The sequence below is a fragment of the Cygnus atratus genome, chromosome 2, assembly GCF_013377495.2.
Source record: "Cygnus atratus isolate AKBS03 ecotype Queensland, Australia chromosome 2, CAtr_DNAZoo_HiC_assembly, whole genome shotgun sequence".
NCBI lineage: Eukaryota > Metazoa > Chordata > Aves > Anseriformes > Anatidae > Cygnus > Cygnus atratus.
In genome coordinates, this window is record NC_066363.1 from 45,049,576 (window position 1) to 45,117,051 (window position 67,476).

Genomic DNA, 67,476 nt, shown 5'->3' on the forward strand with positions numbered 1-67,476 from the left:
TTAATTCCCGTTAATCTTGCCTTGTGAATAGCCTGCTTTCACTTGAATTTGGGATTGCGGTAAATATAGCTGTATGAATCAGAACACAGTATGTCTGTGAACGGTTCATTTCAGTTCTATCCTGTACATCAGTGTCAAGCTAACAGCTCTGTGTTCAAAACATGTTTGTTACAACCTGAGGGAAGAAAACATGAATTTAAAGTGTTGCTTTGAATGGATACAGCTAGAAAGCTTCCATGATGTTAATAAAATGTGCTTTTACATTTTCCCCACAATTAGTAAACTTTTTCTGAGGAAATAATGCTCTGTATTTCTTACTGTGTTTGTTTTTCTAGGGAGACATTCAAAATGGATAACTGGAAACCTCTTCTGGTTCTTCTCTTTGTATGCACCTTCTGCTCTATGGATGCACAGCAGACTGGTAATACATGAAAGAAAAGTCCCTTCAAATTCATAGCAATTCTTTTTCCCATGTGTATCCAGTTCTGAAGAGAAAGATGAAGAACTGGTGACAGTTTATTCTTTGTTTAACTAGGGATGATATGATACATTTTTATGAAGCATATATTTATACTAGGTTAGGAGAGTTGTCTGAAAAACAGAAAAATAATGTGCAATAGCTCATTAAAATTTGTTTTTAGCCTCAGACACCCTGTTTGAAGAACAGGGGAAAAGAAGGAGTTAATGAATGCTGAAAATTTACTAGGATAGATGGAAGATTTTTCTGCAAAAGACCAATAGGTCTCGGATTCTGAAAAGCAAACAGGAAGCAAAATTGCAATTTTATTCGATTACACATTCTGTAGGAAAACAGGGAAATTAAACAATGTTTCTTCAGTCTGTAGGAAAGCTTCTATAGCAGACATTATCTTCCTGGCAAGTGGATCTTGGAGTATAGGGACAAAGAACTCCAAGATTTTGCAAGGCTTTTTGTGCACAATGGTCAATGGGTTTGATATTAGGGAAGACAAAATCTGTATTGACATGATTCAATACAGTGATGTGCCAGGCGGTGAGTTCTTGTTGAACACTTACTGTAACAACATGGTACCTTACAGAAGATACAGAAATTACATTACAAAGAAGGAGGCAACAAAATTGGGCACACCCTTCAATTAATGCTAGGGAATGACTTCATAGCAAATGCTGGTAACCAAAAAAAGAAAGAAAAAAAAGAAGGGGTTCCTCAAATGAGACGTGGACAAGCTGAAGATAATATTCAAAACCTAGCCACAGCAGGTGAGGATGTAGGCATGACAGTGTATGCTGTAGGCATTACAAATTCTGCTTTGCCTGATCTTCAAGAAATAGCAAGTAAACCAACTGATGTCTATGAAGTGGAAGATTTTGCTGATCTGCAGTGACTCTCCCACCATATTCTGCAAATGCTTTGTACTTTTGTAGAGGAGGTAACCGGACCAGTTGCACAGGTTGCCTATGATATATCCTGGAAGAGCAATTTTTTCAGCTTTTTTATTTTATTTTTTTTTGTAGATAAAGCATATAGAATTGCAGTGTGTTGCCAAAATATAGGTTTTAACTTCCTGTGTCTTCCATATGTTGTTAACTAGCTGTCAATAATACCAACTCTTAACTGATGAATTTTGAGCACATCTACCTTTAAAATATTTAAAATAATGGGGGGAGGGGCGGGGGAAGAGCTGAGGGGAGGAATGGAAAGGCAGAAACACAAAACACAGAATTTATTTCATGAACAATAAAATGTACATTTGGCTCTTCCTTGCTCATGAATAATTCATTCTTTTATGTCATCTCCCTTGAGCAGCTTGCAGAAAAGCCACGTTGGCAGATGTTGTCTTTTTAGTGGATACTTCAACAAGTGTTGCCCAGGAAAACTTTCAGAAAGTGATTAAATTCCTCTCCTCATTGGTCTCAAGTCTTGACATCGGCCATGATGCAGTCCAAGTTGGGCTGGCACAATACAGTGATGAAACTTACCAAGTGTTCTTGCTGAATCAGTATTTATCGAAAACTAATGTTCTGGAGCAGATTGGGAATTTACCATATAAGGGTGGAGAAACTTACACAGGGAGAGCTCTGGATTTTGTCAGCACAACGTATTTCAATGAATCTGCTGGTAGCAGAGCTAAGGTTTATGTCCCACAGTTAATGATTCTTATCACAAGTGGAGAATCCAGTGATGAAGTAGAATTGCCTGCCAAGAAACTGAGGCACAGAGGCATTTCCATTTATGTTGTTGGAGTTGGTGTCCAGAATACATCCGAGCTTCAGCAAATAGCCAGCAAACCTTTTGATAAATATCTGTATAGCATCGATAGTTTCGATGACCTTCCAGATCTCTCCACAAGGCTTTTGAAAAACTTCTGCTTTGCAATTGAAAGCCAGATTGAAGGTAAGCAGTTGTCCTTATAGTGGTACCATTTCAGTTGTTCATACTGTGTAATTGTGAGAAAAGGCATGGAAAAGTGGATGTGGTTTTGATGTTATTTTACACCAGCGTTACTGTCATATAACTCACTTGAAAATAATGGGGATAATTTTAGTTAGGTCACTGTTCAGGATGGACATCCCTGTTCTTTTTAACATGTTTCAGTGCCTGTGTTGAAGTCATTGAGGTTTAATTATTAAAAAAGGAAGTTAAGCTTATACTTGGTGCTCTCTGTAAGCAGAGCCTTAATGTATTGCAAAGAAAATCAGGGTCAGATTCACAGATTCTATGAAATAGATTCAATTTAATATTTTTAGAGCTGGTAGAGACTTTTATAGAAAATGTTTTGTTTTGATGTCATTGAACAGTTTAACTGAATTATTTCTCAATCAAGCTATGCTTTTGGTGACTATCTTAATTCTTCCAAAAACCTAGTTAAGAGATTGTCACTCCTAGAATGTTCAAAAATGAAAGGGAGCCATATTTTCCCATCCTTTCAGTATACTTGCTGACCAGCAGAATTCACAGAAAATGTATTTTGGAGGAATTTATATGTATATATACATATATATATATATATATAAAAGGAGGCATGGTAGCAAAACTAAAATCAAAACAAAAATGTGTTTATATCAATTATAAATATTTAAAATATAAAATTTAAATTATAAATACATTATGTTGTTTTCTAGTTTTGCAGAGGTCAATGTGGTTCTCTCAATGAGAAAAAGTTAGGGATTAGAGGCTGTACTGGTAGTTAGGCAGTTGGTTTTAATCCCCTTTTCCATCATAAACTGTTATACTGAAGGGTGCGTTTAGGCCCAGTTTCATTTGACTTGCACCTGACTTGCCCTCCTGAAATGTGTATCTCTTTCCAATGACTGTAAGTGAAGTTAGAATAATTTTATTAATGTTCTGGTGCCTCTTCTGATATTCAAAATGTCTGTCTGCCTTTTGGAACAATTCCTCATGGGATTGTTAGGAAGGTGAGTTTATTCTGAAGTGTTCAGTTGGGTCAAAGTCTTAAATGCAACCTAGATTCCAGCAGTGATATAGAGGACCTTGGTTAATGAAATATCACTAGAATGGAATGATAAAACATACAATCTCACTCCCAAAGTAGTAAGTAGAAGATTTGGTTGGACGAAGATGAAACTTCTATCTATATAAATACTGTCAGGTGTAAAGGTTTCTCAAGACATTTTAAAGCCATTTTTTAGAGGGTTGCTTTCTTTAGAATTCTTTGTTTAATTTTTCAAAATATAATTCTACAGTAATTGCAAAGCATGTTTCATTGTATGTTGTAGATGTAGAGCTTAAATCCAAACTTAAAACTGTGAAGATCAGTGAAAAGGTTCTTGTTTAGATTACATTCAAAGCCAGGTCTGGATATAGGTTGACAGTATTTCAGCAACTCATTTATTACATTTTTTTCCTCTCTGCAGCATTTGCAAAACAATATGCTGATATTATTTTCCTTATTGACTCCGCTGAGACCATGAAGCATTCAGCATCTGAGGGAGTAAAACGTTTAATCTCCCAAATAGTCAGACAGCTAGATGTTGGGATTAACGAGTATAGGATTGGCCTAGCTCAGTTTAATGGTGTAGGGCAGGTGGAGTTTTTGCTGAACACTCATGAAAAGAAAGAAGAGGTCCTTGACCACATTCAGCGCACCATTGCATTCACTGGAGACTCATCGCAGGATGGAATTGCCGTGGAGTTTTTGCAGGAAACCTTTTTTACGGACAGTGCTGGAAGCCGGATCAACGAAGGCACTCCACAGGTTGTAGTGGTCTTCACGTCCTCTGGATCCAGAAAAAATATCATGGAGGCAGCCTGGATGTTAGAGGAGTTGGGGGTGAAAATTGTCACAGTTGATGTTGGATACTTTGACAGGGTAGAAACAACGGTGAGCTACCCCTCTAATGCGACTTACCATGTTTATGAAGCAAAGAGCTTTGAGTATGTGCAACAGAGCATTGTTACTGATGTGGAAACCTCACTCCAGAATCTTTATGAACTCGATCAAATGGCGCCAGCAGGTATGGTATATCAAAAGAGCAATACTAGCAGCCTGAGTAGCTTCTAACTCACTGGTAATCCAGGGCAACTTCTCAGGTGGTTGTTAGGGAAAAACAGAATGCAAATGGCTGACAGCTGTGCTTTTATGGAGGTGTTTTATTGAAAAAATATTTACCACCTTTGCCTGTGTGGCTTCAGTGCTTGCCTATGCGTAGTTAGTTGTAAATCTATATTAACCAAGAGGAACAGGGTGGTAGTCTTGAAGGGTTGGCTGCACTGGAGTTGCCTTTTCTGACTGAGGGAACAATTTTCCGTGGATTTTGTTTCCAAAAAATGGCCATAGGAGAGTTTGAATTTAACCACAGAATAACTTCCCTAATATCCTGAGTTTTCCTGATTTGCAGTCACTCCACAGTACAGTGAGAAAAGTCACTTGTCTTGCAAAGTTTGCTGTAGTGGGCAAAAGGGGGCAGTTAAGAGATTTATTTCAGGGATTTCTTTGACTGAAAATCAATATATAAATCTCTGCTTTTCAGCACTTTTAGGATTTGGATTTCATGTGTTATTGTAGCAGCATCTTGCATATTACCTTGAGTCTCTTTCGTAACAGTGTTCTGACTGTCTCACCAATTATCCCACAGTGTGATCTACATTAATCTTATCTTCCTTTTGTTTATTTTGCTTTTAGTGTGTTCCAGTGCAACTGTTGCAGACATTGTGTTTCTTGTAGATGAATCCAGCAAAGTTGGGTCAAAAAACTTCCAGCTGATCAGGGCATTTCTCTTAAAAGTTGTTGATGCCCTGGATATTGGTCCAAGGAATGTAAGAGTTGGGCTAGTGCTGTACAGTGATGAACCAAGACTAGAGTTCACCCTGAACACATTCAAGGATAAACTGGAAATCCTGAACTACCTAAAGAATTTACCATATCGAGGTGGACAAACATACACTGGAGCAGCCATTGAATTTCTAAGGAATAAGGTTTTTACTCGAGAGGCAGGCAGCAGGAAGAAACAAGGAGTGCAACAAATTGCTGTAGTTATCACTGATGGTCAGTCCTTGGATGATTATGCTAAACCAGCATCTAAACTAAGACGTAAAGGTGTTACTGTCTATGCTGTGGGCATCCAGAATACCTCAGAGAGCAGAAAGCTTGATAAAATTGCAACGTATCCCCCAGGGAATCATGTCACCACCCTGAAGTATTTTCTACAGCTGTCAAATATCAAATGGAAAATAAAGAAACAGCTTTGTAATGAGATTGTGAAAAAGACGTTTGTAGTCTCGTTACGATCGCAGAATCTGAAAAAAGGTAAGAAGCACACATGAAAATGCCATTTCAGTGCTGCCAGGCTTGTTGCTGATGTGTACACCATCTGTACTTAATGCAAGAGGAAATAAAAATTCAGAAAGATTTTAGAGATGTTTATAAAATTCTGTTAGTGATGGACCCAAATGTCCTCCAGCTAAGATTTGCCCTGCTTGGAACCCTCCCCTATTTATTCCTGCCTTTTTGGGGAAGCAAGTATCAGGAAGCCTTTGCTGCTTCCACTTGAGCAAATTCCAAGTCTCCCTCACATTCAGGTGAACATGATTCTGCTCAGGATTCTTCAGGTTAGTTGTAGTGGTCCCTACAGCTTAACAACATTTACAGGTAGACTGAGTCATGTCTCAGTTACTTGAATCCAGGTTATTTTTTCCATGACATCTCTCCTTTAATGTTTTTTGCACTTGTCAAAATAATGTGAAGTTTATAGTGATTCTGAATTCTGACACTGATGAAATGTATTGTCATCTCTCACCTCTAGGAGTAGCTAGTCCATGCTGTTAATACCAGTGCAGGAGGCTAGTCTCATAATGATACAAATCCTAGTAATGTTTTTATTTTCATACCTAAATTCTACCCAGTCTCTCCCAGTAAAGTCTCTTACCATTCTTTTTCAAATTAGCTTTGTGTCTAGCTACGCTTCCTTCTTTTGTCTTTGCAGGCTGTCACACTGTTACTGTACCTCATCATATGTACTTTTATGCTATTTTTCTCTCTTTAATAACTGTTGCAGTCCTGATTTCTATTTCATCCTGCTCGCTATCCTTTTACAAGTAACAGTGCCAGTAACAATGGGTTTCATTACTCAATTTTATCGTCTTGACACATTTTATTTGTGCAGAGATGTTTGGTCATCTCTTATCCAATTTATTGAACACCCAAGATTTTACAAGCTTTTGGACTGAAAGTCTTTTCTCAAATAAAATTACTTTTGTTGTTTAGGTACCTATTTGTGAGGATTGCAAAGTTGTCAAGTGATTTTTCTCACTCTTGGAAGTGTCAAAACTTCTGTAACTCCCCCTTCCCATCCCTCCCCCCTCTCCACCCCCCCCCCTTTTTTTTTTCTTGCTAATTAGGTTGTGTGGACACAGAGGAAGCTGACATTTATTTCTTGATTGATGGCTCTGGCAGCATACATCCAAGTGATTTTGACGACATGAAAACATTTGTGAATGAGACTATCAGAATGTTCCAAGTTGGTGCCAACAATGTTCGTATTGGTGTGGTTCAGTATGCGTCTGAGTCAAGGACAGAATTTGTGATTGGCCAGTACAACCAAGTGGTGATGTTAGTAGAGGCAATTAAGAATATTAATCAAATAGGTGGAGGTACCAGAACTGGAAATGCATTAATATATATGAAAAGTCTGTTCCAAATGGCATTTAGGGAAAATGTTCCACAGATCCTGGTAGTGATTACAGATGGTCAATCTGAAGATAAGGTGAAGCAAGCAGCAAGTGAGCTGAGGCAACAAGGGATCACTATCTATGCCATCGGCATCAAGGAAGCTGATCAACAACAGTTGGAGGAAATAGCAGAAACAAAAGATAGAGTGTATTTTGTGAATGACTTTGATTCCCTGAAAAATATTAAAGATGGAATTGTGCAAAATATCTGTTCAACAAATGGTAAGAGCATCTCCTAAGCCTGATCCTTTCCAAGCAACTAGTACTAGAATGTGCTTATATGTTTTGTTAATACTGAAAATGATATTGCTACATATCAGAAATAAAGACTTGTGTGTTAGTAATCTCATACTTTGCCATGTCAAGACTAGGTAACCTTCTTTCAATGTACAGATTTTACTAGTCAATGAGCAATATCAAATAAAGCTAAATAGCAGAAATTGAAATTCTTCAACTGGGAAAGTGCCCTATAGTAAAAGTCTAAGTATTTGTTCTTTGTCTTGTCCCAACAACATTTTGTGAGAAGAGACAAAGAACCTGGTGATAATTGCCTGCAGTCTAACACTGGGTACTTGTGGTTCTGAACAGGTAAGCAGTCTGAGCACTGCAGAACACTTGTCTTTCACAAGGAGATAAATTCTGATTTTTCAATACCCAAGTCAGGGGATGTTTTTCTGACATGTGCAAACTACTCTTATCTAGGGATTGTGTATGTCTCTTTCTGCACCACATAATAGCTTGGAGGAAAGCGGCTATGTCAAGTAGCAGAATTCTTTCTCTTGAAGTTGGGGGATGAACAAAGGCATCTCTAGCACTCTCCAGCCTTTGTTTACATGTTAGCTGTTAAGCCTCCAGTTCACCTTCTGCAGTCAGTTATTTTTTGACAGATCTACTGATGACATCTATCTGCCCATTCTGTCATTTACTGTCTTTTGGGTTTTGATCCAGCTGAAATGTTAAAAGTGCAGGTGAGAAGAGATTTGTGGTTTTAGCCTATTCTTTTTTTTTTTTTTCTTTTTCTTAGTCTGTAAAAATGTGACAGCTGATGTTGTTTTCCTTGTGGATGGCTCAGAAAGTGTTCGTCCAGATGACTTTCAGAAGGTAAAGGATTTCATGCAGTCCTTTGTGAACAACATAAATGTTGGGCTTGATAATGTTCGAATTGGCGTGCTTCAGTTCAGCTCTAAAATGAGAGAAGAGTTCCAGCTTGACAGATACAACACTACAGCTGATATGCAGAGAGCCATTCAGAAAATGAAGCAGATTAAATCAGGAACACTGACTGGGAAAGCACTGACCCTTGCTGCCCCTTACTTTGATCGACCTAGAGGAGGACGTCCTGAATTGAAACAATACCTAATAGTGGTCACCGATGGGGAAGCCCAGGATTCTGTAAAAAAACCAGCCAGGGCCATACGGAAGAAAGGCGTAACTATATTTGCTGTCGACATGCTCCGTGCGAACAATTCCCAGCTTTTGGAGATTACCGGCAGTCAAGACAGAGTGTTCTTTGAGAGTGACATTAACTTCATACAAAAGCAGATTCTCTTTGAAATTTGTAATCTACAGAATTGTAAGTAGTGATGATATCCATCTCTGTATTTTTTTTCTTTTTTTTTTCTTTTTCTTTTTTTCCTGTTAATTCTTTGTAAGGCAAGATTTTGTTTTCCATGTTCATGGTATGATTTACAGCTCTGTTCTCCATAATGATACACAGTGGAAGTGGAATGAAATGCAGTATAAGAACATAGACTTGTTCTTTTTATAGGGTGTGATCTCACTCTTTTTCTTATGAGAAGGTAGGTAAATATTTCCCCTTCTTTAAGGAAGACACCCAAGCTTTTGCTTTCAGGCTTCTGCAGTGTCTTTGCACTTTAAGGTTACGGCTGGAATATGGAAACAAAAATCCCTACGCAAAGGGTTGAAGGAGAGAAAGGGGTGAGGGAGAGAGACAGAATTATAACCTTGTTTCTTTTTTCTTTTTTTTTTTTTTCTGTTTCCACTAATAGTGTGCAAGAGAGCAGAAGTTGCTGATATCATCTTTGTAGTGCATGGATCATCTGGTGTTACAGACCTGCAGTTCAAAAATGTGCATCGGCTGATAGAAGCAGTAGTTAATACCTCAGTGGTTGGGGTGGACAAAGTTCAGTTTGGTGTTGTGGTCTATAGCTCTACGCCGGAGGTGTATTTCTTGTTGAATTCATATACCTCCAAATCTCAGATTAGAAAAAAAATATTCAACTTGAAGCCTCTGCCAGGCAAGCCCTTTACTGCAAGAGCTTTGAACTTTGCCAGGCAGAGATTTGGTGTGAACTATGGTGGACGTCCATCGTCTCTTGCTGTCACTAGGATCCTTGTTCTTATTACTGATGAACCAACTGTACCATCAGATAAAGCCAACCTTCCCATGGCCATAAAAGCTTTGAAGGAAGATGAAATCAACTTATTTGCTGTTGGAATAAGCAAAGCAAGCAGAGCAGAACTTAAAGAAATTACTGAAGATCAAGAAAGATTATTCTTTGCACAGAACTATGATGCACTGGGAAGCATACATAAAAACCTTACTCAAATCGTGTGTGAGAAATCTAAGCCAGGTAAAGGATATTTATGAATAGATCTACTAGGTCTTTTTTCTACAACTGATGCAGGCTGTTAAAAGCAAAGATCAATGTTAAATATATTTTGTGGACGTAATAGGAGGATAAGTGGAAAAGTCTGGTGACAGTTCTCTGCTTAAAATGCAGCACACATTAAATGCAATCTCAAAAGTTATCTTCTACTGATGGGCTTCCATCAGCTATTTTCAAGAGGCTGCTTACACTGATGAATGGAGGCAGATTTCTTCTAAGTCCTAGCAACTAGTTTTCATTAACATAAAGCAGTTCTCTACACTTGAGCAGTGCCCTGGCTCCCCCATATATTGAGCCCATTCTCTCTTGAGGCCCCTGTTTCTCTGTGTTCCCGTCTACTCTTCTGTCTCTCATTTTCTGTCTAGAAGATAGATAGTTTACAGTCAGTGTCTTTAGTTTATTGTTAAAGCTTCATTAAAAGTGAGATGGTGTTTGTCCCTGCATATATTCTGTTATGGGGCACAGTTAACTCTTTTTGATCTATGCATGGAAAAGTGGTTGATGATAGATTTACTCTTAAAAGCAAAGAGTTTCCACTCCTCTCCACTCATTTCCCTTTTCTGATTTCTTTCTTGTAGTCACCCAAATCAGTAAGATTCTGAGCAGTGATGCCTTCTGCATTCCCTCAAGTGTTAGGATGGATATGATACAGCATTCAGATGGTACACTGTTAGGTCCCATCAAGGGAAAGCTATTGTAATAAAACTTTTGCTTTATTCTGTGTGGAAAAAAATGTAAAGGACACAAATTGTAGTGCTTCCAGGGTAAAGACAGGCACCATGACTATGCTGGAAGGGTAAACTTCCTGCTAATCAGGCAGACCAGCTCAATAATTGTCCATGATGGCTTGAAAGATGGCTTCTTGTCCATCCTTTTTTCTTGCTGCACAACAAACAGTATCAGGTTCTCTCTACCACGCAATTAGATCCAGTGAAATACTCCTTTGACACCTTGAATAGAAGCTGCCAATAAATATGCAAGGGAACTCTGCTTAGGCAATGAAAATAACAGGCAAGAAATTTCTCCACCTCATGGAGAAACTTTCTCCACAGAAGTCATGCAGTTCAAGTGCTTTTTCCCCAAAGTGGCCTTTCAGGTACCAAGAGAGGATGAATATTTTGAGTGAGGTCGTTATACTGATTTAACTTTATTGGTAGGTAAATTCTGACATTCCTCAGCCAAGGGGTTGACAGTGGTTGCAAGTTCTGTTTTGTTATGACTCCCCCAGCCAGTCTTTTAGCTGATATGTAAAGAACTGTGTTTTTTTCTGCAAGTTAATGCTGGGAAAAGATGAATTTTATCTATGCATGGAAGTTCATAGGGTTGAAGTTAGATGATGGAGAGATGATGTCCTTGCATGACCTCTCTGTGAACAGCTTTTGTGAGTAAAGGCTTACACTGAAGAGAAAAAGGAAAAGGTTAAACAGTGCCAAAATTATGTTCCTCACTATTTTTGTTGTTGTTTTGTGTTCCTTCCCTGCTTTTTCCCTAAGTTTGCAGTGAACAAGTAGCAGACCTGATGTTCTTGATGGATGGATCAGGAAGCATATCAAAAAGTGACTTTTCTGTCATGAAGACCTTCATGAAGGAAGTTTTGGACAATTTTGTTATTTCTAGGAACAAAGTACATGTTGGGGTAGTCCAATACAGTGAAGAACCCCAGAAAGAATTTTCTCTTAATGAGTTCTATAATGACATCATCATAAAGGAACGCATCGACAGAATCGAACAACTGAAATCCTCTACATACACTGGGAAAGCGCTGAGGTTTGTTCGTAGTCTTTTTGAGCCTGCCCATGGAGGCCGCAAGAAGAGAGGAGTTTCACAGAACCTCATTGTGATTACAGACGGGCACTCTCATGACGATGTGGAGGATGCAGCAGTGGCTTTGAGAAGCGATGGGGTACATGTCTTTGCAGTTGGCATAGGGATTATAAATGCCTTTGATCTGCTTCGAACAGCTGGTGATGCAAAGAGAGTGTTCACAGTGGAGAACTTTGATGCCCTGAAAACCATCAAGAGGACTGTTGTCAATGAGCTCTGTGAATACAAAGACATTCCTAGCCAGGGTAAGCAATGTAAATGTTTTGTTGGGTATATAACAGTAAATATCTACGTGGCTGCATGCAGTCCCTGGCAAAAGTACCAAAGCTTTCTGGGAAGCAATGCAGCTGTTTTACCAAAGAGCTCTGCTCAGGTTACTCAGTTTTGTAACTTTCTACATTTGCACTTTCTTCAGTCAAGAACCATTATGCTTTTTGCTATATAGCTTCAGAGGTGAGACAGTGCTTCACATCTAGCATTCACATTCATAGCTCCTCAGTGTCTAAAAGGAGACAGAGAAGACATACCCTCAATATCTTAATCACAAGAAAAGAAAAGAAAAGAAAAGAAAAGAAAAGAAAAGAAAAGGAAAATACAATTTGGTGATATTTGTAAAAGAGTGTTTCAAAAAAAAACCTGTCATCTACAGCTGACCATGACCATCCTGCTCCAAAGGGACTGTCAGTAGCAGCTGTTGACAAAAGTCCTACACTGGCACTGTTGAGAAGGGGGTGTGGGAAAATCCATCCTTGGTTATGTGGGAGGTGTTGGCATGGTGTGAGCAGCAAATTCACAGTGATGCTGAGATGCTACCCAAAAGCTTTCCCTACATAAGAAACAGGAGGCGGTATTTCCTACTACATCTAATTGGTGGCAACAGTAGATTGGATGCCCTTCCAGGGATGCTGCACAGCCTGAGAGGCTCTCAGCCCCAAAGAAAACAAAAGGTTCAGTTGTGCTTTGATTAATGTAGCAACTTTTATCAGATGTTGGATGCTGTTTTTGTATCTGTGTTTATTCTAACATGGTGCTGCAGTATCAGTCACCTAGTCGTGGGAAGATGGAGGCAGAAAACCCACAGAATTGTTCTTTAAAATTATGTACTCATGCCAGTTATACAGAAGGATAATACTGTCGATGTTTGTTAAATTGCAATAGAAAAAAGTGGCAAATGACAAATCAAAAAGATGAATTTTCTTCCACTGAAGGTAAAGAAGGGACCTACTGGGTTGTAAATGGATGAGATTGATTAGGGACAGCAGGAAGAAAATGTGCTGGAGCAGTTCTCTTTCTGTGATCCCATTCTTGCAGGGACTGTGACTGTCCTTAAAGCTCCATGTCTTCCCTGCATTTTTACCGTAGAGGTAACATTTTACATGAGTCAGACACATGCTGTTTATTGTCTTTGTTATACCATAAAACTGATCATACCTAGCTCTCTGTACCTAGCTCCAGGTTTAATTCCCCTACTGATCAGAAACTCACTGTGAGGAAGGCACACTGTGATGACCGCACTGCTTGTCTAAGGCTTTTTGTAACAATGGTTAAACAAATAGAAATAACTTCACAAAATCGTTGAACAAATAAAATTAACTCTGCTGCACCCTGGGCTTAGGAGATCTTAAACACAGCAAAACTGGCTGATGTTTGCTGGAATGATGGGGTCCAAAAAAAGAGTTGAATCTTTCCTCCCAAAGCCAGAAGCTGCTCTCTATGTTAATGCCATCTGCTCAGGTGGTTTTCAGAGAAGATAGCCTGGCCTTTATCAGTATGAGCTCTGCGCCCTAACCCCCTTTTTCCCCATCAAAAACAGAGCAAACCTCCACCTGAAAAAGCATCCCCTGGCTCCTGAAAACAAACAAAGGGCTGCTGGGGAAGTGGAGTGCACGGATGTGGAATAGCATGACTGGGGCACTAGCATCTCCTGGTGTCTCATGACCAGAGAACAGGGAGATTTAATGGAAGATGGAACAGTAAACTCGATGTATATATTTACAGGCACACTGTTTAAATTTAGAGAGAACAAAATTAAGGAAAGCATGTTGGCTCTGATCTTACTGATTTATATGCTTTTAAGTTTTAGATCAACTTGTCTCATAAACCAATGATGAATTTCCTATGAAGACTGTGTTATCTTTGCTGGGAATCTGTTTTCCTTTATTCACTGATCTTCTTTCCCATAACAATTCTTAATTCCCCTTTCTCCAGTCACTATCTTCTAAACTGCCAGATTTTTAATGTAAAGAACTGCATTCCAGGTAATGGAAAGTCAACAGCGGGACAAAAAAGATACCTTTGTAGCATGAAAACAGGCCAGTTTAACTAAGTGGATGTGTGTGGGAGAACAGGTGATTAGGAAAACAGGTTAGGTACATAGAAGTGTTTAGTACTGCAATAAACAGACTATTGACAGAGTATGGAAGCTGTTTCACACATTCTCATATGCAACACAACAAAACAGAAGTGAATGCTTTATTGCTGTTCTGGTACTGTTATTGCTGGTACATGAGGAGTTTGCAGGTAATGCTTCTAAGAGCTAACCAGTGTGGATGATCAGGGCTAAACTGGTGAGTCCATGGCTGCCCTTTGCATTTCCTCCAAAGGATGTGGTTAAAAAAAAATATCTTATTTTGAAAACATATTTTCTGTGTGCTGGATGTGAACACATACTGGAAAAAATACCTTGTAAGTTTAATGTCCATGGAAATGTCTCATCAGAAAATCCATACACAATTAGAAAAAATGCTGTTCCTGAGCTGATGGTGGCCTTTGCATCACAGGTGTTCTGTGAATCTTGAAATCAGATGGGCAACCTCACAAACTCTGGCTAAGGGGCATGACTGTGTTGTGTTTGTATGTGTGTGTAGATATATTTAACTGTTTAAGAAAAATATTAACTTGCTGTGAACTACACAGAAAAGCTGTGTAGATTTCTTATGCTGCTCCAAGGCCTGAATGTCATTTGGATTTTGTAGCCATAAAAACTCATTCACCACAACCTTCTACGTTTAAAGATTTTTGTGCTCCTTAGCAGCAAATCATACCCTCTGGGGATAGTTTGTACCATAAGCATGAATACTGGAATATAACAATTGTTACTCTGAGGTGAAATTTTCTGGATTTATTTGGTTAAATAGGTGAAACACAATCATCTTTCCTGAGGCTTTTCTCCCTGGTTCTATAGTGACTAAAACAAATGGGAAAACCAAATTCAATTGCTCTTATTTTCTATTCTACATATGTGTACTATCCGAATTGCATTCATTCATTAAATATCCGTTGTTCCCCCTACAAACAGAGCTATGAATGACAACACTGCAATGAAATTTTTAGGGAATAATTGCCCATAAGAATTAGCCCAAAGTAGCAAACATGGAAAACAACCTTGTGTTTGATAAGTGTTTCAGAGCCAGTGGGTGAAGAAGGAACAAAATTAGGGCGAGTGCTGTTTTACACATAAAATTGCAAGTCTCAGACTATCTTGCAGAGGTACAGTGATGGATGGTGATGCATCTAGGGACACAATAAAATCCAGCATGACACATGAAGAATCAAGGTACAGAAGAAATAAACCAAGTAGTTTGGCTGCTTGACTGGGGCAAGAGATTGCAGGAGAGTAACAGACCACATCACAATATTTGCTGTTATTATCAGGAACTACGCAAGCAATTCTGTAACTGAGGTAGCCCTCACCTTACAGCAGCTGTTATTCACGGTGTTATTCACGGATATTGCCTGTAGAGGATGCTGCCACTATCACTTTTGTTCGTTTGGCCTGTTGTTCTACGTTTGTATGTAGTATCAGATCTTGTGGCAAAATGATAAAGCACAGTCAGCCCTCAAGCTTTGCACTGCAATTGGAATATGTATTGTGTATTTTCTGATGGTAGTAAAGCGTATGGAAATACTTTCAAGATTAAGCCCTTTGAGGCCATTTGGCAGCTGAAGAAGAGCAGTAAGCTCTTCTTCACTGTTTTGCAGTTTGTGTGTGTACATGTGTCCGGTAATATAGGATCAGGCCTTAGTAGCTGCAAGTTTATGTATCCCCACTGAAACTGGTGGTCTGATAGGTTTTCAGTAAATATAAAACACCATCTCACTGACTCCGACTTCTGGTTTTAAATCTAGCATGTTGATTTTTGTTCCACTCCCATGATCCTGATGAAAGACACAGTTCATAAATGTTGTATGTTTATAATTTCCTGCTTCCTCTGCTTTCTTCACAGATTGCAATATGGACCTTTCTATAGGAATTGATATTTCAAGGCATACACGGCCAGCATCTTCACTGCTTCTGAAACAGAAATTGCAAACATTCCTCCCCAAACTTTTACACCAAATGAAATCGCAGCCAAGTGTTTGTTGTAAAGCTGGCTTTCCAGTCAACATTAGGTTCAAATTTCAAGTATTGGCACAGGCCAAAAAATTAATCTTTGAGTCTGATTTTGAGGACTATAATGAAGGGATCATCCAGAAGTTCTTAGATGCACAGGCCACAGTGGACACTTACCTGAATGTGGACTTCTTACAGGCAATTCAGGAGAAGTTCTTTAGTGCAACCTCTGCTAAAGTGAAGGTAATTTAATGGTGTGAATATACAAATTGGAAAAATTACGTAATTTCAAATTTGTTGACTCTGATGCTGACTACTGCAGGGAAGCAAAAAGGTAGCTCAGGAACTGGTGATCTCAAAGGCTTGACCTAATCTCTTCTGAAGTGAAAGGAATCTTTCCATTTAAGTGAAAAAAAAAATCTCATTGAAATGTTTCAGGATCATTGCCTTGACGGTTTACTTTTAATAAGGTGCTGACTCAGTAAGGCACTGGGCACGTTGTATAGTAGCTGTTTGAATATTTTCACTTGCTAAGGTCTCTGTTGAGGAACCTTACTGGGGAAGGACATGTTTGCCCTTGTAAGGGTAAATACATCAGAAGAGGAGACCGAGGGGTGACCTTATTAATGTTTATAATTATGTAAATGGTAAGTGTCAGGAGGATGGAGCCAGGCTCTTCTCGGTGACATCCAATGATAGGACAAGGGGCAATGGGTGCAAGCTGGAACATAGGAGGTTCCACTTAAATATGAGACAAAACTTTTTTACGGTGAGGGTGGCAGAGCACTGGAACAGGCTGCCCGGGGGGGTTGTGAAGTCTCCTTCTCTGGAGACTTTCAAAACCCATCTGGACGCATTCCTGTATGACATGATTTAGGTGTTTCTGTTCCAGCAGGGGGATTGGACTAGATGATCTTTCAAGGTCCCTTTCAATCTCTAATATTCTGTGATTCTGTGGTATGGGACATCCATCTGGCCAGTTGGGGGTAGCTGTCCTGGCTGTTACCCAGAGATGATGCAGTAGATGCAGCTCAGATGGCATCCAACTGAAGGTGATCTTGCAGAAAAGAAAATCTTTGCTTCTTCAAACTTCTTTTCCACATTCACATATAGGAGAACTCCTCTGACATCAGTGAAAACTCTTCATTCTTTAAGTCACAGCAGAGCTGGTCTTCAGGCTAGCATACTAAGAAAATGACACATATAATACAATAATAGCAATGCTAAGAAATGGGTGGCAAGACAGATCCCTCATATAGGAGTGCTGTCAGAGAAAAGAGAGTTTTGTGTTCTTTTCTTCTTGCTCTTTTTCCACTGTGCATGTTTTAGGTCTACCACAAAGTAGTGGAATTTGAACTACCTTGTAGTCAGTTTCCAACACAAACTGTACTTTTCACACTGACACAGCTTTTAATATCTCTTAAGTGATTCAGTGTTATTCCCTTTCCTGACAGGTTCTGTTAGTGTTTTCAGATGGACTGGACGATGCACTGGAAGATCTCAGAAAAGCAGCCAATTCCTTCCGCTTCAAAGGTATTAGAGCACTACATCAATGCTCCGGCCTCCTACCGACACATGAACCAATGTATTGTTCTGCCACTACAACTTTCCTAAATAACATGACTCTCCCCATTGAGAGTATTCCTTGGAAGTCACTGGGAGAGTGTTTGCTTCTCCATGTGTATCAATGTTTGTGATGTTCAGAATTATTATCCATTCTAGGGTATTTGCATGGGGTTTTTCATCTTTAGTTGTACTCTTGAGCTAATATTTTAATGTAGCAAATGAAGACTGTTTATTATTATTATTATTTATTATTTTAAGCTACAGATTTTTTTTTCTGGTTTTGATCTATGTGAAAATATTCTGCACTACATATCTAAAGTAGAAACAAAGCAGAGGCTGGTTCTAAGCTTAGGGTGGACACTTAGCTTCTGGAAGTACTTCAGGATGAATTCCACTGCAGAAAATTACTGTTTCAGTACAAGATACCTTCCTTTTATTGTGTTCCTTTGGCTTGTACTTTTCTGTAGCTTTGCCATCAAACAGAGGCTGTTGGTTAGAACCTTTTCTGTCACATCACTGCATGTTCCAAGATTCCCACTGCCCTAAATGCAAGTGGTAGAAAGAGTGGAAAGCGAGGATAAAAGATTTCCACCTAAGAGGAAGACAGGAGGGTAGAGATTTCCTCAAAGAAATAGCATTTGAGGAACGGAAGAACTGACCTCACTTCATTCTACTGTAAGATAGGCCAAAGATGTATCTACAATAAGAAGAATATTTTAATGACTGATTAAAATGTGTGATGTAAAATACAATATAATTCTCTTGTGACCTAAAGAGGAATCCTGACTTTATTCGTCAGCAGGAAAGATCAAATAAATGGAAGCTGAGGAGCCCTGAAATCAATTTGTATGAATATGTAATTCAGTAGGTAAAGGTAGACAGATCATCTGAGACTGGCCTCCAGCTGAAGAAATGGCTTGAGCAAGCCTTAGTTCCCTCTTCCCACTATTATCCCCATGAACCATTCCATTCATGGGTTGATAGATATTTGAAGAAACACTTCCAGGGTGCAGAGGGCCTGAGATTTTCCTGCTTTCTGGAGGGCAGCTTCAGCAGCTAGAGCAGTCCCTCTTACTGACAAATGGTAGTGCCAGATGTTAGACCCAAATCTGTTTTCCGCAGAAGAGAAGAGTTTTACACTTCTCTTTGGACACTGAGGTTAGCTCTTGAGCAGAAGTAGCAGTTCAGTCTGTCAGCTGGGAGAGAAGTTAACTGGAAGATAACTAGTCTTAATTTTTGTCTCATATGTTGTTCTCAATGGCTTGATTTCTTTCAACATGCTATAAAATTTAAGTTTTAGAGAATTGCTATTATTCGCAATCATGTTGTTGGTTAAATAATATAGGTCAGGCATTCACAAACTTCAATCTATGCTTATGTTGAAGGCCTTGATGCACTTCTATTAGTTGGTCTGGACAATACACAGAATTTGACTGAACTTCGAGAAATAGAGTTTGGCAGAGGTTTTGAAAACAACGGACCTCTGAGTATTGAATTTGCGGATATTGCACACATCTTGCAGAACAGCCTTGTAAGTCCTTTTGTGATATAAACAAAATGGGGGAAACAATCTTTTTTTTTTCTTTTTATTTTGTAATCAACTTTACACAAATGCTATGTTGCTTGCCATTTTTTCAGAATACTGTTGCAGAAAGAAAATGCTGTGATGTTTTCTGTAAATGCCTTGGAGAAATTGGTGAACGTGGTGCCCGGGGAATTCCTGGAAGTAAGGTAAGAGAGCTGCGGTAGATGCTACATAAGAATTTCTTTATTATTTCAAGGTTTATTTGTGTTTTGTGGTAATTTGAAGCATGCATGCAGGTGCCCACAGCCCTTGCTATTAGGATAGATGAAGAAGAAACATGCAATGTGATCATTTCTCTACTGCACGTTCCTATTGCAAAAGTATTTTAAAATGAAAATCATTCAGACACATAGAAGTCTTTAAGCACTCTTCTTTGCAGAATTCAGCAGAAAGTAGAGAGAGATTTCAAAATGGTTTCTGATTAACCAAGAGCCTTTTTAGCTAACTGTGAATAATAAACTTCCAGTTGCCAAGCTAAGAGTAGAAAATAATAATTCTTCTTCACCAGATGTGAACTTCATCCTTTTGTGTGTTCCGGTTATTCTGAATATTCTCTACTGTAAGTTTCTCTTGATCAATACAGCACTGATTTACAGTGTTTCCTTTAAGCTTTTATATTGTCTCCTTTATAGTTTGTTTTAAATATTGCAGTTTTCACCACTTCTACAGCATAATAGTAGACCTCATTATTAAAGCTTTTGGTATATGTAGTTTCCATTTGTCTTGTGTTCTTTTCATTCCATTACTTCTGCTTATTCCAGTAACACACTAAATAACTTGTATTTGTAGTTTACACTCTTCAATTATCTAGTTCCAGTTAAATCCATTTTTGGTTATCTCTTAGCACGGGTATAGTCTTGCAATAAGTATTCATAAAACAGTTTACCGATCTCTTCTATTAGCCTTGTTGATATTCTTACACCTGCTTTATTGAAATGTCTGGACTATAGTGCTCAGACAAAACAGTATTCAGAATGTACTTGTAGTTGTATTGCAGGTAGACAGGCATGATGCTTTGGGCTGCACAACTTACAATTTTAAAAGCATGTTCTTGCAGCACAAATTTGTCTCATTCTTGTTCATTTTCATTCCTAGAAATTCTATCTGCTCTTACTTCTCTGAGAGATTTTTTTTTTTAACCTAAGGATATGAGGTTTGCATCACTTCAAATACAAAGTTGCAATATTCCTAAAGTCTTTGTAAGGTATTGCAAAACCTTTGTCCTAACAAATTTCCACTTCCTTATATTTTTCATTTCACCTTAGAATTTCATTACCGTATAATATTTCCTTGTCAAAATCACAAAGGAAGATACTTAGTTTGACCAAAAACCCACTGGGCTTTATTAATTCATTAAGCAGTTTCATGAAATAATATACTGAACTCTTATATTGGACATTGTTGCACTGTGGGTTTTTTTTTCCCCACAACCATGTGAAGTATTCTGGAATTGTGCAGAGTGGCTGTATAACTGCAATTGGAGAAGCCTGCCCTCTCCAGCATAACCAGATCCAGTTTCCAAGAAATGTTTTCTATCTGCATGTGCAGAGTACTCCAATACTAATGAACCCATGTGCTTGGAGAACAGTTTATTATCTCTTATGTTCCCATTTTTTCAGGGAAGTGCAGGTTACAGAGGAATTCCTGGTCATCCTGGCGAGGAAGGTGGGATTGTAAGTAAACACTCTTTCCTGCTGCAATCATGTTTGTTGGTGCCTAAATCTGTCTGCATTTACTCATTCACACAGCATCATCAATATTAACCTAAAATGTGTTTAAGCAAAGTGTATCTTAAGGTAAATATATGGACTTAATTCTCTATGTGTCTGTACTTCACCATAATAACTAATAGCTTTTAATGTAAGAACAGAATCAGTTAGAAAGAATCATACAACAGCATCTTATGTGGTATATTTTTGAGTAATTTAAGTGATCATTTTCCATGACAGACTCTAGCCAGATTGTGTGATAATCTCAGAGCCATCTCTTCCCTTCTTAGCATGGCTGAATATCTTATAACTGGGTAACAAAATTAAATTTTGTAGTGTTTTGGTGACGTTCTAAGTCCTTTGCAGTGTGCTGTTCCTTTCATAGAATTCAGCATAATGTGCATATGCCAAAGTCCAGTCCCCTGGGAGTATTTCTTCTTTTGCTGCCTAGAAATAAACAAAAATCCCATGAAGAATAAGTAACTTCCTTAGCACTAAAAGCACAGAACTAGGTTTACAGCACTGCACCCATTACATGAATGTCACTCCTAACTAAAGGTCAGAAGCCTGCAAGCCAAGAACAAGCCAAGGATTTCTCTCTGCACCTAATTGTAAAGTCTGCATTGGAGTAGTTCCAATTCTCACAGTAGATTGGTCAGCCTGAATTTGCCTTTGGTGAAACTACTTAGGGCAAGCCAACCTCCTGTTAAGAGGAAGACTAATGGAGAAAAGCAGTTGTCATCTAAGTTTATCAAGAAACTTCATTGGGATGGTGGTTTAACAATTTCTTTGGAAATCACTGGTTGTAACTAGTTTCTACAGAAAATTTCCACAGAATTATTTAAGATACATTATTTCATGATATAACTGGTGACAATCTTCATATGGATGAATTTTAACATTCCCTCTTGCTTCTTAAGGGAGGCAGAGGTCCAATTGGTTTCAATGGGACTCGAGGAGACAGGGGATGTACAGGTGCCAGAGGCCTTAAGGCAAGTATGTCGCTTAGAAGCATTTCCTAATCTTGTTTTCCACGAAATTGTTTTTTGTACTGTGCTGTATTCCTGAGGTATGGATGGAGAGCAAGACCTCCAGCTGTAAGAACAGACAATTTTTGCTGTCTCAAAAGAACTTTTTGAGAGGTACTTTGTGTATTCAAAGTCTGGTCAAATGGCATGGGATTTTGCTGACTCAATAATTGCCAATGTCTTTACTATCACAAACTCCAGACTGGCTGCAGGTAAAACTACTAAGCTTTACAGAATGAGAATGAAAATGAAGGCTGTACCATCTTCGTACAGGAAGGGGGTCAATCCCCTGTGTGGTAGGAGGGGAATGGTTTCCAATAGGGGTTACAAATACTGAGCCCATCAGGCCTCTGCATAGCAAACTTGTATCCTGCTTCTGAAGCTTGATTTAAAAAATAAAAATAAAAAATTGTCACCAAATTTCATTCATGTTTATTTTCAATTTCAGGGCTACAGAGGTTATCAGGGAAGTCAGGTATGTGTTTTCATGTGTAATCAATTTTCTTTCAGGACAACTGTGCTCTGCTTCATTTTAATTCATTATTACTTTGTAAGATAAATGCTATAGCAAGGAAGGAATAGCATAAAAACCTTAGAGTATTTAATATAGTATTGACATGATTGTATAACAGTGGATTTAAGTATGAGATGCTAAGTCTTATTTGTATTGAGAGTTTAGGATGGTTGCAGTCATAATTGATTTACTCTAATTGACAAGAAAGGAATTTACTTCCTATTTTAGTCATCTGTCAAGGCAGTAATTCAGGTCGGCTGAATTTCATATTCTAAATGTTGAGGAAGCAGAGGAGAAAGGGCGGGGGGGAAGACTGACTGGTATTTATTGCAGATTTAGGCAGTATTTTTCAGTCGTTATTGACACTTTTTCAATATCGAAACTTCTTTTCAGCTATTTTTGTCACTCACTGATATTGCAACTCTACTTATTTAGCCTTTCAAACATACATGTTCATCAAAGAGAGATTGTTACCAATTTGTTAATAAAAAGTGAATTCTGGAAGACAGTGGTCAGAATGGCAGTATTAGGTTCCAAGCTAGAGCAGTTAAAATGGAATTTAAATTGTATGTCATGCTTTCATGACAAAAACACCCCTAGAAAAGATTTAGGAGCCTCAGAGACTTGGAAGACAATTTCCATCCTGAGAACCTGCACATGAGAGGAAGTTCTGAGTGTGTTTTTTGATACCTCAACTCTGTTTAGAGTACTGCTCTCTACTGACTTTTTAAATCCTCCTATGTATTTTTCTTTCCTATTCCATTTTCTGCTCAGTTTCCTGAAATAATTTGTCCTCCTTTAAGTATCTGAAACATCTCATTATAGAGAAGGGAGAGTACTTGCTGACGATTTTGATTTGTTCAACTTGAATTGTACAGTGGGAATTGACTTACCAGGAACAAAAACCCTACTGAAATCTAATGAAAATGTGAATATTTCATTATGTTGTGTCATCAAATCGACTTTTTATTTCAACTAAAAATATTAAACTTTCAGCATATAAAAAAATGAATCTAATACTGTTAACTTAGTAAGGCTGAAGATGTTTATTGAAGTCTGCAAGGAATTTTAGTACAACTATTTGGAAGAAAAGGCAATACAAAATATTTAATACAATGAAGTTTAGATCAGGCTGTCTGAGGTAGGAAATGAGCGAGGGAGAAAATAAGACTTGAGCAAGAGTCAGGATTGTTTACTTCTTCTTGAATACTTAATTCAAGAAATTTTTGTTTATGATGTTAATTTTGCCAAAATGTACAGCCACCTGATTTTTCTTGTAGTACATTTAAAAATGTTAAAAATGAATAACACTTTTCCTCAGGAACTTTACCTTGGTGGTTTTGAAAATTCAATTTAACGTCAAAACCTACAAAACTATTGCATCTGTAGAGTCTGTCAGACTGAGACTCCTGTTGGTTTAACTGACACTTATAACATGCTTTTGTGCCACATTCAGTGATTTGTTGAATACCTTTTCAGCTCTCAGGTAGTAAAATGACTGTGGTCTCAGTAAATTTCATTTATTATTAAAAGTAAGAACATCATAGTTAATTCTTTTCTTATATCCAGTAATGAAAGAGGGAAGCACTTCAAAATATCTTTAAAAATGAGTGTATTGCATGGCCAGATCTGAAACATTGTGGAGGATGCATAAATGAAGTGATGTTCTGACAGCTATAACTCTATTCAGCAGCTTCATTCTTTATTTCCAGAGCAAGTTAACATCACAAAATCCTCATGTTTGAATAGGTATTTTTATGAGAAAATGATTTCCATAAATGGTTGCAATGTGGTGATTGATTTCTGCAAAGGGAAGAGAAGAGCAGGGCTTGTTTGCATGGGAGCAGGGTTGCTCTTTATGTGGCACAAAAGGCAAGATAAAGTGACTTTTTCTTTAATCTCTTTTCCTAGATAAGCCAGAAGCAGCCCTCTTACTTGTATTTATAGTGTTGTCTTCTCAAGCTTGCTATGCAAGACTACAATTAGTCTTGTGCTAATTGTACAGCTGCTACATTGATTCCGTGAATACCTTGGCAAATAGCGCCTTAATTAGTTTTGAAGGTGTTAACCTTTTGAATAATACTATTTTATATCACAGATGTCAGGATTGATCCTGATGGAAACAAGCATTATATTGCCAAAACGATTTTTTTTAACATGTCCCAAAGCCTAAGATAAATTTTCTGTAATTATTCTTATCATGGTTATTCTTTTTAGCTTTTCAATACACCTTTCACACTAATAAAATGAGTTTTAAATACAAATAAACAATTCAGACATATAAGGTAGTTGTATTTCAGAATATACCTAGTTTTTGAAGGTGCTGCAGTTGTGAAAAACTAGCATATAGCAAAGTGCAATTTAAATCCTGGATAAGATCTGTAGTTTTAACAACAATTGTTCTTATTAACTGTTCTTAACTGTGAACTCTTTTAGAAGTTAGTAATTCTATTTAAATTCTTAATTATTAGCTCCTAGTTATTATTCTTAATTATTCCTGCTAACCATTAAAAAAAGCTATTATTTTTCAAGTATCCAAAAGCAGGGTCAACACCTCTTTCCTTGATCAAGGACACAAGTGGACTGATGTTAATATGATGGCTTTTTGCTTATTTTGATAGGGTGAACACGGCGACGGTGGACTTGATGGCATTGATGGAGAGCAGGTAAGCTATGCTTCAAATATGTAGTTCAATTAAAAAACTATTTAACCTATTTTGAACCTATTTCAAGGTTCAAAGGCACAGATTTCTGCCTCTTTTAATGGGCTTTAAACCTGAACAGAAAATCAGTTTAGTGTTTGGAGTTACATGTCTAATAGAAGTTGGATCCTGTCAGACAGAATTTGTGAACCGCATTTATCAGAAAGAACATTCATTATTTTTTATAATTTCTTTCTTCCCTCTTTGTGAGTCTAGGGAGACAATGGACCTCCTGGGCTTTCCGGAGAGAAAGGCAGCCCTGGAAAACGGGTGAAGTATCATTTACAGTAACAAGATTTTACAAAAAAGTCTTTCTGAAGTGTAATGCCTGTGACTTTTTCTCTAATATATTATAATATCTAATATATGTAGCTGCCTGTTCTAATATATGATGAGGCCTCTGCTGCAAATCAGTGTAGCTCCACTGATTTAAACAGATCTGTGTTATCTTGTCTGGCCTCTCTCTACCACAGATACTGTCTCTACCCACACCAGAATTGTTTGTACTCTTTTTATAACTTTAGGGCAGAAAAGGCCCCAGAGGAGAACCAGGTGAACGAGGAGAACCTGGTCTAAGAGGGGATCATGTAAGTGTATTTCTTCATTTTTGTTAGGTTGCACTGATTTGTGCCTGTATTTTCTGAAGGAGCTGCCTGAGATATAAGTTATTTGAAGAGTTTTTCATGATCCTAGATGGTGCAGTACTTTCCAAAGAGTATGGCATATTCCAGGAGTTCTGTGCTCTTCAGATGCAGATGGACTTGTGTGTTTTGATGCATTGCTTAGAAGCAGATGTTTAAGCTTCAGGTCTCCAACTTGTTCCTTGCATTTTTGTTTTATTTATTTGTTTTTACCATGGACAAATAACTCCTTTTGGAGCTGTTTAGTCCTACCTTGTGGTTCTCACCTAATAGAGGGATTTCTCTATCACTTAAAACCCAAGTGAACTGACTCTTTGTTATAAATTTATAATGATGCAAAGGCAAGTTACTTCTTCATGCTGACATTTCTTCTATGCATGCTTTAGAGCTCTCACTATAAATGCAGACTCTGAGGGCTAAAATTTCAGTGGAGATGTTATCTACTTGTACCACAACTTTGTCTTGTATGTATTTCAAAGATCTTTGTTCTAGAGTCAAGGATAATGTGATGACTCCTGTCTTCTAACACTTATAAAAGAAATCAGGTGTCATGGTAACTTGGCCTCTTTGAGGGATCAGGATTTCATATGTGTCTAGCATTAAGTGGCTAAGTGAAACTCCATTCTAGTATGACCCCGTATGAGAATCGGTAACTAGGTGTGATCTTAATTCAGTTAACAATACCCAAACAACCAGAACAGCATCACATTTTCAAGGTTTGCTTTGTTGCCCATTGGAAATATTTATTTTTAGCTCTGCAGAAGCCGTAACTGTGGACTTTGCAGAAGAGCTTACATAGTGTTCTTGCAAGCATGTTCATTCAAAATAACGTTTATATTCCTTTTTGGCTGCAATAATAAATGTCATTAATCTTATTTCCATATCTTGTGCCTGTAGTTAGAGTATCAAAGGTATAGTCACTGAAAATGCTGAACTTTCTGCTTAACTTTTCCAGGGAGATCCTGGGATTAACAATAATGTTCCTGGTCCTAAGGGTGAAAAGGGAAACTCAGCATGGCAGGTAAACAAGTAAATCTGCATTAACAAGAGTAAGGGTTTGGATAATTGCCAAGTTGTATTGGCTGTCCATTGACAAAGCAGCTCTTTTCTTTCATTTTTCATTTTGCTTTTAGTGTGTATATTCAATACAGAAAACTTTAAAATGTGCATGATGTTGGGTTTTGTTTTATTTTTTCATTAAAAGAAAGACAAACAGTTAATGAAGACTATGGTAATATTCTCATGGAATACACCATCAAACTGGGCTTGAGCTAAAGCAAGATATGGATTTAGTATAAATATATCATTCTGGCTCAATTTTATATCACCAAATAAAGAGATTCCTGGTGATGGGTTGCAGGGATTTTTTTAAAAACCCTGCTGGGAAAAATGTGTTGGATATCACCATGCTGTACCCACTTTACTATGTAACTGCTATTTTCTCATGGTGATGGATAAAAACTCCATTTTGGCCTGTAGAACATAAGAACTTGGTTATGTGCTGATAAAGTGATGTCTGAATTTTTACTAGGTTTTTGAGCCATACTGCAAGAAAGTAAATCTAACACAAGAGCACAGCCCATTAACTGTCACACTTAATTTAGAACAATAAGCAAAGATAAGTAGTAGGAAAGTATCTGTAATTGGTGGTGGATGATGGTTTGAAATTCAAAACAAGCATAGTCACTCTCATTTATAATTGATGGTCAGGAATTGTTTGCAGAAAACAAGTCAGCATTTAGCATGATGCAACTGATTGAAGTGAAATTACTTGGGAGAAGAATAAAAGAAGGATCATAAAAAGAAAAATGTGTAATTACAAGAAAAAATAAACAGTATTTAAAGCGCTTGTTCTTTACTTTGATTTGCAGGGAGACCCAGGACCACATGGACTCCAAGGAGAGCAGGGTCATGATGGCCCTAATGTAAGAATAGTAGTCAATACAGGTTGAAAATAACTGATCTAAGATGCAGTGGGTTTCCCATTCAGACAACCAATTTTTCTCTTCTTCCTTTTATCCAACATGTAAAATTCCTGCAATGAGAAGGAACATAAATCTTCTACAATTTTCATAGTTCAATATACTTGGCTTCAAATTTACTAGCTTATATGTATTGCAGTGGTTTTTGTTGTTGTTTTGTTTGTTTCTGTTGTTTGTTTTATAATCAGGAATTTGCTATAAAATTAATTTCAGGTCTGATTCACATGAAATTGCAAGCCTTAAATTCAATGCAGCTTAATAGCCTGGTAATTTTGCCACAGATATTTTTATCCCTCCTTTTTCCCTGTAACAGTAAGTTCCATATGCCTGCTGTTCTTTTTCATCCACTGGGGACTGGAACCTATGAAATCACCTCTTATAGTCTGTTAGAAGGGTTCCTAATGCTAATGTATAAGATCCTGATCACTTCTCATCCAAGCTGCAGAAGCATTCTGAAGGTTGCTAGTGATGTTAGGTTTAACAATCATGTTCACTAGTGCTTCTGAACAGTGTGCAGAAGGAAGCAGTGCATACCTTTTGGCTCAGAGGTAGAGGAGATGGCTCTTTTTATTTTAGCCAAGGAGCAGCTGACTGGGAAGATGTTTTCCAGAATTCTGTTGAGATGTCTTCCCTCTTTACTCACTAAGGGCTTTTCTTTGATGAGGGTAGTAGTTGTGTAAGGATTTCTGTCCCAAATCGATTCTTTTTTTCATTTTTACCTTAAAAAAAATGGGATTTTTCTTTCTTTGGAAATACCCTCTGGTCTCTGTAAGTTGAATATATTTACTTAATTATAAATTGTTGTTTCACCTTGCTCGGTGTTCTGGATGTAATCTCATGCCATTCCTTCCTAGGGAGCAGAAGGTCGAAGAGGCCCTCCAGGTGTAAAGGTGAGTGGCTAACACTGCTGCTGCCTATTTACATGCAGTTATATGTCCAGCCTGAGCATTTGTTCGTCTTTACAGGAGAAATTTCAGTGTGATCCAAGACACAAGTATTCAGCAACAAAAAGTCTATTTCAAGCCAAGACAGCCTCGGGTGAATGTACTAGAGGTAGTCCTGGCTTGAAAGATTTAGAACTGGAAAGGAGAAAGACAGCTTTTGTTGAATAAAAGGACAGACTCTCGTATTATTAAGGCAAATTTGGGAACACAAGTAGAGGAGAGACTGTTGCTAAAGATGAGGAATGAACGGAAAGGCTGCAGGAATGCAGGAATATTTCTGAGATTGTGGTGTAAAATGTGAAGCAAATGGAACTGATATTTTGCGCTGTACCTCAAGTGTTCATCACACACCGTATACCAAAAAAAAAATAAGAAAAACCCACAACAAAACAAAGCTATTAAATTCTTTTGCTGTTCAATTGAGTTTTCTTAAGTGGAAGTTGAAGCAGATTGAAAGCTGCTTGGAAACACTGGAAAACATTCTGTCAGCTAATACTCTGTGCAGACATGAAATGATTACCTGTTGATATGCATATGGCAGGTATTAATTTCTTTTCTCCCCCCCCCCCCCCCCCTTTCTTTTTTTAATATTTGCTTTTGTTCTGGCAGGGTGGACAAGGAGATCTGGGGAAGCAGGTTACCCAGGAGATCCTGGTTTTAAAGGCCCACAGGTAGCTAAAAGAACTTTAGAGATGGTCTACATGTTAGCTGTGGAGAAAATGAGTTGTCAGTCTTAATCTTTTGTTTTTCTTTTGGAATGCTTTGTTTTCTTCAACTAATGAATATTATGAGGAAAAATCCTTGGCAGATCTCCTCTGTGGCCCTGAGGAATTAAATGGGCCAAGTTTCTCTTTTGTTTGTGCAAATGCAGCTTCTAGTGAAATCAAGAGGAAAATGAGTAGCCAGAATAAGTAATTTGGTCAAGATGTCTCTAGCTTCCAGGATAATGTCAAGCAGATCTTCAAAATGAACTCATTAGAAATTGCTAGTAATAAGTACATAATTTTATTGCATTTTTGAATGTACTCTATTTACAAAGTGTGTTGAAATTGTGAAAATGATATACTTACTGACTGACAAAACCAATGAAAAAATCCTTCTGTTTAAAAAAAAAAAAAAAGGTTTGTGGTTGTGGAGTTATTTTAAAGAGAACCATAGTGGTAGAATGCTTATTGTAGATTCCAGTTTTAATATTCTCCATCCACTGACAATATTGGCATCTGGAGAAAGCACGCCTAGTAATGTGTTGTGTGACGTCTTATTGGTATTGTAGACACCATAGAGGCTCTCTGAGTATAGCCCTCAGGCAGTGACCTTCTCAGCTGCTTCACCAGGTCTAATTCCTACAACCAAACAGCCAGAAGTTTCACCTGTGCATTGAGACTTGCAAAACAGGCCCTTGAATTCTGGTCATTGCAGTAATCTAATCTTCATTGAAAGACTATGAACACAGAACTGACTTTTCTTTCAATGTCTGTTTATGTCAGGGCCCAAAAGGACTACAAGGGATCAGAGGACCTCCGGGACTCCAGGGCATGCCAGGCCCTCCGGTTAGCCTTAAATAAATAATATATCCTTGCTGCACACCTTAGGGCTTTTCATTTTTCAATGTTTGTGTTATTCTTCTAATGAGTTTTTAACAAATGTACAGAGCGAAGAAACTGAAGATTTTTCAGTATATTTCTTAAGCAAACTGATGGTCATATGAGGCTGCAAATCTTGAGAAATAAGTTTAGGTGGGTGAACAGGAAGAGAACTTCAGAGTTAGCTTTAGATTCCTTAGCTTTAGATTCCTTTCTCAGTTCCATTGTATCAGGAGTAACACCATGGCTTGCACCACCTACTGGTCCAGATGTACACTGGATGAGATGAGGGCATAGTTAGACATTCAGCTTGTCAATGCTTTCATTAAAATATGACCTGTGAGATTTAATGCTAAGTTATGATGAGGTTTTAACTATTGAGCACTGTCTGCTGATCTTCCTTGCATTTGTGTGATGCTGTTGATTTGGGGGCTCTTATTCTGGAATTAAACCAGTATAACTCAGGATTAGAACATCTGACTATGTCAGCTTTGGATATCTACTTTAGTCATGTTCAAGCTTACATACCCATTTATATGTGTGTATATTTATATATATATACATATTGCTTATGCTTTCACTGTCATACTTGTAATAGCTATGTAGATAGAAAATAATATTTATATCATACTTAATAACATTTCGGAAATTTTAGAGTAGTCACACAGACACCAGGAAATAACTTGAATGATAGCTTGATCCATAACTTATTGTGGTCCTCAAAAGCTTTGGCAAAGTCTGTTTATGTTCTAGTGTCTGTATTGATTCTACAGTAATTTCAAGTGGCAGTGAATGAATCTTGAGTGTAATGAAGCCTTGAATTCTTCATTGTATACCATTTTACTGATATTTCTGATTACAGGCTAGTCCGGGTCCCCCAGGTCTACCTGGCTCTGTTGGAAAGCTAGGTGCAAGAGGAGCAAAGGTAAACATTTTTTAAGCACTTGATTGCAGAAATATGAGCACATCATTCATAATTCTGACTGAAAAAGCATGAACTAACACTTGTGTTGTTGATGTGGAACATGTAAAAATTAAGTTTTGTAAGAATTTTTAGATTGCATGGGAAGGCAAGCAATGTGTTCAAGGTCACTTACCAGTGTCAGAGCTATACTATGAAGCTATTAGTCAGCATGACTGCTGTTCTAATTGCTGTTGTGGTCATGGTTCTTGATGGGACCTGGCTTCTCACAAACTGTAGTAGGGGTATGGCAGTGGTGACACGAGCTTGTTTTAAGATTCTTAAACTCTGTCCAATCTATTGAAAATAAGTACCAGTTAATGAAGCATAGCTGTTCATTTTAACCTTTTTGTTCCAAAGATTCCTAGCCAGTTCAAAGACCCCTGACTGTTAGGATGGCTATTATAAAGGAATTAATATGTTGAGAAGAACTAAATCAACATGAATTTCAACAGAAAGGTTTATCCTAATACATGGTCCACATTATGGCTCAATTACTTGTAATAAATGTTATCCCTTACTTTCCTGTAATTAATGTGCATTGATACAGGAGACTATTAAATAAAAATACGTGATTTTAGGTGTTTTTGTATTTCTGGATCTAGAAGGCTTAACGAATACCAGTTAACAAAGCCTTTTTGGTCTTTTTGAAGAATTATTACATTCAGTACAGAGAGGTGTCAGAATGTCAGAGTGCTGCTGTGAAAAGAGTCGCTGTGTGAAAACACACAGTGACAAAGTTAGGAAGAAACATTGGATTTAATCACCATGTCTTTTGCTGTAGCCAACATATTAACTGTTTTTTACTGGAATCACTCAGAATCAGAGTCTGGTTCTGTGCTGTTTACATTTGGGGTTCTTGTTAGAAGAAAGTTCAATAAGAAAATGAAAACCAAAAAAAAAAAGAAAAGAAAAGAAAACTTGCAAAAGGACTAAGAACACAGACCAAACAGCCTTCCTGAGAAATATCCTCTGCTACTAACAGATGCTTTCATGCTGGTAGAATTCCAAGATATGTCCTGCCTACGTTAATATAACTTTTCCTAGAAAACACTCTTGCCAACAAGAAGTTCTGTGTAACAATGGGAGGTTTTTTTGAGGAAAGCCCATGAGGTTTTCTCATTGTCTTCCGATTTGCCCAGTACCTTCTAGTTACATACACAAGAAACCTTCTCTCAAATATCATCTGTAACAGAATGTTTTGATCTGCATCACATAGCTTGTAAAAAGTATAAGCACATTTCAGTCTAGCAGACAAGTTTACATTTCAGAAACAAGTTCTCCTGAATGAGCCAAAATAATGTTTATTACATTTCAATTATGACAGGGTGAACCTGGTGATCCTGGAGAGAAAGGACATCTGGGACCAGCTGGACAGAGAGGTGTACGAGTGAGTCTTTCTGCCCTAGTTCTGGACCCCTGTAATTTAACATTCATTCAGCTGGATCAGTTCAGTTCATTCCCTTCTTCTATTTTCACTGTTTGACACAGTTAAAATGATTTCACATTTGGTTCTCAATTTCCTTATGGAAACCAGATTCCTTGTTGTCTAGAGACAATATATTTTCACTCAAGTTCTCTATATGTGCTAAAGAGAATTTGCTAGAGGTAGGTCACACAGTAGAGAATGGCCTTAATCCCTTTTTTCTCTGTATGGATTTTGCCATCATTTAGACTGTGTTGTGATAGCTTGTCCTACTTCATCAGTATCAGCAGCCTGGACACAGCACTGTAATGGGAGGTCTCTTTTCCAAAATGGAACTGGTTATAAATCCAATCCTTTATTAAAAGCTAACTGATTATATTCAACCTTTGCAGGGCATGGATGGCAGAGACATGCATGGTCCTGAAGGGAGCAAAGGAGCAAAGGTAAGTGTTGGGAGTCAAAATGTCTCTCAGTCTCCATTGCACAAGGTCACTTTTAATGGGACCATCAAAGTTGATTCAAGAGGGATGTAAGATGTGGCCACAGTGTGCTCCTGAGGTTCAGGAAGAGGCTTAGCCTTCCCAAATCCATCCTTATGAGAAATTCTGAAAAGGGTTATCTGAAACTGAAACAAATGTGGTTGTGACCTCCAATTCTGTTTCATGAGAGCTTAGGAATGTGGTTTGATACAAACACAGATTGACTCTGGTGATGACTGAAGACTGGAGTGAGAATTATGCTCCCATTCTGAACAAGTGGTGACTTATGATGGTAACACATGAGAATGAATGGGAAGGAGCTGCTCTTTTGAGATCCACTCACCCTTTCCTTGGTGTGTATGAATATGGGGGTGTAAGTTGAACTTTTTGGAGTACCCAGTGCTTTCTCCCTGCTCCAGTCTGCTTGACTAGCCACTCTTGTTTTCAACTGAGTTGTTTCCTCTTGTTTGGGAAACAGAAGCAATCCAGTGGATTCACTGGAGGCCCATCTGTTTCACTCTCTGATCTTTTTGTGGGAGAATAATAATGCTGCAGAAGCTGCAGAAAAGGTATGAAAGGCTTTCCAGGAGGCTCTCCAACTGATGATCTCTTGATTTTTTTCAAATGGCTTATTACAAAAATGACTCTTGATACTTCTCGCTATGAAAAAAAAAAAAAACAAAAAACAAACAAACAAAAAAACTAATCTGTTTTCTTGCCTTCTTAGCCCCAACAATTTCCTTTGATGGGAGATTTTCACAGGTTACGCATATGTTACATACAAGACTAGTTCTTTTAATCTCTTCAAATAAAATAAGTAGGAGTACTTGTTTATTTCAGGGAAGATCCTCCCTGTTACAAATGAAGAGAAAAGGTTTCTGCTAAATCTCCTTGTCGTTATTCATTGTTTTAAAGGATTGACTTAAAGCCCTTCTTATACGCTGATATATTTGCCCAAGGTTTGGCAGGGCTTAGATTTAAAAAAAAAATAAAATTAAAAATAAAAATAATTCAACCCAGATAGATGATCCAGAAACAATTGGTTTTCCCCTAATAGCTAAGTGCATAGGCTTAAGGTTGCTATAAATCACAGAGGTACACAAGTTAAATTACACTCTTATTTATAATGTGGGGTCTATGTGCATGTAACTTTCTAGAAATGATAGGATAAAGTCATGTGATAAAAATCTGCTGGGCAAACCTTGATTGCTTTGTGATGTTTGACAGCCATGTCTAGTTTCATAGGAAAGAACTATTAAAACAAGGACATACATAAGTAGTGTGAATTCTGCTATTTACTCTAATGTCAAGGAAAGATAAGCTTCCATTCTGATCAGTCCTCCTGAGAGTTCTCATTTTTGATACACAGGCAAAGAGTATGCCAAGAACTGAACTAACCCAAAACAATTAATGAAGTTACTTCTAATATGCCAATAATATGTTACGGTATCACTGCTCAGTATGGAATGTACAACATTCTGAAACTGCTTTTAAACACTGCTTTGAATATTTTGTTTTACTCATGATCACTGTATAAGATTACTGCTGTATTTTACTAGAAGTCATACATGATTTTTGTTAAAACACTTATTTGAGAAATGGGATGCTGTTAAAAATTCAGAAACTGTTGGAATGATTTACAATGCTCTTGCTTTACATGAAAAAAGTTGTTAATCTAAAAAGGAGTCATTTGAGACCAGAGGAGTAGTCGCTGCTACTTGAATGGACTGGAACGCCAAGAATAATTTTGAAATTCTTTTTGGTTTAAAGAAATCAAACACTAAGCAGATCACAAAGTTCTTGATTCTTATGAAGTCTTATTTTCTTTCTATTGGCAGGGAGAACCTGGATTCATAGGGTATCCTGGTCCAGAGGTATGATTAAATGGACATGCTTGCTCTCATTATTTCTTGTTTTACACTCTTCTCATTTGAAATCTGTCTGTTTTCTCCCTTCATATAAAGTTCTAAATTTCACTAATTTTCAGGGAGAAGATGGAGACCCAGGTATTCCAGGAGTTAAAGGACCCAAAGGAGTTAGAGGTAGAAGGGTAAGAATGATAAATCTGTCAACTCTGTGAAGAGTTCTGTAAGTAAAGCCCATATGTCCTGAGTGTTTCCAGCTCACGGTGTAGTTTTAGAGGTTTTTCTGTGCTGAAATTCTGCACTTGTATGTGGAATTATAAAGAATAAAATTTTTGTTTCTATTTGCAGGGTAATGCTGGCATACCAGGTTCCCTGGGAGATCCAGGGGACAAAGGGCCATCAGGACCTATGGTAATGTACTTTTATTTAAATAAATAAATAAATAAATAAATAAAAAAGCTGTTAGATTGCTCTTAAACTCACTTCTAGATTAATGGAATATTTGATAGTGTTTCATATGATAAACAATACTTAACCAGCCTGGGGGCACAAGAAAGAAGATCCAATTCTGATTGATACCGGTCCTCAAGAGCAACAGGTAGTGAATATTTAAAAAAACAGGAAGGAAAATGTGCTGAGAAATAGGTCAGTCTAGTGGTCTGCAACTCTTTCAGGTCCTCAGAAATCTGTGCTAAGCAATGTTGTCTCCTCATATTTCAAATTAGCAAATGATTATTGGGGAAACACTGTATGCCTGCATTTTCTTTGGCCTACAGAGTCATAGATGGAGATATGTTATCATAGTCTGATTTTCTGGATCTGTATTTAATTTATTTCAGGGTGCCAAGGGACCAAGAGGCACCATTTTAATGGAAGTAAGTAATTACCTCACAGCTAACTGCATTGTACATAGAACTAAGTTTTAGTCATCATCTATTTGTATGCACTGAATGCAATGAGCACATTTAATTGTTAAAAAACAGTATCCTTCTCAAATACTTTTCAGAGTACAGTGAGTACAGTGGGTCCTTTTATTTGGCAAATAAGGAAAAAAATATGCAGATGGATTTACACTGTTTACAAACTTTTGAGCCATTCATATTCCTTTATCTGTTACCTCATTCACATCAGTTTAAACACCAGCTCAGGTTTAGGGTTATTTCTCACCCTGTTGTAAAGAAAGGCATTTCCTCAGAAATAGCTATTTTCATTGGGAATAGCAGGGCGGGATTTCTTCAGAATCCTAACTCATATAGGATGAGAATTCCTAAGTAAAGGCTTCATCTAACCCTTGCACGGACAAGTATCTGCAGGCAATAATACTGCAGGTATATTCTGCATTCCAAGGAGGGGAGGACAGGTCTGCTCTTCCTTCACAGACCTCCCTCTTCCTCTGCAAGTTGCTACTGAAATTCTCATTCTCCTTTGGAAATGCCATTGCCCAGTGACCTCCTTGATATGATTATTACACACAATAAAGAATGGCTAAATAGTTGTTTCGTACTCCAAATCACGGCTAAATGCCAACAGAGCATGTCTGGAAAAAAAAAAAAAAAAAAAAACCCACACCACACTTAATTTCTGCATCAGGCGTCAGGGACAGAGCCCCTGTACAATTTGAAATAGAGAGGAACTGGAATGTATGAATCTGGACTCCGAGTGAGAGTTCAGCAGCTTAGATCTAACCTTCAACTCAAACCAGAAGTAAGATTCCCAGTCTGGTATGGTCTGGGATTTGCTGTTAATTGCTTTTTCTTTTTGCTCCTGCAGCCTTGTGAACTTGTGAATTTTACACGAAAAAACTGCCGTAAGTAGGGAGCATATTCTTTGACTCCACCTAGTCACCCTTATGAGAAAAAGCCTCCACTGGAAGCCCTGTAGACTGTTAGTTTGTATTAGGGCTTGGGTTGATGTGGACTAGTAGCTTTTAATTGTCAGAATTTTTCAGCAGGTATGTAAAGCAGGTTTACGCTTTCTGCTTGTTTTTCCTACATTGTAATTACAAAAATTGTAACAAATTTCTCTTCTCTACATTTAAAATTAAATTAATTCTTTGGCATTGTACCACTCCACCTTTGGTGACTTCTCAGAGAAGAAAATGTTTGTATATCATCTGTCCTCCTGTTTTGAAGTATTCATTCTCTCTCAGCCTTCTCTGCTTAGCAGAACCTAGAACAACCTCTTTAAATCTAATCCAGTCTAATTACATTGTTTAGAGTATTTGATTGTTGAAGAGAAGTGTTGTCCCTTGTGACAGTTTTTGATACTTGTCTGAGCTTTAGATCGGTCTCCTTAAAATGAGTGAATATGCCTCTGTTTTCATGAATGTGATTCCAAAATAATTTAACTCCTCTCCGTCTCTTCATTCCAGCTTGTTCATCAGGTAAGCCCATCAGGCCTCTGCATGCCCATTCTTCATAGACTAGGAAAAAGCTAACAATATATGAGTTGTGGAAATACTTTGACAAAAATGTTTTGTTTCAAGATACAGGCACCTGTCCAGTTTATCCGACTGAGGTGGTGTTTGCCTTTGATATGTCTGAAGATGTTACTCCAGCTGCATTTGAAAGGATGAGAAACATTGTTATGTTATTGCTGAAGACCATTAAGATCAGCGAAAGCAATTGCCCAACAGGTGCTCGTGTCTCCATTGTTTCTTTCAATGTCAACACGCGTTATCTCATCCGTTTCTCAGAATTCCAAAAAAGCAACTTGCTGCTCCAAGCAGTCCAGAGAATACCACTGGAGAGATCCACTGGCAAACGTAATATTGGGGCAGCCATGAGATTTGTTGCAAGAAATGTCTTCAAACGGGTTCGTCAGGGCATCCTCACGAGAAAAGTTGCCATATTTTTTGCCAACGGTCCGTCTCAGGATGATATGGTTATCAACACAGCTGTGCTGGAGTTGAGTGCCTTGGATATCACTCCAGTGGTTATTGCCTTCAGTGAAGTGCCAAATGTCAAACGTGCCTTTTCGGTAAGTAGATAGACTATGGAAAATAGGATCAGTTGTCCATTTGCTTAGTAGCTACTAGTAGTTGAGTAAAGCATGCTCTCAAGCTAGTAAGTTATATAATATTTTAACAAAGAAATACTGATTCACTTGACATAATGATCACCATTTGACCTCTTTCTGCATGTGAAGTATTTATAACTCATTGTTTTAGGTCAAATCATATAATTTCAATAACTTTTAAATTTCATTTGGTTACTCATGGTGTTTCTCTTTTGAAATGGTGACATTTACTAACCGTTTAATTAAAAACAAAACAAACAAAAAGAACAGCTGCAGCAGTTGTTTCTAGAAAGAGCAGTAGTAGAAGGCTTCAAGTATACCAGTTTGTTTTCCAAAAGCAAAATCATTTTTGATAGCTGTATTTCCATTAGTACAAGAGAAGGAAGTAAAGCCTTTCCTTTCAAAATACTACTTCATATGAAAAGGTAGTAAACAGAAAATAAGCACTGAATTTTTCCAGGCACCAAAGGACAACAATTCTAGGTTTCTTTAAGGTTTGATAATATGAATTAAATATTTCTCTCTCTTTTCAATTTCTTTTTGTACCATCTGTGGTACAGATGGTACAAAACCATCAGTTTAAAACCATCAGTTTAAACGATTCAGTTTAGAACCATCGGTTATAACTTTTTCAAAATAAAATTCTTTCCAGCTGCTGTTTCTTCACAGTCATCCCTATAGAAGGAAATTGTGTTACATGTAATGAAAAATGTAAGACTTGGAGACTAAGTTGTGATTTAGTAGCATCTAAGTCAGTCCTTTAATATTTTCTATTCCAATTTTTCTCATGTACCCTCTTATCTATTAGACAATTCACATATTTGTTTGGCTGAATGTTGATTAATCTGAATGAAAGAATTCTGTTGGCATATGAGAAGGAAGATTATTCCCTGGGCTGCTTCCCAGGTTAAACAAGAGCGAGCATCATTATTTTGTTTTATTAGTATAAGCAGATTATGAATCTGAATGCATATGACGTGTTATTTACAAAGGTGCCAACTTTCTGTAAGTCAGTTTTCAGAGTAGAAAAGATTAGAAAAAGGACACCCACATTTTCCAGTTAATCCATATTTCCCATTGGCTGGAAGGACAGTTAGACTGGGCATTTTAAACTTCCCAAAGAAATAAATAGAAGGTTATACTGAGATCCGTTTTCAGTCTTTACATTTATATTAGCAGGCTGAAGTACGGCCTTTGTCAGATCATTCTGACTCCAGTGAAGCATCATCCAAGGGCTGATAGGTAGTTAAAGGTATCCTGGGAACAGATCATAGAATCATCTAGGTTGGAAGAGACCTTCAAATCACCAAGTCCAACCATTAGCCTAATCTGCTGAGTCCCATCATTAAACTGTGTCCCTTATTGCCATATCTACAAGTCTCTTAAATATCTCCAGGGATGGGGAGTCCATCACTTCCCAGAGCAGCCCATTCCAATGCTTGACCACACTCTCCATGAAGAAATTCTTCCTAATATCCAATATAAACCTCCCCAGAAGCAACTTGAGACCACTTCCTCGCATCCTGAGAAAAGTTCACTTGAGAAAAGAGGCCGACTCCCTCCTCGCTGCAGCCTTCTTTAAGGCAGTTGTAGAGAGCAATGAGATCTCCTCCAGACTAAACAACCCCAGTTCCCTCAGTTGCTCCTTGGAAGTCTTGTTTTCTCATCCCTTCACCAGTTTTGTCACGCTTCTCTTCACACACTTTAGCAACTCAATATCCTTCTTGTAGTGAGGGTCTGAAAAATGAACACGATATTTTAGGTTCAGTCTCACCAGTGCTACATACAAGGGGACAATCAATTTCTTAGTACTGCTGGCCATATGATTTCCAATGCAGTCCAGGATGCCATTGGCCCTCTGGGCCACCAGATGTAGTCCAAAAATCTGAAATGTAAATACACTGCATTTTACAGTAACCAGAGATTTTTAGCTATGCTGTATGTGACGTATGGAGCCATTTCCTCCACGCTTTGTTCTAACATATCTGCATTTCAGTCTGTATAGAATCAAAATGAAGACAGAAAATACAGATTGTAGGGTTTTGCCTATTGTTTCTCAGTTTGTAAGAATATTTTTTTGCTGGTGCATCTTTCCCTGTGTGTAAGCAACACACTTATCTGAACAGAGTTAATACTCTGAATATACTGAACCTCACAAACACCAGGCTAGAGTCTGTCCATATGCTGTATAAAAATGAAGAGGATAACTAGCATTAACCCGCATTGTGAAGTGCTGGCTTCATCCTGATTTATTGATAATATTTAAGTCATGTCTTTTACTACAGGAGTTTTGTTCCAGGTGTGGCAGGAATCATACACGTGAACAATGCAGAATTATAAATAGCACATGAAAATGTTAGAGCACAGAGCAATCTTGAGTAACAGCAACCTAGCCAACTTCAAGGCAAAGCTATGAGCAGCTGCTTAGCAAGGGGAAAAGCAAAAGCAAACCTCACTGCCCAGCTCTCATTTATGGTTACAGTCATGGAATGGTAACCAACCTCACCACCACCACCCAAAAAATGCAACCTCCCTTTTCCTTTCAAATAGTATTCTGCCCTTGCAATTCAGAAATGTTTTATCTTCATGATGCTTTCAGACTAGCTGCAGATACTTAATGTATTTGGTTAGTTTGCCTTAGGAGCTTCAGTTTGGAGATCACTTAACCAGTCATTGTCAATTTTAATTCATTTGAAGAGATCCATCTATAGCATCCTTTACAGGTATTAATCAGAAGTTATTATCAGTGTTGTGTATAACACACATGTAAAGCTTAAGTTTAAAGCAAAGTAATAAGTATTTCTTTCCTCATTTAAGTGGTTAACTTCCTGCAATGAGATGATATTGTACAGCCATTTTCATTTAGCTTAGTTGACAAGGAAGTATGTTTTCTCTTGAATCATATTTAGATGGGGTTGGATGGTCAGTGAAATGGTAAGATGCTAGTGAAGCATCTTCAGGATTCCTCAAGCCTTTGTGTGACAATCTTTTTTTCTGCTGGAGAGTATATATTTCTTCAGTTGATCACAGGCAAAACATTTGTTGTTCTAATGCTAGAAGTTTATCTCCCAAGAAAGCACTTTCACTAAGGAGGAATTTTCTTTCTCGAAAAGAGCTGAGACAGAAAATCGTGCCCTTTTCTCTGTAGCACCCTACTAAGAAAAGAACAAAGGTTATGGGTTTTCACTGGCAAAAAGTGACATCTATAAAGATGCCTCCTCCCACATTTTTTTTTTGCAAGACTGTGTTACTCAGGCCAGAATATATGCTCTTCATTGTCAAGGGGAGGCTATGGTGACCTGCACAGAAAAGATTTGATGACAGGAATTGAAATTGTGAGATTTTTCTTTCATTCATTTTCTTTCATTTACTTACAGTTGCAATCACACGATGTCTCATTTTTCCCCTCATTTGTAGTATTATAGCACACAGCCACCCTAATCAAGATATGGGTCACCTTATGCATACAGAGAATAAAAGTTGAATCCCTACCTAATCTAGATTCTATGAAGAGTAGAAAGGCAAAGTATAAAATGAATGTGTACACAGGACTTAAGTTCAACACCATTCAGAAATATTTGAGCTAGCTTTGAATGATCTATTATGACTGTATTAAACTGGCTAATAAAAGTGTTAATACCAGTTAATTGTCATTAGGAGTTGCAAAGGCTTAGCAATCTCTGTACAGCATGGTGTTAAATCTTTAGGAACACGGAGATCTTCTTGTAATGCTCCAGATATGCAGATAGAATGCTCCAGGTGGCAACTGAAGTCTTCTGTCTACATGTTCAGTATTACAATAGCAGTGAAACCAGCAAGTTAGGGACAAAATCTGTTTCAGCAGAGAAGTAGTAATGATACTAAGAATTAAGAACAAAGAGAAAACATGATCTGTGTTTGGTGTATATACATTTTAACATTACTTTTATGTCTGGTTTAAAACCTAGAGTGATAATACTGGAAGATTTCAATTATTTGTTTGGGAAAGACAACTGGATGAGAGTTTGGACAGCATCATATATTGTACACTTTGCTTTGGTAAGACATTTTACATATTCCAGCTGTTGTATTGGTCTTTTTACACTTTCAATAACAAATCCAATGTTTTTGAATAAAATAATTCTTCTGGGCAATATAAATAGTAAGAATTAGAGTCTCAAAACCACAAAAGCTATTTAATTGCTATCCAATTGCTATTTAATTATAACAGAAATGCACTTAAAATAATGTCATGTTTCTGGGAAAACATGTTCATTTACTATAAATTCTGTATTTTGAGGTGTGGAGAAATTGCTAAATGATGATAATGTTTCAGAATGTTGAACAGCGGTCTGAAGTAAAAAATAGAATCTGCTCCAGCATCCTTTGCCATGTATAGTTTTTGATAGAAAAATTCTCGGGGGAACTCTGATCTGTTTTTACCTTATGAACACTTTTTGATTTCATACTTGAGTAATTTCCTATGGTATCTCAAAACCTTGTTTAACAAAATTCATCCATTGTTTCTAATAAGAACAACAAGATTTCTGATTGCTAAATTGATTTTTTTTAAATAAAAATTTAAGAAAAATTAGGTAAATAGGACTCAAAAATGTCTTTTTCTAGACTATTGTTTTTGCTATATTGCTAAATAGTTTGCTGCGTATTGGCTCTTCTTCTCTAGATAAATGCAAGCCCAGTAAGCACTGTGAAGTGCCCGTTTCTCTACCTCTTCAGATGGATATGGATATCGCTTACATTGTGGACAGCTCTCACAGCATCACCAGTGAAGACTTTCAGAGAGCCAAAGACTTTGTGAGCGACATGGTAGATCAGTTTGATATTGCCTCACAGCCAAGTGAATCACGTGGAGGCATCAGAGTGGCATTGGTACAACAGGCTCCCAGGGGCTTCCTGCCTGACAGAAGCAAAACTCCTGTGGCCTTGGAGTTTAATCTAGGAACATATGTTAATAAAGATTTGATGAAGAACCATATCCAGGAGTCTGTTCGCCAACTGGAAGGGCCATCAGCCATTGCTTCTGCACTACAGTGGACAGTTGAAAATGTATTTTTTAAAGATCCCAGACAAAGAAAACACAGGGTCATATTTGTAATAATTGGAAGCAAAACAAGCACATGGGACAGAGAGAGGCTGAAAGATATTTCACTCGGAGTCAAGTGCCAAGGATTTACTGTATTCACTCTTGCGCTTGGCAGTAATGTAAATGACAATGAGCTGATAGAACTGTCAAGCTCCCCGACAGATCAGCACTTACTGACATTGGGCAGGGTTTCAACATCTGAGATGGCATATGCACAGAGGTTTAGCCGGGCGTTTCTAAATCTGCTACAACGTAAGTAGTATGCAATGGTGTTTGCATAAGTTACAGAAAGAATGAGAAAATGCTGCGTAGAAAAAAGTAGTCAGTGTATGCACTATCATTCTTTCTAGTCATAACCTAACTAGTCTGTCTTTCATCTATAGTTTGCAGCAGATGCTGGACACTAGAATCACAAGATTATTAAGGTTGGAAAAGACCTTTAGGATAACCTGGTCCAACCATCCCCATACCACCAATGTCACCCACTAAACATGTCCCTAAGCACCACGTCCAACCTTTCCTTGAACACCCCCAGGGATGGTGACTCCACCACCTCCCTGGGCAACCCGTTCCAATGCCTGACTGCTCTTTCTGAGAAGAAATGTCTCCTGATTTCTAACCTGAACCTCCCCTGGAACAACTTGAGGCCATTCCCTCTAGTCCTGTCACTGGTTATCTGTGAGAAGAGGCCGACCCCCCAGCTCCCCACACCTTCCTTTCAGGTAGTTGTAGACAGCAATAAGGTCTCCCCTGAGCCTCCTCTGCTCCAGACTAAAAACCCCAGCTCCCTCAGCCACTCCTCACAGGACTTGTGCTCCAGGCCCTTTATCAGCTTCGTAGCCCTTCTCTGGACACACTCCAGGGCCTTGATGTCTTTCTTAGTGGAACGTCTTTCACGAGTCAAACTGCTAGTGACTACAGAACAATATTATATTCAAAAATGATGCTTTAGGCCAAAATCTTAAGTATTTTTTTTTCCTTAAGTTTTTATGGCTACGTTGACTCCACTGTCACTGAAGAAAGACTATTCTTCAGCCAAGAAAGCACAGTTATTTTCCCGATTTAGGTCTCCATTTCTTCTCTGATCCTTGACACCTATGTTTCTCCTCAGACCCTTAGCAGATCCAGATTTACTGAGCTGTTAATGCTTATTTAGGCTTTTGGGCAGATAAAAGTTTAAACATTAGCAGTTCTGGCTTTAATCTCTCTTTACTGCAGTTATTCCTCCTCTGTAGAGCAAACAAAGTACTTCTTAACTTTCTAAGACATATTCATGTAGATGAGCAGTTTTTAGGTGCTTTGAAATGTATGCCAGAGAACATCAAGAAGGAAATTGTCACTGATTTAAAATCCCCATCATAACCATGTGCTTAGATATCAAAGTTTCTATAGAAGGGTAAATAGTGTATTACCGAGCAAGGTAAAAGTATAAACCATTGATTCAGGAGTCACGCTCATCTAGCTGATCTCTAATATCATTTTTGTTTTCCTGGACATTGTGCCAGTCTCTGTAGATATGGTGTGTTACTTATTCAAAGATAAAATCTCCTGTTCATGAGAAAAAATGTGTTTTTTTTTTCTTTGTGTTTTTTTTTTCTCTTTTTCTTTTTCTTCTGCTTTCTATTAAACATACTGGGGTTTGGAGGAATTTAAAATTTACCTGTGGCACATATGCTTTCCCCACAGAAAAAATTAACACTTATCCTCCTCCTGAACTTCAAGAAGAGTGTGAAAACTTAGATCGAGGTGACACACGAGAGCAAGTGTCTATCACTGAAAGGTTTGGAACTACCTATTAAACCTGTTGCGTGGGTATGGGATAAAATGCTATATTTACACTTATCTCCAAACATAAGATATCTCCCTTTGGATTACTAGTTATACTCAAATCACCTTTGACAGGAAAAAAAAATCTTGCAATGTTCAGAAGGAATGAGCCATGTGTGTTTTTAATAGCTGTACTGGTGCTTAAACTGTGTTTTTTGTTTGTTTGTTTGTTTGTTTGTTTTTCCCCTCCCTCCTTCACAGGACGCCTTTTTCCAGAACTGATGAAACTGATTACAGTGGCTATTTAAAAGACATTGAAACAACGGAAAGTAGAGTCCTGGAAAAAGTTAGAGAGATTAGCACAGAACCTGTATACACGGTTCCAGAAATGGGATATGATTCTGAGGAGAATGAGTATTTCACAGAGGAAGATGCTGAAGGAGAAAAGCCACAAGAGTATAGAGGAGCTCAGGAGAAAAAGGAAAACCTAGAGGCAACATTGGAAACTGGAGCTGACTATAGTGTTTATGGTAAGATTTTAGAGTACAAAAATCTCTTTGAATTCTGCAGAAAGACTCTAAATTGTGAAGGACTTGGTTGAATATTTACTCAGTATGAAGCATTTCCATTAATTACATTTTCCAAACCTTTTTGTTGCCATGTCTGTATTTGGTCCAGATCTGTACAGTAAGAGATTGTAATTAAAGGCTGAACTGCAGGTGTCATTTAAACTTTAGCTTTGTTTTATAAATTTTTATTGATAATAAAATATAAAGTTATAATCCACTTTACTAGAACAACTGATCACATTAAATCCCCAAGTTGCACTTTAATTATTGAATTACTTCATGCTGCTAACTTAGCTCAATGTGGAACAACTAATTACATGTCTCTGCTGCAATCTGTTCTTGTAGGAAGAACAGGATTCCTCACCAGAGGTATCCTGTCAAGATATATATATATATATATATGTGTGTATATATATATATATATTTTTTTTTTACTTTGCCTCCTATTTACACATATTTCTTTCTAGATTTGCCATTTGATTTAATAGATATGTGAATCTGATTGTGAGTTTTCTTACCAACATCCTTTTAACACTATTAAGTGTTTCTATTGTGTAGACTGTACTTGGAGATAATGTCATTGGAAAAATCCAATGGTGTCTGCATAACTTTGGGTGTTGTTGCTCATTGATACAGCTCCCATCCCTCTGTTTTTCATCTTTCCGGTCAAAAAGGATCCTGCAGAATGTCTGGTAGCCCCATCCCGAATGAGATGGCTAGTGCTTTTGCAAAACTGTTTTAATAATGGATCTTTTAATTAAGAGCTAACATACCTCTGAAATCCCAGACATCCACGGTGCATGGCTGGCTTGCTCTGCACAGACAGAATCAGTCCCATGGCCTAACTACATGTCTACATTCTTGGATCAGTGCTCTCCATTAACAATGAAGATACGTTACTGTTTTCACTTTGCAAATGTTTCTTGTGAGGAAGCAGTCAGGCTCATTGCACTAATGGGAGCAGTGACATAAGGTACTTACAGGAGAGGTGTGAACTGCAGTTCTCAATCCTGATTTGTAATTAGTGACCCAACAATTTACTTCTAAAAATATGTAGCACAGTGTGAGACTTTGCCTTTTGAGAAATGTGCTTTGTACTGATCTGTACTCACCTAATGCCAGATTGCTACAAAGTGTGCAACTTTCACCTACTTTTTGGCTCATTTATACAGTTCAACTCTATATTGCTCTGTGATTTGGCTAAGAGACTGTTATGAATAATTTAACCATCTGTGTATGTTCAACTGTGAAATTTTACTGAAGGATACTGGTGTAAAGCAGAGGGACATTCAGAAAAGTTTGAAGAGTAGTTTGTGCTTTGTTTGCCTGTGCTGTATAGAATGGGTATAATTATTTTACAACAATGTTGGTAATTGTCCATGTTAGAAGACTAAACACCTTCTAGCAGTTCTTCTGTTTATGCCTCTGAAAATCTAGTTTCAGACATTCCTTCTTATCAAATCAATCATAAGTGGCGCCTCTGGCCACACTGACACTGTAGGTTTGTGTGTGGATACTTAGCGACTCCTTTTAACACTTCGAACACTGACTACCTCTCTCAACTGCTAATTTGTGCTGAACATTATTTCCCCTGAAATTCCAATGCCAGTGTGGAATCTTTCATTAAAACTCTCTCTTATTTGCCTTTTCCAGATGCATGCGACCTGCCTCAAGATAGTGGAGAATGTCAGAATTTTGATCTGAAGTGGTACTACAACAAAGAGCAGAAAATATGTAGTTGGTTCTGGTATGGGGGCTGTGGAGGCAACAGAAACAGATTTGAAACACAAGACGAATGTGAATTCTTGTGTGTAAAGTCTTTTTAGTGCAGAGAAACTTAAATTACTTTATATCTTTGGTTATGCTATCAAGATGATGAGCAAAAGAGATTGAAGGGAAAGGTTCACACAGCATTTCATCTCCCAGATTTCAGCTGAAAGAAATACTTGTCAGAGAAATTCTTATCTAGTAACTTAATAGTGAAAAGAAAATTAAAATTATTGCTTAGTTGATCTGAGATGTTGAGAACTGAGAAACTTGTTAGCCAACACCCTACTGTTTAAAGTATTGTAACAGTGTTCTTCTAAAACACCAAAATATGCACTTTTACAATGTAATGAATAAAATAAAATAACCTTTCAGATATTTTGATGGTATGATGTTAGATGCGAGACACTAATGTCAAAATGTTTGAGTTAATTTGTTTGTATTTGCCTTACATACAGAAAAATACCAAAAAGCAAGGGTGTGCTGGGTCTGGTTGGGATGGAGTTAACTTTCCCTGCAGTCATTGAATTACCAGAACTTACTTCACTTTGATGTGGAGGATTTTCTACTATAGAATCGTTTTCAGCTTTTTCTTTTTTCTTTTTCTTTTTTTTTTTTTTCTGAATAATACAATATATAAATAAAGTCATTCTTTCTCAAATATTTCACTTCTGCCACTGGTTCTTTGAAAAGTTTGGAAAAGAACTCTAAGATCAAGTCCAACCATTAATCTAGCAGTGACAAGTCTACTACTAAACCACATCCCTATACACCACATCTGCGCATCTTTTGAATACCTCCAGGGATGAAGACTCAATTACTTCCCTGGGCAGCCTACTCCAATGCCTCACAACCCCTTCAGTGAAGAATTTTTACTAATATACAACCCAAACCTCCCCTGCACAACTTTGAGGCTATTTCCTCTTGTTCTATCTCTGTTGCTTGGGAGAAGAGACCAGTCCCCACTCTGCTGTAACCTCCTTAGAGGTAGTTGTAGTGAGTGCTAAGGTCTCCCCTGAGCCTCCTTTTCTCCAGACTAAACAACCCCAGTTCCCTCAGCCACTCCTCACAGGACTTGTGTTCCAAGCCCTTCACCAGCTTTGTTGCCCTTCTCTGGACAGGCTCCAGGACCTCGATGTCCTTCTTGTCATGAGGGGCCTAAAACTGAACACACTGCTCGAGTTGAGGCCTCACCAGAGCAGAGTATAGGGGGACGATCACCTCCCTGGTCCTGCTGGCTACACTATTCCTGATACAAGCCAGGATGCCGTTGGCCTTCTTGGCCACCTGGGCACACTGCCGGCTCGTGTTCAGGCGAGAATCAACCAGCACCCCCATATCCTTTCCTCTGCACAGCTTTCCAGTCGCTCTGCCCCAAGCCTGTAGCACTGCACGGGGTTGTTGTGACCAAAGTGCAGGACCCGGCACTTGGTCACGTTGAACCTCATCCCATTGGCCTCTGCCCATCGACCCATCCTGTCCAGGTCCCTCTGCAGGGCCTTCCTACCCTCCGGCAGATCGACACTTCCCTCAAGCTTGGTGTCATCTGCAGACTTGGTGAGGGTGCACTCAATTCCCTGGTCCACATCATCAATAAAGATATTAAAGAGGATAAAGAGGATGGGCCCCAACACTGACCTGGTCTAGCTATTTTGGAGCAATAGATCAAACTGGGGTTTGTTTTTTGCCGCAATATGCACAGTGTTTTAATTCTGAAGTGATTAATAATTGACATCTAAATTGCCTCTCTCTGTGTAATGGATATTTCTTTACATACGCTGCCAGCTGGCAGTGGTTTTACTCCTCTTTCAAAATGAATGGTTTCCTCTCCTTAAGTCAGGGGTACGTGGGGAATGTAATTCGCCTTGTTTGGAAAACTGGTTCAGTTTTTTTACAAGAGACTGATGGAAATTCTGCCTCTAAGACAAGGCAGTTTGAAAATCTGGTCTCCCAATCTCTTTAGAACTCTCATGTTTTCATTTTGTTCAGATAAATAAATAATTATTTTGCTTGGAAGACAGAAGTCAAAAGTCTTGTAGCAGAGGCTGCTTGGGTTACCTCAGGTTCTCTTCGGCCCAGGAGACATGGAGTCCCCTGAGGGATCTCAGCTGCCTGCAGTCCATTTCTTCCTTTCAGCTGGCTCTTGTTATCTGGGGCTAGTTAGTCTTGATGCTGGCTCAAACTTCTTGTTTTTTCAGCAAGGGGAGAGTCTTAGTGTGTAGTATCCTTGCTCCTTGATAAGGAAATGCGTATGCCTGTGTGGACTGAACCGCTCGTGCTTTACACACATACATCTTCCATCTCATTACCTCAGACAGGCTGGTTGATGAACCTCCTTCCAGAGCAATGCAAGATAAAACCAACCAGCTGTCCCTCCTTGAAGAATGACTCTCAAAGCCTCCTAATCTGTTGGTTTTATTTTTTGTTGTTTTGTTTTGTTTTTCTTTCATCCCTGGCATAAATCCCTTGACTTTTCCCTGAAAGGAGGAATATTCTAGCTACCACAGGATGCTTAGATGTCTCACAGCTGTCTCATCCTGCTGGTTGTGTCAGATGATCCAGCAAGTAGCATTTGCTGGCTATTTTTTTTTTTCTCTTTTCAAACACATGGAATACTCTGGGAATCTGGAGCAGTTACACAAAGTAAACTATGAAAAGGATTATTTTGTAGGCAACTGACCAGAATTCTCTGGCTGCTGCATTTCACTGAGGAATGAATTTCAGCGTTCAGCAGATGATGAAATGTTTCTGTGAGGCACTGAGTTCTAGTTCTAGTTCTGTTGCTACTTCTAGGCACTTAACAAGCTTTTGTGAGCAATCTAGATGCTGAATGTCATACATTGTCTGAATTAATACTGTTATTTATTTATTTTTTGTTTTCTGGGTGCTTAAACTTCAAAACATTGTTCTAGTTAATGGAGCACCTACATTTTTTAACTCTTGGCATTCTTTTGAATGGCTGTGGTGTAAACAAATGGTGGATCTGTACAAGGATCTCTGGTGGTCTGTGTTGCTTGTGGTGATCTTGGGTCGGAGATCAGCCTTCCTGCCACCCCGTTCCCCAGCTGCCTTTCTGGTGCTATGTTTGCATATGTAAACCATATGTTTGCACCTACAGCTGGATTCAATTTGAAAGCAGTTTAGACACTTCAGCTTAAGACCTTTCTGTGCATGCTAATAAGCTGTGGTGATTTTACTCAGGTGGGCAGCCAAGCTCCCCCACAACCGCTCTCTCACTCCCCCTCCTCAAAGAGGAACGGGGAGAAAATATGATGAAAAGGGCTCAAGGGTTGCGATAAGGACAAGGAGATCGCACAGTAATTATCATGACGGGCAAAACAGGCTGAGCATAGGGAGACAGTAAGATTTATTGCTTATTACTAACGAGCTAGAGAAGTGAGAAACAAAGGAAAGAAACCAAAAGCACCTTCCCCCCCATCCACCCTCTTCCACCTCCTCCCCCCAAGCGGCGCAGGGGAACGGGGGAATGGGGGTTATGGTCAGTCTACAGCGCTTCTTCTCCGCCTCTCCTTGTCGGTCACTCTCGTCCCCTGTGCTGTGGGGTCCCTCCCACGGGATGCAGTCCTTGCTGAACTGATCCGGCGTGGGCTGCCCACAGGCAGCAGCTCTTCAAGAACTGCTCCAGATATGGGTCCATACCACGGGGTCCATCCCTCAGGAGCAAACTGCTCCAACCTGGATCCCCCATGGGCAGCAGCTCCTGCGTGGTCTCCTCTCCATGGGCTGCAGGTCTGGCCCAGAATCTGCTCCGGCAGGGGTCCTCCGCAGGCCGCAGCCTCCGTCAGTGCAGGTCCACCTGCTCCACCGTGGTCTCCTCCACGGGCTGCAGCATGGAACCCTGCTCCACCGTGGTACTCCATGGGCTGCAGGGGGACAGCCTGCTTCACCATGGTCCTCACCACAGGCTGCAGGGGACTTCTGCTCCGGCGCCTGGAGCACCTCTCCCCCTCCTTCTTCACTGACCTTGGCACCTGCAAGGCTGTTCCTCACTCCTCTCACTCTCCCAGCTGCTGTGTGGCGCAGTGATTTTTTTTCCCTGTCTTAAATCTGCTCTCACAGAGGCGCAAAACAACATCATTTATTGGCTCAGCTCTGGTGGGCAGTGGGGCCCTTACCAAACATGGGGCAGCTTCTAGATCCTTCTCACAGAAGCCACCCCTATGGCCCCCTGCTACCAAAACCTTGCCACGTAAACCCACTACATAAGCTCAGCATTTTAAAGAAGAATAATTAATATAGGAATAGCTGTCCATTAAGAGAATAAAAACTGAGGTGTGACTATTTGTACTGGGATATAGCTGTTTGTCCTGAAATAACATCCTCTCCTCTAAGGATTAAAGTCTTCTGAAGATGTACCTACTGCTCAGTTGTGTGAATTAAGGACAACCTTTCCCTGCTCAATCCCACATTCCTCCCAATGTATAAAAGAAAACACATGAATCTCTCAGAAGTAACAAAGAAGTGGCTTCTTTATGGATGTTGCCAGAGGTCATGGTTAGAGAGTCAAGCCACACACTCACAAATCTACATAGGGAGCAATTTAGTTTTGCTACAGTAAACCTGTGTGTGATGTTGGTGCTGGTTAGGGCCTTAGTTAAGATAAACTGTCGTTTGAAAGTGCAAGAATGTGGATATACTAAATCTAGTACTACTACTGTCATATGTCAATCCAAATATTTCGTCTCAATTTTATAATCGAGAATAGCTGAATTCTGAGACCCAGAAAAGTTTCCCGTGTCATTGTAGGACCTTCAGTTCTCCTATAACACGTGCAGTTATGTGGAATTGAGGCTGAACAAGGCCAGGTCTGCAAGAGGCTGCTTGGAATGAACTGCTTGGCCTTCTAAAGCACACTGAGGGCCTGGTGGGAGCTGTGTTTGCTTTCAAAATCATTAAGTGATTTTGTTATTTGCAAAGTAGGATGTGCAAGGCAACCCTCCACTCTTGCTTTTTAAGAGGTCACGTGTATATGCGTGCATATATATCCAATTTCAGACATAAACTTTCCTAGCCAACCCTGCCCTTGGATGCTCCAGAATAACTCTGCTGCCTGCAGTCAGGCTGTGGGAGTGAATCCAGCTGGAAAACAAGTTTCCAGCAGCAACTCTATGTTCTGGTGTTCACCCGCTCCCATAATAGAAATTTATGTTTCTTGTTAAATAAGAAGTTTTAATGATAGCCAGCAAAGAATTTAAATTACTTGGTTCCTCTTCACTCAAGAAATGTTCTGCACACATTGCCAAATCAACTAGTTTTAGCAGGACTTTCTGTAACTGAACAGGCAGAAGCTGGACACATCACAAAGATTTTTGTGCAAGATTTTAATGCAGCATGACAGCCCAAACTCAGAGATGGCAGTGGAGGGACGTGACTGACCCCATACACAGAACTCTTGGGAGAAGGCAGCTTAGCTGCAGATGGAAGCTTAGCTGGCAGATGCGTGGCACTACACCCTTCCCTGAAGAAGAGGAGAGACACAGAGTCTGATCTCTTCCTGTACTTTGTTGGCAGCCAAAACAAAGTCTTCGACTGTGATTTTAGGAGTGCAGCCCTCGCAGCCTGTGCTTGTTGAGGGAATGCCGCCAGCACCGTGACAAACCTTAGCTTTCCCTTAAGGCAGCAGGAATCTGCTGGGGGCGTGCTGGGTTATTGGCTGCATGGTGTCAGTGGCAGAAGTGAAGGGTTGTCAGCCTCCTCCGAGATTGGATCCATTTACATAATGATGCGTTGATAAACCTGGTAAACCTGCACAGCAGAGTAGTGCCACACCAAGTGGTATGCTACCGAGGAAAAGAGGAGGTGAAATAAGAACTAATTGTGGGCATCTACAAAAGGGCATTTAAGAACACAGCTGGTTTGAGTATGCTTCATTTTCAGGAATGAAGGCACCGATTCTCTCTTTTTGGGAAAACTTGCTTTCAAAGAGTAATGCTGAAAGGATTAGTAGAAGGCTTGACCTCATTTCACTAGAAATGACAAGAATACTTCTAGCAGCAGCTTTTTTTATGCTTCTTTGGGAAAAAAAAAAAAAAGAATTAAAAAAAAAAACCACCCCACAACAATACACTGGAAAAAAACAGCAGTAAAAATCATGTACAAAATGTGTCCTACTGAAGAAATAAAATGAAATAATTACATATATTCTATATACAAAAATGGCCAACACTGAATACAGAACAGTGTCAGCTTCCCTTAAAATGTTACATTATCCTTTAAAAATGTATTTGCTTTGATTCCAATAATTGCTTTGATTCCGATAAATTCCAATAATTGCTTTGATTCAAAGGAATCACTTGCACAATAACAAGGACTTGCTAGCAAGTTTTAATTCAAATATTTTGCAACCAAAAAATTTTTATTTTTTATTTTTCATTTTTGTTTTTCATTATTTCTTGACCAGAGATATCTCTGCCCTTTCTCATTTCTGGAGAGGAATTATATTATGTTGGTCATCAGCCATTTTTTCCTGTCTTTCCCATTCTCTTCACTCTACTCCCTGACCACGAGTCCCTCCCCAGCTTTCCTGTAGCCCCTTTAGCTACTGGAAGACCACTATAAGATCTCCCCGGAGCCTCCGCTTCTCCAGGCTCAACAACCCCAACTCCCTCAGCCTGTCTTCACAGCAGAGGTGCTCCAGCCCTCTGAGCATCCTTGTGGTCTCCTCTGGACTCTCTCCAATAGGTCTGTGTCCTTCATGTACTGGGGGCCCCAGAGCTGAACTCAGTGCTCTAGGTGGGATCTCATGGGAGCAGAGCAGATGGAGAGAATCACCTTCTTTGTACTGCTGGCCACACTGCTTGTGATGCAGCCCAGGATACGGTTGGTTTTCTACAGGCTGCAAGTGCACATTGCTGGCTCACGTTGAGCTTCTCTTCAACCAACACTCCCAGGTCCTTTCCCTCATGGTTGCTCTCAATCCATTCTCCACCCAGCCTGTGTTTGTGCTTAGGATTGCCCCAACCCACGTGCAGGACCCTGCACTTGGCTTTTTTGAACCTCATGAGGTTCACACAGGCCCACCACCTCTCAAGCCTGACCAGGTCCCTGTGGATGGCATCCCTTCCCTCCAGCATATTGACTGCGCCACACAACTTGGTGTCATCAGCAGACTTGCTGAGGTTGCACTTGATCCCACTGTCCATGTCATCAACAAAGATGTTAAACAGCACCGGACTCAACACCAACCCTTGAGGAACATCGTTCATCACCGATCTCTACCTGGGCATTGATCTGTTGACTGCAACTCTTTGAGTGTGACCATCCAGCCAATTCCTTACCCGCAAAGTGGTCCGTCTGTCAAATCCACGTCTCTCCAATTTAGGGACAGGGATGTCGTGGGGGACAGCATCAAATGCTTTGCACAAGTCCAGGCAGATGATGTCAGTTGCTCTTCCCCTATCCACCAATGCTGTAACCCCATCATAGAAAGCCACCAGATGGGTCCGGCATGATCTGCCCTTAGTGAAGCCATGTTGACTGTCACAAGTCACCTCCTTATTTTCCACATGCCTTAACATAGTTTTCAGGAAAATCTGCTCTATGATCTTGCCAGGCACAGAGGTGAGACTGACTAGCCTGTAGTTCCCTGGGTCTTCCTTTTCTCCCTTTTTAAAAGTGGAGGTTATGGTTCCTCTCTTTCAGTCAGTGGGAACTTCACTGGACTGCCACGACTTCTCAAATATGATAGATAGTGGCTCAGCAGCTTTATCTGCCAGTTCTGTCATGACCCATGGATGTATCTCATCAGGTTCCATGGACTTGTGCACCTCCAGGTTCCTTAGATGGTCTTGAACCTGATCTTCTCTAACAGTATTACTCCTACTGGTATTAATTGTGTTTACTGTAAAGACTTAGGCATGAGGACGATGCTGGGTGATCCTTTTCTTGAAATTCACATATTTAAAATCTAACTAAAAGACAAGTCAATTGGATTTGATAAAAGGAAAAAAAATTAGTTCTGTGAGTGGGAGGAACAAGATATAATCTACATATTTGTGTTAATGCCTGAAAATCAAGGGTGAGTATCACTTTCCAAGACAGCTGAACTAAAAAAATGTAAAAGAAATGTAACTGATCAATGAACCTTAGACTTACAAGTAGCAGTGAAATAAATACAATGTGTTGACCATGTCCTCCTGAACATACATGCCTCATAGAGACTTGTGCTCTCTTGTGACTGAAAGGGCTTCAGAAATATTGGGTTAGGTTTTTTTTTTGTTTTTTGTTTTGTTTTTTTTTTAATAGCTACCTGCTTGCTGTGATCTTCAGAAGAGCATCCCCCAGCTTCTTTACCTCTCTGGATGGCTTGCTAACTCCAGTCCTGGCAGATGGATCCAGACCCAGCAGGGGCACAAAGAAGTTTCTCTTCCTCTCTGTTACTGGAAGAATCATCTTGAATGCAGTCCCATAGCCCCCTGAAATTCCTCATGCAAAAACTATGGGGAAGTTCATCTTGGTTGTGCAGAAATACTGTACATGGGATCCTTTATAGCTGACCAAGGAAGGGGACATGGACACTCCTAAGTATAGAATTACAAAGAAATTCTTTCCTGCAATGTGCATGCAGCGCCTCAACCTCATTCTGGGGGACCCTCATCATGAGCAATATGAAGGTTTGATAGAGCACACTCACATTGACTACGGCCTGATCACAGTCCTAAATTTATATATAGTCAGCCAGTCAGTCCTTAATGATAGGATAGGGTAGGACAGGACAGGGCGGGACAGGACAGGACAGGATAGGATAGGATAGGATAGGACAGGACAGGACAGGACAGGACAGGGCAGGACAGGACAGGATAGGACAGGACAGGATAGGACAGGACAGGACAGGACAGGACAGGATAGAATAGATGGAAGGGACTTAGAAAGATCATTGAGTCCAACTGCCTGACCAAGAGACACAGCTGTTGTTCCATGACAACTTTTTTCCCTTTGTCTGGACTGTTTTCAATTGTTGTCTGCTGCCAGCTCAGAGTTGGTTTCTGTGGGTTTGTTATCGGACAAGGTTGTTGTGGTGTGCCATGTGCATGCTTCGGTGTTTTTCCTTTGAAGTTCACATAACTTTTATTGAAACCTAGTTCATCGGAATTAGCTAGGGTTTTATAAACAGCCTAGTTTTATAAATAACCTAAGTTTATACTTATTTTCATAGTCTCTAAAAACATTGTTCAGTAATACAGAATTTCTCCTTCACCAATCTTTTGAAAGAACAATAGAACTAATATGTTTTCTGTGTCCATTGATAGGGGCAGACACTCCTAATTAATTACACTTTTTAGCCATTTGTGCACAATTATTTTGAAGTTTTTCACTATCATCATCTATTGAATACTGTGATTATTAGCTTAGTTTACAGAAGAGAAAATTTAAAGTTCTTTCTAACAGTATTGCAGTGGCTACGCTTTTGCTATGTGTGGGAGAATTTCAAATCAGTTATTTAATAAGTAAACTAATTGCTCTAGATGAAATAAATGGAACATTTATGACTTGTCAGATAGAATGAAAGCAAATGAAATCAAGCCTGTTTTATAGTCATGATTTCAGCTATTACTACAGGTTTCATTGATACTAAGAACACTCTTAGAGTAAGCCTGGGCTAAGCAACTTTCTCAGTTATGCTGTAAATCAAGGGCAGATCTATAGTGGAAGCTGGAGAAACACTGGAATTTTGCCACTTGAGTGGAATGGCTGTAAAAGACAGATAACAAGTTACGTAAAGCACAATACCCCATTTCAGCTATCTGAAGTGACAAAGATCTTCTACAGAGCCACTTGCTAAAACTTTTTGTACTTTGCACTTGAAGATGCCCATTTTCTGCTGGTGCTGGGCAGTGAATACTGCCATGAATTTTAAAGAGATTGGTCAATATCAGGTTTTTCAATGTTCCACTTTAAGAGATGGGGATTGAGAACTAGCTCTCTCAGAGCAAGAGACCATGCTGCAGTGCAGCCCCCTGAAGCAAAGGGCAGAAGATCCAGGCAAGGCTTTCCCAAGACATTTCTTACATGGCTCTTCCTTGCAGCTGAACTGTTTTCCCAGAAGCCTGACTCAGGACGCAGAGATGCTGACACCAGCTCCAACTCCAAGCGAGGACAGCTGTTGGCATGGGAGAAGCCGCAGAACTGCTAGAGTGTAGCATTTCCATCAAATGGGACATTTATTGGCATGGACAGATCATAGTCTAAAAAATGTGGAGGGAATATATAAAAGATAGCATAACATTTCCTAAGAAAAACTGGGAAGTATTTCTGCCAACTGGCAACTAAACTTGACTTTAATTCTCTCTCACATCGTGTTCTGAGACTAATGATGAAGAGACGTCAACAATTAAGGTCATTGGTATGTGGTGTTAGCATTACTGGTTCCATAGCATACAAAAACTGTTTGCAGACATGATATAACTCTTGCAGTTGAATTTTTTGGAGTGACATACAGTAAAAGGGACATCATTAGCAACTACCATTGAATTTAGCTCAGTGAAACTGTTTGCAAAATGAAATTTCATGCAAGACTGAAAACTCTCTTCTGTGCCGTCTGTGACATTTCGCCTTCTCCAGCCCAACCCTTGGCATTGGCATGGCCCTTCCTAATTCTTCAGGTGCAGTATCCTGCTCTTGAAGCCTGTGGCACATTTATGTCACCTTTGGCTCTCCAAGAACTGAGAGGGAATGTGAAGAGCAGATCAGAGGGTGTCATTTCACAACTGCAGTGCTAATGCTTGCTGGTTGAGGCACTGAAACGTTCCTGATCTTCCAGTCACAAACATTTGTGAGGTAATCTCTGCATTAAAGAGCTGCACAACATCTTTTGCACCCCAGTCACGCCGTAAAAGGTTGCCTACCTTTTTAGGACTACTACATAATTAATAAAAATTACTGTCTGGGAAGACACGTGCACATGGCATGAGCATCTATGGAGTCTGTCTGGAAAACAATAGTTCTGTGACAGGAAAGAAATGCTGCGGAAGATAATCAGACTCACAGAGAGATGTCAGTGTTACTATTCAGGCGCAGTGACACTGTAAGTCAAAAGATGGGGTGTGAGGTTAAAAGTATAGACCATGCTTCAGAAGCGTATTTTTGTATTGGGCTGCCTTACAACATGTTCTGTTTAAATGAACACAAGTTATCAAGTGATCCAGGTTACTCTGTCTGGCTCCAATTCTCCTCATGGTTTCCTACTCTGTCAGTCATTTTTGTATGGTGAAATGTTATCTGCTGCAGTGCGCATTTTGTGAAGTCAGGCTTTGAACTTTTTTTAATACCTAGAGATCAAGAGACAGAAACTGATTATCTAACCTTCTCTAGAGTGCTCATGTATCTAGAAATTGCAGACTTTCATTGGAGTTATGTTGTATTCAGCAAGCAATGAACTTCTACACAAATATCAAAGATGAAATACAAAATTATGGTTTTCTGAACAGAGAAAAATGAAAAGAGTTCAGATGTGTAAAAATCTCATTTAGTGATGTTTTCAGCTTGTTCTTTTTTGCACTCAGTTCCTAAAGAATGAAGTGAAACCCAAATGGTTATGTGGACAAAAACTTCACAGTCCTGTGATTCTAGGCTTGCAACATTATTCACTGATCTGATGCTTATCAAACATTAACCAGCAATGATGCAACCAGTTTTTCCACTAGCTTTCTGTCAGGGATTGTCTTACCCACTAAATATAAATTATTAAAATAAAAGCATAGTTTTAAAGCTTTCAGAATGCTAAATGTTAACTGTGAAAGCTGAATGGTGCTGAAGAGGATTGTTTCTTGTGCAAGGGAGTAAGAGAGGCCAACAGTAAGGGATGAAGGAAGAACACAGAGGGTTTAATTCTTTTTTCTTTTTCTTTTTCTTTTTCTTTTTCTTTTTCTTTTTCTTTTTCTTTTTCTTTTTCTTTTTCTTTTCCTTTTCCTTTTCCTTTTCCTTTTTCTTTTTCTTTTTCTTTTTCTTTTTCTTTTTCTTTTTCTTTTTCTTTTTCTTTTTCTTTTTCTTTTTCCTTTTCTTTTCCTTTTCCTTTTCCTTTTCCTTTTCCTTTTCCTTTTCCTTTTCCTTTTCCTTTTCCTTTTCCTTTTCCTTTTCCTTTTCCTTTTTCTTTTTCTTTTTCTTATTTTTATTTTTATTTCTTTTTCTTTTTTTATAGTATATATGGTATTTATATAATAGGCAAATCTAAACTTAATTAGTACTGGAGAGAATTTTAAACGGTGGTGGATTTTGAACTTAAAATAATTAACTTACTTCTCAGGATGAGCTGGAAGGCATTTTTTGACAGTTGACCACTGTGTCAACTGTTTTGTTTCCACCTTCTATGCCCAAGTGAGAGATGTCAGCTCTGGAAGGTACCAGCCTGCCACCGCAGGAGTGGCTTTTCCTCCAGATGTGTATGGAAGCTTGTCTTACATCACACATTTCCTACAGCAGCCCCAGTCATGGCAGCTAACAATATACTTAGTGCTCTATGATTCTTGTTGTAAAGGAACACATTTTCCTAATCTGCACACTACCACTTAAACTTCATGAATGATGAAAACTTTTAACATGGAGCAGTCATGTTGTTTAGCTTGATGATTTAAGCATACAGGCAAGACAAGGCTAGAAGTTTGTTGGACAAGGCAGGTCTGTCACTTTAGTTTTAAACTATGGTGAGAAGTTTGAGGGGTCCTGTCTAATACATGTAGACAAAGTTGTAAAGACAGACATCACTACTTTGTCAGTCTCTTTTCCTGAGTGTCTTCCTCTCTGAGAGCAGTATTTCCCTGTATCCTTCAAGTTCCTTTTCTGTTGCCATAGACGTCAATTAAATCAATAGCTTCTGTGAACATATCAATTTTTTAGTTTATTTACTTGCAGGGGAAAAACTTTTCATATTACTTTCAGTAAAGTCAGCATCTTTGTCCCAAGAAGGCAGTTATGGTTCTTATTTAAATATAATAATGGGTAATACTGTTTTCTGTTACTGTGAAGGACCATGCCTACAACTGAAAATCAGTCTCTTTTGTCTCGAGCCATATATATCTGTCAGTTCTTATAGAAAATATCTGGACACATAAAGCAGATATTATCTGTCACTTTTTGACACGATGTTAGCGTTTCTGAGTATTACAGAATCAGTAAATCAGAGAATGGGTTGGCTTGGAAGGGACCTTAAGGCTCACTTCATTCCAACCCCCTGCCATGGGCAGGGACACCTCCCACCAGACCAGGTTGGCCAAAGCCCCATCTAGCCTGACCTTGAACACCTCCAGGGATGGGACATCCACAATCTCTCTGGGCAGCGTATTCCAGTGTCTCACCACCTTCTGAGTGAAGAATTTCTTTCTAATCTCTAATCTAAACCTACCTTCTTTTAGTTTAAAGCCATTACCCCTTGTCCTATCACTCCATGTCCCTGTAAAAACTCTCACCTCACACCCCCTCATTACTGAGAAAAAGACCAAAGGTTTCCTAAACCACATTGCATTGTGACACTATGACCTGTGAGTTCCTGAGAACATCCAGACCTCCATCCAGTACTGATTATTTAACTATCTGTATTTTCCACTGGTATGCAGAAGACTTCGCTTTGTAGACAGAGTCAGCAGTGAATCATCACTCGCAGAGACATTTTAAGGACCATTTCCTGTAGAGAGCTGGAAGCACAACACAGCCCACGTGGAAATAGCCTTTATTTGGCATAGGCTTAGCCTGGCAACTCTTCAAATTCAGTGTAGTACAAATAGAAAACTTCACTCTTAAGTGGGATATTTCCTCCTCCTTTTATACTGGCTATCAAAAGCAGTTCCAACATTCAGGGCAGCACTGATTCCTTTGGTTGTTTAGTAACATAAGCACTCAGCATTTGAATGTTGGACAGTGAATGTCAGCTAAAAAATCCTCACACAAATCAAGCCTCAGAGTGCATATTACTCATGCAGATGGAGCTGGTACCCCCGGGACATTGATCCTGAGGATCCACTTGCTACTAGACATTTGCACTGGCCATATGGGACTGTCAAAGGGTGAGTGAGTCCTGCTGATCGCTCCTTGGCTCTCCAGTTAATGAATCAGCTTGTGGAGGGGAACTGGGGAATCTCACTTGGTATGATATTGCCACTGATGCACCGTTGTGGTAGCAATTGGTACCTGCTGTTCTTTGACCCCCAGCAACCCCACAAGGGAAGGGGAGACTTCACTGAGAGACTGGGCAAGGCAGACGACTGTTTAATGCCCTCCATCTCCAAGGCAGCTATGCCAAAAGCCCACTGGTTCCTTTTTGGGGTATTTGAAATATCCTCTCCTGAGGCAACCTGTGCCAAGGATGCACAGAGCCTCCAGGCCAGTCACCGTGGGGTGCTTTTGACACTCCTTCCCAGCTGGGCTCGCTTCAGCCTCCAATACCATTAGCTGTTGGGATCCCCGTGTCACTCCAGAAATACAGGAGGTGGGTTCTGCCCTTGGTAGCCTGATGGCATCAGGGCACACTGTACACCGGTGCCCACTAGAGCCTTATACTCCTGTGGGTCTTATGTGCCAGGCCATCGAATCCACGCAGTCTGATAAACCCGGTACTCCCTTCCCTCCACCTGGCTGGAGGTGTGTACCGAATGGCAGCTCTGTCTGAAATTGCTGCGGTAAAGGGGCATGTGTAAGGACATGCAGCTAAAAGGGAAAAATTAAGACACTATCGAGGGAGGTATGAGGGCATGGGTGGGCAATTGGAAACTGGGTCTCTTGGTGGCAGCGAGGCTTAGAAGAGACTCAGGTCTCTTCTGTTCAGGAAAGGCTCTGCCTGGCCTTGCATCTTTTTGCATTTTCTATAAACCCAGGTTCCCCATTCAAACATATTCAGGATAAGGGGCTGACATTGCCCTTGAATGGGGGAACACCCTGACAACCACAACTTTACAATTAATTACTGCTCCTCCTTCCTTCTTTTCCTCTGTTTTGGAATTTATCGATCGTCTGCAGACACCGACAGCCGTTCTAATCCGCAGCAGCACTTCTCCACTGCATAGTTCTTTCTGGCTTCCCACAAATGGCAGTTTCTCAAGAACAGCGCTGGCATGGGTTCCCCTCTGTAGGCTGCACTTCCAAGAATCAGATCCTGTGGGGCCACTCCACAGGCTGCAGCTTCTTTCAGCTCACATCCTCCTGCTCTGCTGTTGGCACTTCTACAGGCTGACAGGAACCTCATACAGTCCAACAAGGAGAAGCACAATGTCCTGCCCCTGGGAAGGATCGACCAGAGGCTGCAGGGCAAGCTGGGGTTGCCCAGCTGGAAAGCAGCTCTGCACAAAAGGCCCTGGGCCAGCAATGCTCTCCAAAGTGCCCTAGGAGGTGACTTTGGCAAGGAAGGTGAGGAATGGTAAGTAGGGCTTCTACAGATAAATTGGTGAGAAAACGGAGATTAAAGACAATGCACACACCCAGCCCACCACTAAATAAGACAGGAGAACTAGTGACAGCAGACATGGAGAAGTCTGAGGTACTCAACAATGTTTTGGCCTCAGTTTTAACTGGAAATCACTCTTCCCCGGTCTGCATTAGGAGAAGCAGTGCCAGTATCTCGACGTGATCCTTCTCCTTTCCTGAGATTGGGAGAGGCCACGCCTGAAGGACCATGTCCAGTCCTGAGCTCCCCCATCCAGAGCCATACTGAAGAGAGTCCAGTGAACAACAGACAAGCTGGTGGAAGGCCTAGAGCATTTCTCCAAATAGGAAGGACTAAGAGAGCTCCGACTCTTCATCAGGGAAGACATAAGGCTGGAGGGATCTTAGCAACATCTAGACATCCCAAAGGGAGGATGCAAAGAAGACAGAGCCAGGCTTTTTTAAGCGGTGCCCAGCAGCCATACGGCCCTGCTTCATAGTGGCCCTGCTTCAGCAGGAGGGTTGGAGCAGATGACCTCCAGAGGTCCCTTCCATCCCCAACCCTTCTGGGAACTTCCTTCTGGGTAAAAAACAGGCCCCTTTTACACCACTGACATGTAAGATGGCGTACAACACCACCAGGTAACCAATGAGGCGCTGCTCATTTCTATCGTCCTCCTGAGACAGCCAAGAGGTGGCGATGCTCCTGATTTTCTCTAAACAACCCTAGGTTTCTCAGTCACGTTCCCACTGTCTCTGGCCAATTTCCACCTTCCCAGGTGATAAGTTGTTCCTCAGTTTCTTGTTGTGTCCTCATCAATGGTGGAACGCAAAAAGCAATGCAACTTTCCAAGACTCCTTTGGGAGAATTAGAAAGCAGGTATTCTTTATTAACAGTGCTGGGTATGTGGGGGATAATTCCACCCAACACGTACACCTAAGCAAGACAAGGACTACTTATTTATGGTACGGTGATATCCCTATTCATGCAGTTTGCAAGAAAGGGCAGGATTTATGATAATGGTTTCTCAGACCTAATTATCATATTGCCCCTCCTACTATCGCAGGCGCAGTAACCTCTGGTGGTCACACTTTGGGGGCTTTCTGATAAAGGCTCATAGTTTTTTTTGTCTTCAACTTCTTTCCGTTTTGCACATGCTCAGTCATTGTTTAACTGCTTCAGCACTTTTGATCTTTTATAAACTCAGCTAACTTAATTGTTTTAAGTTCTACTTTGGGCACCGTGTTCCTTCTTCAGCCTGGATTTTGTGCATACAGCTGAGTCTTCTTATCGCGTGAGGCTGATACAACAACTGAGCAATTTCAGCAATCCCTTCGGGTCACTGTTACACATTTTGTGTTTTGTACTCGTTGTTTCCATGGTCTCTTCAGGATGCCTCCAATGCTCAGGTGTCCAGCTGCACGTCAAGGACATCCCTGGCTCCCAGGGGCAGTTCCCAGGCCGACCTCCTGGCCTGGACCCCAGCCTGGCAGACGTGGCTCCTGTCAGCGTGGAGCAGCCATCTCACGTCAGCATTGTCTCACAACGGTCAGGTGACCTCTGTCAGCGCTGCCATCAGCGACACCCCGAGACCCTTCTGATGTCACCCTATGGCCTCACAAAAGGTGGCTGGCTATAAGTGCCCTGAGCGGCGTGCCTGCGGCCAGTCCGGCTGGTGGTAGTCGAGAGCTCGAGGTCCCACGGCTGGAAGGAGAGAGAGAGGCGGAGGTGTGGCAAGAGGCACACGCGAAGCCAGTCTTGTTGCACGCAAGCCATCGAGGGCCTTCGGTAATGGTCTCAAATCTATAGACATCTCTGTACCTCGTCTGTCCTAAGCGCAGTCTTGCCAAGTATAACCTATCATAAGCATATTTGCCATTCTAATAGCAATGTTTGCAGTCCATACGCGGAATGTTGACAGCTACAGTACTCTAGACAACTTGGTTGAACCTAGAAAGCTGATGTCTGTTTGCTGCTAGAATATTTTCTATTTTCTTCCTGGTTCTATCTGCAGTAGTCTTCCTGGTGGCACGCTGGTGACACTTGAGGCGTTGAGGTCCTGCCGGCGACCCGCAAGGCAAGGGAGGTGCTGAAGACCCCAGGCTGCTGCTAAGCGCCTGGCACCAGGGCAGCCTCCCCCAGAGGACGACCAGCTCCACGTCGCGGTGGCTGCAGGCACCATGAACCAGCAACAGCAGGAGCAGCCAGAGGAGGCCCCCGGGGACGAGACGTGCCCCATCTGCTTGGACCAGCTGTCCAACACAGCTTGCGTGGACCCCTGCAGGCACTCCTTCTGCCTGCAGTGCATCCAGGCCTGGGCCGCAGAAAGAGACACCTGCCCGCTGTGCCGCGGGCCCATCCTTGCAGTTGTGCGCCTGGCCCAACGACCCCGAAGAAGGTTCCAACGCGACGCGCGGCTGGGGCGGCAGCAGCAGCAGCAGCAGCGGCAGAGGAGCCCCTCAAGCTACCGCTCCCGCAGCGCCTCGCCCAGGCGCAGGGAGCGCAGCCCCTTTGAAGCGCGACAGCTTGTCCGCAGCCGCTCCTGGCGCTTGGGGCAGGACAGGCACAGACTGCCACTGTCCCTGTGGTACGACGACACCGAGGACACAGAATGGCTACGTCGGGTCCAGCAGGAGGAGCCGGGGTCTGGTGACCACGCGGGCCGGCAGACCAGGCCCCGCAACTGAGCAGGCGGCCACGCCTCACCTGGGGACAGGCTGGGGGGTGGCAGCCACAATTACCCCAGGAATAAATTACAACTTTTCCACCCTGCAAAGCCTCTGCCTGCACTTATTCCTGCATCGGTCAGAAGGGGGGGGAGGGGTGGGGGGAGCGGGGTACTGAACGCAGCCCTCTCCTGCTGCCTGCGCCACAGATTGGTTTGGGGATGTCTGCTCCTGATGGGGAGCGGCTGCGGGTGGCGGGTCCCCGAGTGAGACTTGGGGGTGAGAAGTCATTTGGGGGATGAGAAGTCAACGTGGGAATGGGAAAGTGCTGGGGATGGGAGCAGCCACAAAGGTGACCTGGCCCGACTGGGACAAAGGCTGACAGCAAAAGTCTCCTAAAAGCCTGCCAGAAGAGAACGCCTGCCAGCTGGGGAACCGGGCCTGGCAGCCTGCAGCATCCTTAGGGATGGGACTCAAGGAAGGTCCTTAAGGAAGGACCTCAAGAGGTCCCTTCCTTCCCATCCCTTCTGTGAGCCTCCTTCTGAGTAAAAAACAGGCCCTTTTTGTACCACTGACACAGAAGACGGCATAGGATGCCGCCACTTCACGTAACCAATGAGGCACTGCTCATTTCTATTGTCCTCCTGAGACAGCCAAGAGGTGGGAAAGTTTCTTGATTTTCTCTAAACAACCCTAGATTTCTCATGCATGTTCCCACTGTCTCTGGACAATTTCTACTTTTCCAGGTGACAAGTTGTTCCTCAGTTTCTTCTTGTGTTCTCATCAACAGTGAAATGCAAAAAGTGATGTAACTTTCTAACTGCATCACCCATCTCTCTCTCTCTCTCTCTCTCTTTTTCTTTCTTTCTTTCTTTCTTTCTTTCTTATACTGTCCTTATCTCAACCCATGAGTTCTTGCACTTTTTTCTTCAGTTTTCTCCCCCATTCCACTGTGAGATTAAAGGAGTGAAAAAATGGTTGTATGGTGGTTCACTGTCTTTCAGGTTAAACCATAATACCTCTTCCGAAATCAGAAGTTAGATCATTAATATTAATACTGTGTAAATATCTTTTCACCACAGTTTACTAAAAAGAGAAAAAAATAAAAGATTAAAACCTTTCATGGGAAATGGTAGCAGTTAAATATAATTCACCCAGCGTTGCTAATATTACAGTCATGGCCTTTCAGGAAAGGTAAATAGCTGTTCAGAATTCAGTTCTGTTTTTTTTTTTTCTTTTTTTTTTTTCTCTTGGTTTTAATAATAATTATCATTTGATTAATGGATGACTAGTTACATGCATTCCAGTATCCCCAGTTAAAATAAAATTAAAAAAAAAAACAAAAACGGTGCAGAATGTATTTACACCTCAAGAGATCTGGCTTTTCTTCATGGACAAGTATGGTTAAAAAACCGCTTCTTTGACTTTATGACTACCACATTTTTTTCACCTCCCTCACTGAGTATGCGCAGAGGACTTTGCCTTGAGCTGAAGAAGCTGCTGGCTTTGTTCATCGTTTTCTTTGTCTAGACACACACGTCTATGCCCCAGCATACTGCTATTTTATTATCTTTTTTAATGCAATTGTTAATGGGAAAAAATCTTTGCTCTACATCTTTGCACTAAACACACTCAGTATTTAGTGCATGGTATGTCCGTGCATAGTAGCAGAAGCTGATTTGGCTATGAACAGGTGAAGTTAGAGGTGGGAGGTGGGGTGAGCAGTGAGGTGATGTATGAGGTGAAGCATGAGGTAAGGAGAGGTGAGGTGAAGTGTAAGTGGTAACGTGAGGGCTGAGATGAAGTCTAAGTTGGGGTGTGAAGTGTGAGGCAAGGTTTAAGGAGTGAGTGCTTAGGTGAGGTATGAAATATGAGGTGAGTATGAAGTATGAAGGTGAGTTAAGTATGAGGTGTGAGGTGAGGTTTTGGGGTGAGGTGAAGTATGAGATGTGAGCTGAAATGTGAAGTGCAAGGTGTGAAAGTGTGAGGTGTGAGGTGAGGTATGAAATGCAGTGTAAGTTAAGGAGAGGGCAGACGAGGCAAGGCTGGCTGTTTTCCAGAGTGCAGCCTTCCCTGGGAATAGGATACAGGAGATTGGTAGCTGCCATGAGCCCACCTTGCAGCCCCTGCCCACAGGTATGCCAGGAGGTTGAGTAGCTGCCGGTCACGCCCCGTTTATACAGTTCCTGTCAACATGGTTTCCTGTGGCACTTTTTGCTGAATTTCCTGTGCTGGCAATCTACCTGCTAGCCCGTTACTCCATGTTTTTCATCTAACAGTTATCTCTCATATTCTTGGA

At 40.0% G+C, this 67,476-nt stretch overlaps 1 protein-coding gene across 1 annotated transcript; it reads left to right on the forward strand.

Moving 5' to 3' along the window:
* The first annotated feature begins 300 nt into the window (after positions 1 to 300).
* COL6A6 (collagen type VI alpha 6 chain) lies at positions 301 to 47,203 on the forward strand. The gene is given in 39 exon segments (XM_035549677.2): positions 301 to 421; positions 1,784 to 2,374; positions 3,856 to 4,455; positions 5,124 to 5,747; positions 6,839 to 7,390; positions 8,193 to 8,741; positions 9,178 to 9,762; positions 11,292 to 11,867; positions 15,849 to 16,198; positions 17,410 to 17,488; positions 18,907 to 19,052; positions 19,160 to 19,252; positions 20,726 to 20,779; positions 21,736 to 21,807; positions 22,292 to 22,318; positions 24,979 to 25,023; positions 25,276 to 25,329; positions 25,584 to 25,646; positions 26,656 to 26,721; positions 27,572 to 27,625; positions 28,537 to 28,572; positions 29,236 to 29,248; positions 29,251 to 29,297; positions 30,114 to 30,176; positions 31,072 to 31,134; positions 32,498 to 32,560; positions 32,989 to 33,039; positions 34,914 to 34,949; positions 35,063 to 35,125; positions 35,289 to 35,351; positions 35,780 to 35,815; positions 36,711 to 36,747; positions 37,312 to 37,323; positions 37,426 to 37,919; positions 41,906 to 41,996; positions 42,622 to 43,293; positions 44,728 to 44,821; positions 45,070 to 45,338; positions 47,031 to 47,203. Coding segments are annotated over 39 exon segments (7,677 nt in total).
* Positions 47,204 to 67,476: the final 20,273 nt, after the last annotated feature.